The sequence below is a fragment of the Rattus rattus genome, chromosome 1, assembly GCF_011064425.1.
Source record: "Rattus rattus isolate New Zealand chromosome 1, Rrattus_CSIRO_v1, whole genome shotgun sequence".
Taxonomy (NCBI): domain Eukaryota; kingdom Metazoa; phylum Chordata; class Mammalia; order Rodentia; family Muridae; genus Rattus; species Rattus rattus.
Window position 1 is genome coordinate 13,500,693 of NC_046154.1, and position 71,480 is coordinate 13,572,172.

Here is a 71,480-nt window from a genome sequence, read left to right on the forward strand (position 1 = left end):
TGATAAGTGGATATTAGCCATAAAGTACAGATTACTCATCATACCCCACAGATTCAAAGAAGTTAAACAAGAAGGAAGGCCTAAGCAATGATTCTTGAATCAATCTTAGAAGGGGAAACAAAATAGTCACAGGAGGCAGATGAAGAGAACCAGGTGGGAGAGGGGAAGGGAAGGGAATGGGGCAGCAGGATCAGGCGTGAGGGAGACAGGGGAGAGAGGCCAGGAGAATGAATGAAGATCTGCAGCTGCTGGAGGTGGGTGGAATGGAAGGGGGAATCTCTAGGAAGTCCCAGAGACCTGGTTGGGGACGTTACCAGAAATCAATGCAGGTGACCTTAGCCCAGATATCTAACAGTGGGGCCATGGAACCTGAAAAGACCTCCTCTAGCAGGTGTCCTTAGCCAAGATGTCTAACAGTGGGACAGGATCCCCAGTGGAGTGATAAGGACACCAACCCACCCATAAAACATTTGACCCAAAATTTGTCCTCTTTAGACTGAATGAATGGCCAACCAATTATCAGCCCAACATGAAACCAATCCCACAGGCAAGAACCAATCCCTGACATTATTTTTTCCTTTTTCTATTATTTTATTTATTCATATTCCAAAAGTTGCCCCACTTCCCAGACCTCCCTCATTCCACCACCTGGGCACCCACTCTTACCTCACCCCCATCAGCATTCCTCTTCTCTGGGGCATCAAGTTTCCACAGGATTAAGTGCATCCTCTCCCACTGAGGCCATACGAGGTAGTACTCTGCTATACATGTGTCCATGAACCTGCCCATGTATGCTCCTTGGTTTTTGGCTTAGTCTCTGAGAGCTCTGAGGGGTCTGGATTAGTTGACACTGTTGTTCTTCCTATGGAGTTGCCATCCCCTTCAGCTCTTTCAAGTCCTTCCTCAAACTCATCCATATTGCTCACTGACCTCAACTCAATGGTTGGCTATAAGTACCTGCATTTGTCTCAGTCAGTTGTTGGTAGAACCTCGAAGAGGACAGCCAGGCCAGGCTCTTGTCTGCATGCACAACATGGCCTCAATAATAGTGTCAGGATTTTAGTGTGTGCACATGGGATTGATCTAAAGTTGGGACGGTCACTGGGTGGCCTTTCTTTCAGCCTCTGCTCCATTTTTGTTTCTACATTTCCTTTAGACAAGAACAACTTTGAGTTAAAAATTTTGAAGATTAGTAGGTGGTCCCCTGCCTCATCTGGGGACCATGTCTATCTACTAGAGGTAGTCTCTTCAGGTTCCATTTCCCCACGGTTGGGTATTTTGGCTAATGTCATCCCTATTGAGTCCTGGTAGCCTCTCACATCCTTTATAGAGGTTCTTCCTGCCCCCTAACTTCTACTGCAGCATACTTCAATTAATTCTTCTGGCCCTCTGGACATTCCTCCTGTCTCTCCCCATACCTGATACTGCCGCTCATTTCCCGTCACCCCTCCCCTCTCCCACCCAGTCTCCTCCCTCCCTCTCCCTGCCATAATTATTTTGTTCCCTTTCTAGGTGTGTTTAAGGTATCTACATTTGGGGTTTCCTTCTTGTTAAGTTCCTATGGTCTGTGAGTTGTATCATGGGTATTCTGAACTTTTTGGTTAATATCCACTTATCAGTGAGTTGTATCATGGACTCCATGGGGGTCCCAGCTGGGGTGGTTATTTGGGCAGGATTCTTGCCTGTGTCTCTGGATACAGCAGATCTCCTGGGAGACCTGCAGACTACGGAGTGGGGAAAGGAGCATACAAGATGTTCTGCCCAGCGGAGGCACAGACTAGCAATCCCTGACATTATTAATGATACTGTTATGCTTGTAGACAGGATTCTAGCATAACTGTCCTCTGACAGACTCTACTACCTAACAACAGTCTGAAACAGATGCAGATACCCACAGCCAAACATTGGAGGGAGGGAGGGACTCTCATGGGAAAGTTGGGGGAAGGATTGAAGGTCCTGAAGGGAATGGGAACCCCACAGTAAGACCAACGGAGTCAATTAACATGAATTCCTGGGAGTCTTCAGACACCAAGCTAAAAACTAGCAGGTGATCTTCCTGAGGTGGTTCTGCCATGGACTGTAAATCTACGATGGATTTGCTTCTTTAGGTAAGGCCAAGGAGATCACATCTGAGGAAAGATTCCTGCTATTAATATGCTTTTCCTGTTATTATTAAATATGTAACACTCACTAGGTGTTGATCCACCTTTTGAGCAGATTTCTACAGACCTACAAGATGCACTGTCTTGTAGTGATACTCTACAGATAAATACATAATGATTCTATATAATTCCTGATTTGATTCAAGTAATTTTAGGAAGAAAGTTTTTTGAGATGGTTTTAGTTGCTAGAAGGATGTGATAAAGTTAGAATCAAGAATAAAATGTGCCCATTCCTCATAATAGTAAGGAAAGGCTGCATAATAAGAAATACACTGTACTTATCACTACACTAAAAATAGAAATAGGCTTGGGACAAATTTGTGTTAAAGGAAAAACATTTCAGTACAGGGATAAAGTCATAGAGGGGTATGCACAACGATAAGGCAAGGCCATGTGAAAACTGTTGCTTTGAACTTATATGAGTACATTACAATGAAACACTGCTTTGATTTTAATATCAACATTCTTCTGTAACTCCCATTTTATATAACATTTTACCTCTGAGATAATTCTCTATAGAACTTTTTTCTGAGAAGGTATATAAAGACCAGAAAAAAAGAAATAAAAGTAGTCGGTTGAATGGTTTGGCTTGGGGAACTTTACCCCATCCATCCATCCATTCATCCTTCCATCCATCCTTCCATCCATCTATCTAAATGTGTCTGTCTGTCTGTCTATATGTATGTGTGTAGGTATATGTGTATGTATGTAAGCATGCATTAATTCTTGCAGAGTCATTTATGACAGACAGTTGGACCCAGCTGTACTGTGGGTATATGAATGTTTGAATGTATATGTGTCTGTACAGATCTTCCTATATAAAGCATCTTAATTATTTGCCTTTCTTTCCTCTCTGGTTCACAAAGAGTTAACCAACTTAGCCAGAGATGTTTCTGGCTCACTCACCAGAGAAAGGAGCACCAGCAATAAATCCTTTTACTTAATCCCCTGTTGTTTTACTTTGAGGTGCTAAATGCCAGAGACTGTAGTTTTGGGCCTTACAGGAACTCAGACAGGTCAGCTACCACTGCAAAGTAACTTGGACTTAAGACAGGTAAACCCTGTATAGAAAAGGAAACCCTAAATATCTCAGAAGACCAAGTCTTGCCCCCTGCTGACACTCTCCCGCCCCCCTCAGCCTCCTTCAAGAGAGAACCTGAAGGCAGAACATCCTGGTTGGCCACTCGGAGACTGAGCTACCAACCAAAAAACATACAGAGGCTGGACGGAGGCCCCTGGCTTTCTGTAGCAGACATGCAGCTCAGTCTCCATTGCTGTCTTGTGTGGCCTAGGTGGGAGAGGTTGCACTTAATTTGTCAGGGACTTGATGCTCCAGGGTGGGGAGATACCCAGATGGCCCCACCCTCTCAGAGGAGAAGGGTAGGGAAGATGGGATTAGGGACTCTGGGAGGGGAGCAGCGTTTGAGATGCAGATAAATAAAGAAATAAAAACAAACAATCCCTCACCTCTGACTTACGTAAATTATTTGGGCCAAAACGGACTAGGTGCTCAAAGACTGCAAACATCTATGTTCCCTCATTCTCTGGGACTTTCGAAAATGGAATCCAGGGTACTAAAAACAGTTTAGCCATCCTTCAGATATATGCCTGTCCCTCAAATGGAGACCCTGACTGTTGGGGGACAAAATACGTACTTTTATGCTATATGGGGCTATGAAACATTAGCTCCTTGGGTAACTAACAAGGATAATCACATTCAATTACAAATGAGACCCATTCTGAAAACTGGAAAAAGATTCAAGTTAAGATTTTTTTAAAAAGGTATGCGTAATATATGGGATACAGGGAAACTTGGGGACTCTACATTTATGCGTCTGGCAATGACCCTAACATGATGTTCACCATCCAGAGATTCTAGGTCACCAATAATAGACATCATTGGTCCAACAAAATGTTAAACCATCTCCTGACCTAGGAAAGTCTGCTTATACACAGGCTCATATGAGATATCAGAGTCTTGGTATATTCAATACTGTAATGTAACAATTAGTTGATTTCTAGATTCTGGAGTTATAGTGAACAATGTGACGGTGGTTCACATCTTTGATGCCAGTACTTAGGAGGCAGAAGCAAGCATATAGCAATTATAGTGATTTAAATTTAAAAGCCCCTTGCAAAAGGTAGGCTGAATTCAAAATGAATGTCCATCGTGGTATAAAAATAAATACACTTAAACCTTGAAAAATATATATGTTCCCCATATTTATTATGTACTACATATTATATATTTCTTTATATTGAATATATATAGAGGAATATAGGTATATTTATCAACTAGACATATTTAGTTTCAAATTTTCAAAGGAATTTTTAAATTAAAAAGTAATCCTTTTTCTTTTGCCAAAAAAAACATTTTTCCCTAGGAAAGATATAACCTGCCAAAAAGGGAAATCTCTGGAGTTAGAACTAGGGCAGGGTTCTGTTTTTATCTTTCCAGGAAAATAAAAGCATCCAATTGACAAATCTAGAAACCACTGAACACATGAAACATCTGAAGAAAAAGGATGGATCATCAAGAAAAAAAATGTCCTAAGAAAAAAGAGTAAATTAGCCAAGTGTTATCGCCCAACTCCATCTTGTCTCTTTTGCCGTCTACAGACATAAGTAGGAAATGGTCTTTATGTGGTCTTAATTTAATTAAAAATTAAAGGTGTTTTGGGGATTCGAGTGTGACTCTTTCTCTAAACCCTTGCATGCTTATTAAAGGAAATTCCAAAATCTCTGTCTCCTATCAGAAGAACCACTTGGTATGGAACAGAGGAAAACAAAATAATGGACTATTCTATGACTACTAGTCTCATACTGTGGGCCTTTCATTTGACTCTTTAAAACTTTTCTTAAGGTATAAGTATTATTTCAAAATCTGTAAGATCATTATGTAATTTAAACTTTCTGTCACGATACTAGCAGTCATGCAGAATACTAAGTAAGTCTAGAAATAAGCTTCCTCTAGCTTCCTGTATATGTTTTCTGGTTGGAGTCTGAAGCAGGTAGCTATAAACCAAGTTTGTATGCCTTGGATGTACTTAATAGATTATTGTCCTCAAACCTTTCTGAGATCTGCTGAACATGGCATTTAAAATGTTTTCTACCATTCCTAACAGTAACCTGTTAGGTTTCCAAGAAGATGACAAGGCCCCACAAGGATGAATCTATCTGGATTGTAATAATTCTCCCACTAAGCAAAACTGCCCTATGCCAGGTTCTCTTCAAACAGTGAACGTCTTTGGGGTTACTGCTATGTTCTCCATAGCCAGGATTGCCACTTGAGTTGACAAATACCACCCAAAGATCAACTTCTCACTACAAACTGCTCAGGACATTCAAACTGCTGAGTAGGAAGGTCAGCTGGGTGCTTTCTCTGCCTCTCGGAGCTAGCGGGCATCTGCCTCTTGAGTCTTGATTGGTAAGATTGAACGTTTAAGATTTTGTTTTTTAAAACAACCAGACAAATGTGACAAAGGCTGCTCCCACAAAGGGGCTTGTTTGGCTGAAGTGGGCAGCGGAGGTCTTTGTTGTCATGCACTAAGCTGGAAACAGCAGTCGGGCTGGGCTTAACTCACAATCTTTTGGCCCCATTCTCCAGCGTTCTTCTGAGAAAACAGCCCATGTGAGGCCTGACACTTGCCAGTGACTTAGCAAGTGGTTTCTCCAGAAATGATTTACATATAACAGACCTTCAGGACCCTGACCAGAAGCAGTGACTAATGGGGCAGGCCAGTAGGTGGAGCCTCAATTCACCAGTCCTTCCTCCAGCTTCTGGAACATTGACCTTCACAAGAGCCAAGGATACCAGTTTCTGGAAAATTCAAAGAAGTAAAATGTGATTTACCTTGGAGTCCCTCAGATACAGGCTGCTTCTTGTGAGACTCAGGCATTCGCCTAGGGGAATACAGATGAATGGTCGGGAGGTGGATTTCCTCAGAGAAGTTCCTGTACAACAGAGGGTCCTGGGAATTCCATGGCAACTAGTGACATGTGCATGACAGTGTGTGTGTGTGTGTGTCTGTGTGTGTGTGTGTGTGTGTGTGTGTGTGTGTGTGTGTGTGTTTACGTTACAGCAACCATCCTAGACAGGGTAAGGTTCACCCTGGAGCCCCAGCTCTGGGTGTGCACTGTAGCTCTGGATAGGCTGGCTAAGTCACTTCACAAAGTATCTATATTCCCAGAGTTGAAAACAATTTTCTCTTTGCAAGCTTACTGTGCATACTTTGTAAGCATATGGGATTTATTTGTTCTATGCATATGTGTGTGTGCATGTGTATGTATTGTGTTACATGTGTCTCGAGTATATGCATGCACATATATATATATATATGCATATACGTGTATGTGTGTGTGTGTGTGTGTCTGTATCATCATGTTCTGCTGAGCATTAAACCCAGGATGTCAAGCCTACTAAACATGTGCTCAGGCTTACATTCCACTCATTTTTCCAAACACCTACATTTGCCAGGCATGGAACAAGATAGGCAAATATCAATGTTCTGGTAGTTTCTTTTCCTCTCAAGAAACCAGCAGACCCAGACCTTGTTTCTTCTAAGTCTCGGAAGGGGCACCACTTCACAGAAGAGGAAAGAAAGGTCCTGTGAGAGGTAATCTTCCTTTTTAAGCTAAGATCATACCACACACTCCTCAGGTCCAGATGCACAGGGTCCCAACACCCCACAGGGTCACGCCCATAGAAACATTTCTGTGGGCATCTCATGATTAAACTGACGATACTGACTGTTGGTTCTGTTTCCTTATTATGCTCAGTGCCTCTGAGTCCATGATTAATAGTGGACCATGCTGGGTTTCCTGAAAGCCTAAATGACTCACTTCCATTCGCAGTGGCTTCAGTGAGCTCAGGATGCCTAACGTCTAACACTTATTTATTATGTGTGTGTGCATATGTGCATGTGCGTGTCATGGTGCATTTGTGACTGGGTTCCTTCTACCATGTGAGTTCTGGGGTCCAACTCAAATTTTCAGGCTCGGCAGCCAGGACCTTTACCTTGAGCCATCTTGCCTGTTCTTCCCACCTCTCTTCAAGGGACGTTAGGATCACTAACTCCCAGCCTTAATTTTAGACACTAGGGTGGTAACACCCAAGAGAGGGAGTGATCTGACCCTTGCCAACCTGGGCCCCACTAAGTCTCCAGACCCTCCCTGGCATCTTTTAAACCTCTGAGACTGAGGCCTAAACTTGGTACCAGAGACCAAAGGAAGCATCCCTTAGGAAACATGTGACCAGCAGGCTGACCTGACCAGAGGAACAGGAAGTGATCACCCACCTGACAACCCTGAGGCTCCAGGAAAGAGCATGAGGCCTCTGGTTCTCTCCTACAGGCCCACAGTGCCCAATGCCCCCTGCAAGTCACACCTTGATGAAGAAGCAAGTATCTTGGATCACATATCCTACAAGAAGGGGAGGTCCAGGCTCTGCTCCAGACCTAAGTGCTGCCACCTAAGGACTCAGACTTGGGAGACGAAAGAGATCAATGCCCTTTCTATTTCTTCCCTCAAATTTCCAAAAGTGTCCTAAACCACGTAAGTATGGTGGTACATATCTGTAATCTTAGCACTCAGGAAGTAGGGGTGGGAGGACCACGAGTAGTAGAAGGTTATCCTTGGCTATATAATGAGTTTGAGGCTACTCTGGGCTATTTGAGACTCTTATTTTTTAAACTTATTATTATTATTATTATTATTATTATTATCATTATCATTATTGTTATTATTGTTGTTGCTGTTGTTATTGTTATTATTAGTGTTGTTGTTGTTTCTGTTTTCAAGACAGGGTTTCTCTGTGTAGCCCCAGCTGTCCTAGAACTCACTCTGTAGACCAAGTTGGCCTCAAACTCAGAGATCCACCTGCTTCAGCCTCGCTAGTGCTGGGACTAAAGGAGTATACCAAATGCCTGGCTTCGAGACTGTCTCAAAAGGAAACACACAGTGACACAGTTAAACGCATGGTGAGCCCATATCCTGTAATAACTGTGAGCTGGCTGCAAAGTGAGTAACAATACATGCTAGACAGAGGAAGAAACAGGAATCTGGATATAGTCCCCTCTACACTGAGGCCTGTGTAACCACAGAATGTTCTGGAACCTGCACTGGAAGACTTCTGAAGCTAGGTCATAGACATGGTGGTTTCTGCCCTGCTTAGTTGCAGTCATTTCCCTGGGAGACGGCCAAAACTCAGTAACTCTGAGGTGCTAGGACCTGCCCACAGCTATGAGTGCAGCTAGGGCATCCATCCTTCAGTCACTCTGTCTGCCCTTTAACCGAAATCCCAAAAGGAAGAGACCTCAAGCCAGAGCCACTACCCCTGCCTCCTTCCCTCCACCCCCACCCACTCTTAGCAAACCCTCCCACATTGCTCTCCAGCACAAAGTGCTAAGCAGTGAATGCTTCCCATGGGTTTAGGCACGTAAAAGAGGAGGCAGTGGTAGCACACACACGATACACCCAGGGAGAAGCGGTGGGCCCACAGCCATGGAAGCCAAGAAAGTCTCCTCCCCATGTGCTCTTAAGAGAGGATAACGAGAGAAAGACAAGGCTTGAACCAAATCTTTGTGCTCCCCTGTGTGGACTCAGGAAAGTTACTTAGCAACTCTGAACCTTCCTTTGGGCACCTATAAAAGAAACAACTGGTCATCCTTGTCTGTAGAACAAGTTCAAGACCATCCTGAGTTACATGAGACCCTGTTTGAAAACAAAACAAACAAACAAACAAAGAAAAAGAAAATACAAACAAACAAAAAGCTCAGGAGAGCAATCCAGAGAGACTAGGGGCACAATTTTTTTTTCCTGAGGGTAAGTTCCCCAAAGGCCTAAGGACCTCTGGCTTGGCCCCATCTCTTCAAGAATCCATCAGCAGCTTCTACACTACCACACTGGAGACCAAGCTGCTAACACGTGGACCTTAGGGGGCACTAAATGGTATCAGGTCTTGGGTTTGATGTAGCCCTATATACGGCACAGCTGTCTGGGACCCAGCTAGGAGAGAGACTGGGCATGATCCCAGGAAGCCACCTAATGGAGAGCCCTGCTTTATTAAGGTTCTCAAGGAAAATCGCTGGTGGGATGCTATAGCTCACATGGTAGGCTGCTTGCCTAGCGCTCATGGAGTAAAAACTGGGTGTGGTGATACATGCATGTAGTTCCAACATTGCCGAGGTCATCCTTAGCTCCATAGTGAATTTAAGGCCATCTTGGGGCATCTGAGACCCTATTTCAAAAGGAAAGGAAAAAGGGAAAAAAGGGAAGGAAGGAAGGAAGGGAAAGGGAAGGAAGGGAAGGGAAGGAAGGGGAAGGGAAAGGAAGGAAGGAAGGAAAGGGGAAGGAAGGAAAGGAAAGGAAGGGGAAAGGAAGGAGAGAAGTTCTGGGTCGCACTGAAGAGAAAGGTGCACAGTCTTTGCTCCAACTTTCAGACGCCTACCTGCCTGCTGCTGCCCTAGGCAGAAGCAATCTCTTTCTGCTGAGGGTATTTTGGGGCCATTTGGGGTTGGGGTTCCCAGGTACTGGGGAAGTCCCTGAATTTCCTGAGCCTAGTCAGGACTGGCATCTTGCTCAGCATCCTTTAAGTAACACGACTCCTGCTCCCTTCGAAAGCGTCCCAACATGCCTATGGCCCTGTCCTTGCTCTGGAGATCTGACCAACACAATGTTTTAAGACTAGTGACTCATACGATTGGATTCCAGCCTCGGGTAAGCCTGGGGACTTGGCTTCTGCAGCAGGCTTAGGCCTCTGCAGTCCCCACACAGGGGCTGCTGCTCTCAAGCTAGGGACTTCCCCTCGTGGTGTTCAAAGCACTTTCACACCTGCTTAGGGGTTCATGAACTGCCTGGGACCTGCTGAAGGCATCAGGGCCTCTGCTCTGAGTCCCAGGAGCAGCTACTTCCCTAGGACGCTAACCTCTCAGATCTAGCCCACTCACTCACTGGCTGAAGGATACAGTCATTGCTTGCCATGGCCACCTGACAAATGTGATCCTCCGTGCCCCTGAGCGCTGTTTCTCCAAGAACCCACAGCGTCCTAGGGAAGAGGAGAAACGCAGCACGTTATGACATGGATAGATCAGCTCTAGAATTAAAACACAAAACAGCGGAAGTGGCCATTTTGGCTGAAAGGTATTTGTGGCAGAGCCGCCCTTAGAATGATGGCCCTGGGGTCTGAGTATAGAGCGTGGTGAGCAGGAACAAAGGTTCAGGGGAATCTAGAAGGCATGTGAGGCAACACGAGCTATGAAGGGCTGTGGAAGAGGCTCTGGATGCTTTTCTCTTGGGGTGATGTAAATGTCTTCCAAAGTAGGATCTCCATGACATTTCTGAAAGGATTTAAGTTGCAGGTCCCCATAAACTCTTAGCATAGAGGAAACAGACAACACCGGCCATAGTCTGTACTACCAAATCAAGAATTCAGGGCTAGCGAGACGGCTCACTGGGTGAAAGCACTTGCAGGAATGCCTGAGTGTACAGAGAGGCAGGGAGCAGTAAAGAAACCACTGAAATGGCCTTTCCATGGTATTGTTAAGGGAACGGGTTGTTTGTTTGTTTGTTTATGAGTAGAAGAAAATATCCAGAGACATCTGAAATTTGAGAGTAGAAGGAAAAAGAAGTAGACTGGATATGACCAGGGTGATCTGTGAAAGGTGAGTGTGGGAGGGGATGGAGAAGAATATGGATGTGGACAAATCCCATAGATTATAAGAAGGATGTTAGCTGGGGGGAGGAGACTATTGTGGACTTTGAAATGCATAACAAGCACTGTGAGGAGGGACTAAGGGAGCCTAGAGATTGGCGTGAGATTTGGAATGCAGCCGTAGGTATATGTCCCTGGAGCCCATGTCCCTCTGCCAGAGATAAGAAATGACTCTTAGTGGAGATGGAACTGTTTCACAAGATCCTGAGGAACGCTGGCTTTTCTCTAACTGCTGGAAATCTGCCGATAGTTCTCATTCTAAGACATATGGACTGTCTGGCACACTTGAGATCTCAGCACTTCTTCAGCAACATGGGAGATCTTGGGCCGGCAAGCCTGGAGTGCACAATACTGCAGCAGAGTCAACAAGACAGACCCTGCCTCACAACAAGGTGGAAAGGGAGAGCCAATCCTGTACAGCTGTCTCTGAACTTCACCTGTTCCCTGTGGCACCTGTGCATGAAGATTCACACTCGTGTGTGTCACATGTACATGTACACACACTAAAATAGTCAGTATTTTAAAAGGATAAGAGTCTCCAGGGGTGAGACCCTTTGCCATAGTGAATCTCTGCTAGGGTCTATGTTGAACAAAGGCCTGAGGACGTGTGGAGCAGAAGTTACCTGTGTTGAGGGAGGATGATAGGGAAATACAAACGTCTATATCCACAGTATTATCATTTTGAGTGGATGTGTAATATTCCATAAAATGGGTGAATCTCAGCTTCCATACTCATTTCCTACTGTGACTCAGAGTATCCCCGATGTTTATAGATACAGTTTAAGGAGACTTTTATGAATTTATAGTCTTTTGTTGTGGTTGTTCATTTCCAAGTTGGACTGCCGATTTTCACTGTTTTGCTGGTGAAATTATGAAGCAATGAGTTGTAAACTTTCTAAAAATTTTGTTCTCTTGCTTTTGCTAACAAGGACTTTCTGACAAGGATGCTTTCTGAGAGAGGTTGTACCACTAGTCAGTACCAGAGAATGAAGTTGTTTTCTCTCGCTTTCCCCATAACTATTATTATAAATTAAAAACCCCACAAATGACTTAAAGGCCCAGAAGGCTAACAAAGATTGCTTTCATTTGCATGCCTTTGGTTACTAGGAAGGTTGGACTTTCACATTGTGTAATTTTTATTTCGTTTAAGCTGGTGCAAGCTATTTGGATGCTACAGTTTTATTCTCTGTGAGTGTTTAGCCTGTACCAGTTCGTTGTGAACAGCTGCCGCATTCTGGGAAGCATGGTCTCCAGGTTCCTCTGCCCCTCCCTGGCCTCTGATCATTCATAGCTGGATTTTGCATCATCAATTGAGGGGAGGGTCTGGAGTGACTCTTCAGAAGAGGCACAGGAAGGGGAGATTTTCCAGGTAGGATATGGCCTATGTTGGGGACAGAAAGTTTGTAGGGACTTTGGAAAATACTGATAGGAACTGGTAGCTGGTGTCCTGTGGGGACCTCTACCAAATGGGTGGGGGCCTAACACTGAAGAGTGAGAGTCAAAAGGTCCTTGCATCATTCTGGGCTTGAGAGAAGCCGCTGTCTCATCTTTAGAGCACATAGACTGCTTGCCTATTTCCCAGTGTTGGTTTCTATGTTTGAAAACAAAACAGAACAAACAAACAAAACAAAACCAGACAAAAGCAGTTGCACCCGCTAGTCAGTGCTCAGCAGTGACCATTGCTGCAGGTGTTCACAGAAGAGAATCAAGAGTTGGGGAGCCCCACGTGGGAACAGAAGCTTGGGGAACAGGATAAGGCAGGCTTCAGATGAGGCTCCAGGGTGCCAGCCACCTTCTCCAGGCAAAACATTTGAAGCAGGGCAGGGATACCTGTGGGTTGATAAATTGTGTGCCCTAATCTTCACATAGTTCTTTCATTGGTCAGTCCACCCCCCTGCCTTGCAGACAATCACTTATACATCTGCTGTATGCATCCATTTTCCCATTAACCCATTATCCGTACATCCCCCTCATCTCATCAGTCCTCCTATCATCTACCCACTCATCCATCCATATATCCACTCCTAATCTCTTCAATCGTCCCCCACCCTCCCATCCACTTAACCGCTCACAGATCCATCCATCTCTCTTCATCCATCCACCCATCCCTTCATTCTGTGATCCTCTCATCCATTTATCATCTGTCCACTTCCACTTCACCACCCGTTTGTTCTCGATCCATCTACCCCACCCTTCCATCCATCCTTCCTGCTTCCTTCCATCCATCCACATCCCAATCCACTTGTTCTCTTTCCACTCAGACATTGATCCATCCACCCCCTTATCCATCCGTGCATTTGTTCTCCATCAACTCATCTCCTTCACCCATCTGTCCACCCGTCCATTTCCTCATCCTTCCACCCATTCATTCCCCACACACGGCTTTATTTTACAGCAAATACTACAATGAAGAAAAGCTCATTTTCTCGGAACTATCCTCACTCTGTCCCTTCCAAAGAATCCTGATGATGTGGGCTTAGAGTTTCACCAGTCCTTGGGGTGGAGAATGGGATTAGAGGCCTGAGGACTCCGTACCTCTCAGACTCCTGAGTCCTGCACCTTTAGAGCTGAGCCGGCTTCCCGGTTCCTCTTCAAATCCGGGGCGGATCATTCAAAACGAAGGGGAGCCCCCTGAGTGCGTGCGTGCGCTGTGGCTAGCCCTGAGTCATCTCTGCATGTGTTGGCCCCTTCTCTCGTAGACTTCACAGGCAAGCAGATCGCTGCATCACAGGTGGTAAGAGAGTTGGGGGAGGGAAGGATTAGAGCTGAGACCCAGGAAGGCGAGGAAGGCGCAGCCACATTAGAAGTGATTTCACCACGGAGAGTCAGGGTGCCGGCAGGTGGCCAGGCGCTGGAGACGCGGGAAGCCAAGATGAGCATCCTACTCAAGGCAGCCGGGTTGCTGTTCCTGGGGATGCTTCAAGCCTTCCCAAAGGTAAGGGAATGACAGAAGCTCCGGACAGTGTGTGGGAGCAGTGGCTAGAGCAAAGGACAGTATAACCTCTCATTTTATTCCCCTACTCAAACTGGAGTGAGGGGACACAGGAGGCAACTGAAATATACAAGTCTCCTCAGGTGGGTGGATGACTGAAAGGTAAAGGTAGAGTGTCTCCCTTCAGAGTTGGGAACAGTTCATTCCTTCATTCACTGTGAGTTGAACCCAGAGCAAGAGAAAGCCGTTCTGTTCCCTTACTGCTGGCCCAGAGCGGGTCCTGGATAGAGAAACCTATGTGTGTCATTTTGACCGGAGGATGATAATTCGGTTGTTTGTGAGTCCATAGGCTGGAAGGGCTCAGGAAAGAGAGGAGGGAGTAGATGAGGGCAAAGGTGAGGTTCTGACCAGCCCGTGGTGTGGGTTGGGTGCCCTGGAGCAAGCACGTGGTGGACTTTTGTCCCTGGAGCAAGTCAGTGCTGCCTCTGGTTCTGTGGTTGGAAGCCCCAGAAATGTGTCTGGGCAATGAGTTAGGAAAACTGAACAGTTCCTAGGGGCCAATGCCACACTAGGCATTAGGATGTGGGAAGGAGAGGGGACTTTGAAAAGCCACTCGGATAAGCTACTCTATGGAACCTAGGGTCTACATGGGGGAGAAAGGCATGACTGAATGCTGGGGGAGGGGAGGTAAGGGACAGCAGCAGGCTTTTGTGGACCTGAGGTGTCTCTGCTACGGTGGTGTGAAGACAAGGGAGGAGAGAGATGGTAGGAAGGTGTGCCTTCCACCTCCGGTAGGCAGTGCAACACCTGCCCTGCAGAGGGCAGAAGTGAGCAGAGGAACCACCCTATCCTACCTCACCCCCATACCCGAAGCCCTCATCTGCGGAAGGTAAGAGTTTGTAACAACAAGGACCCTGGGAGATGAAGGGAAAAGTGAGATGTGAAAATAGGGAGGCTTGGCTTCTTTTTTTCTCCTACATCTAAGCGGAAACATTTTTGATCAGAGCAGGGCAGAGCAGAGTATGTAGGTTACAGGACAACTTTGGGAGTTGATTCTTTCCTTTGACCCTGTATGTTCCAGGAATAGAACTCAGGTCATCAGGTTAGGCAGCTAGCCCCTTTACCCGTAGAACCAAAACTTTTTACAATTAAAGCAGTGTACTTAATACTACCCATATGGGGCAATATGGGTAAACTCCCCAAACGAAAAGGATAAATGCTATGATACAGCTGATTGTTTTTACACCAATATCGTCTAACCTATAACCATTTTCTTGCTTTAATACTCTATTTACAGGGGTCTATAAAAGCATATCTGTATTTGGATCACATTTACAGAAATATATAGGGGGTTTTCTTTTATTTATTTTTTTATTTTAATTAAACTTTTTTGGGACAGGGTTTCTCTGTGTAGCTGTGACTGTCCTGGAACTCAGTGAAGGATGGCCTTGAACTCATAGAAGTCACCTTGCCTCTGCCTCCTGAGTGCTGAGATTAAAGGCATGTACCCCACTGCCTGGCTTTTTTTTTTTGACAAGGTCTCATGTAGCTCAGGCTGGCCTCCAGCTTGCTAGCCAAGGATGACCTTGAACTGCCCCTTCTCTCTCCACTTCCTGATTGCTTAGATAACACGTATGTACTGCCGTTTTCCATGTCTGCAGTATATGAGATTGAGCTCAGGGCCTTGGGTATGCTAGGCAAGCACTAAACCAACTGATCTACACCCTCAGTTTGTCTGTGGTTTTGATTTAAGATAGGGTCTGTGTAACTCAGGCTGGTCTTGAACTCACCCTGTAATTAAGGGTATAGTCATCTTTCTGCTGGTGAGTGCTCCGTATATCACAGGCATGTGCCATCCCACCCAGTTGTGATGTTTTTATTTGGCTTTAGCAGTGTCTACAGTACGCCTTGGAGATCACATCTGCTCGTTCACATCCCTGGTGAGCTAGGGTAGTCTCGGTTAACCTGGAACTCGTTGTGTAGACCAGTCTGGCCTTGAACTGACACATCTGATAGCTTCTGCCTCCCAAATACTGAGAGTAAAGGCGTGTGCCACCACGTGGCCCCAACATTGTTTCGTGTGTGTGTGTGTGTGTGTGTGTGTGTGTGTGTGTGTGTGTGTGTGTTTGCTGTCTGGGGAGTAACAGTGGTTCTTTCCTAGAGAAGAGACAAGAGGATGCTGGTGCTTGATGGATCAGATGTGCATTGGAATGAAATGACCTGCCTTCCAGTGTGCAAGGCAATGTCTTTTTTTCTCACAACAGTGTAAGCCAGTGGCAGCTTCCCACACCCTAACCGACGCTCGATCTTATCAATCTCTATTTTGTGGTGTTGAATGGGCTGTATCCTTCTTACGTTAATTTGCATTTCCCAATGACTGTAGGCTGAACATCAAACCTCAAGTCTGTGGGCCTTTCATGACAGAGCTTGGGGTGTCTGTTGGGGAGGGTGTGCCTGCCCAGCAACTCACACACACATACACACTCACACACACACACACGCACACACACTCAGACACACAAATACACACTCACACACACACATACACACACATACATACACATACATACACACACACACACACACACACCCCTCCCCGCCAAAAAACAAAACAAAAACCCTACTTTAAAAAGCTACTACATGTCCGGAATACAGCACTTGGAAGGCCGAGGCAAGGGCGATGAGAAGTTTAAGGGTATGGCCGGCAAGATAGCTCAGCAGACGAAGGCATTGCCAACAAGTCTGACATCATGATTCACATGATGGAAGATAAAAACTAACTCTTGGGTTGCTCTCTGATCTCCACATGTAGGAGGTGGCTCATGCATGAGAATGCACACATATGTGCACGGGCACATAAAATACATAGAATCTAATTTTTCGAGAAAGTTCCAAGGTAGTCTGAGTATTGAAAGTTCCTGTCTTTAAAAAGATTTTTTTTTCTTTTTGGGTCTGGGACTTCAAATTCTTTTTTCAACTTCTTCTGCTTTTTCCTCAGCCTTTGTCACTTTGTGACAAGCATGTTTTCTGGAAAAGAGACGGGCCTTGTTTTTGTAATATTATCCAAGACTCAGGTGGTGCAAGTCCAGAGACAGAGTTTCCTCCCGTTCCATTCTTTTCTTGCAGGCTCCCTGGGATGGTATAAGGCTGTGCCTTCTGGTAAATTCCATGGGTTCAGAATTCCCCCAGTGTCTTCCCAGCTCCAGTCTGATTTACCTCCTCCGGCTTTGGCTCAACTTTTTGAGGTTCCCATAGGGGAATTCTCATGAATGAGTCTTTGCTGCTCTGCTAATGGGCTCCCATTGGTGAAGCATGCCCAGTCATCTTGCACAGTAGGTATCTGTGGTGGTCCTGGTTTTCAGCAGAAAGCAAGAGAGCTTTCTTGGATTCCTGTGGAAAAGTGACTTTCAGAACCAATTAAATCCTGCCTGGAGGCAGAATTCCATGGGATATCCCAGAAACAGGGAAGGGAACCAATATGGGAATGGGTGTGCAGAAAGAGACTATGGCTTCTTTTAATTGAAGGCTCCCTTCCTCAATTGAGACTCACTGGCAGCAGGGCTCCGAGTCCAAGCAAGGCAGGGCAGCCACATTACTCAGCTCGAGAGCAGTTCTGTTGGGACTAAGACAGCCCTTACTGGAACTTTCTGTGGCTTCCACTCATATCTGACCAGAGTACTTCTTGAGTAGAAGTGATTCATTTCTAGGTCTGCACATACTGGCATCTGATGCATCTCAGGACAGAAGGAAAGTGGGAAATTCTGAGGCTGGGGGTCCTGGTACAGGCAGCTTAGCCCAGATTGGACCTGCGTGGTTTCTGTTGAGCTGTGTCCTGACCTTGCGGGTGGCTTATCTAAGATCAGTCTGCAGTTATCCAAGTAGAATTGTCCAGCTGGACCTTCAGAACAGAGAACACGCCAGCTCTGTCTAAGGGAGGGATCTGTCTAAGGGAAAATAACAGGAGAACCTGGCTCAGGAAGTAGTGACAAGAAGAAGGTGGCAGCTATGGCCAGCCCAGAGTGGGCCAGAGAGGAGCACTGCAAGGAGGAGGCATGGGAGGAGTCCAGTTGTATAAACTGCCGTGGGTTATGGCCCTGCTCTCACTGGGCAATCTAATCAGATGTCACATCTGCCTTAACAGCAGGAACCAGTGATGGTAGCTGTCGAGGCAAGCAGGTTGTGGGGGATTCTAACTGTATCTGGGGATAGGCCCCTGGCTGCATGGTGGGAAAAGCCTGAGAAGGCATAACTAGTGTTTGGGAGGAACATACATGTTCTATTTTACCCAAGTTCAGGCCTCAAATGTGGTATTCAACTATGGATGCTTCAAGAGAGTTCAGCTTCTGATTTAGGTTTCTAGTACCAGAGTCGCCTACAGAATTCCTGCTGCATTCTGGACAGCATCGAGGGGGCATCAACTCTTCTTTGCTCTTAAGTTGCTTACAATAGTCTAAGCCTCTACATATCTTGGGCACCTTTCGTACTATTGATATTTTCCAGCCCAAGGGTAAGATCTTTCTTTCTCTCTTTTACACAGATTTTATTCATCTTTATTTCATGTGCATTGACATTTTTACCTGCACAGATGTCAGTGTGAGGGTGTCAGGATCCCTGAAACTGGCATTTCAAACAGTCGTGAGCTGTGATGTGAGTGCTGAGAGTCAAACCTGGGTTCTCGGGAACTGGTGCTGGTGCTCTTAACTGCTGAGCCATTTCTCCAGCCTCGAGTAGGATCTCTCATTCATCCTGGTGAAGTTTTATTAGTTCCCTCTCCCTGCTGTAATGAACTGTAACAAATTTGGTGGCCGAGGGTAACACAAGTGTGTTCTTTGGTGACTCTGGGGCGGAGCTGAGAGGAGGTCACACAACTGTGCTTCTGTTAAGCTCCAGGGGGTTCCTTGTCCTTCCCGGTTGCTTCCTCCATCCTCAACTTCCCCAGGGCTCTGGCCCAGCTGGCTGAGTGGTCTAAAGACTTTGCAATGGGAATCTTAGACGTGAGCTAAACTTACCAGGTTCTGTGAGAATTACATCGATCTCTTCTAATATCTGACAACTTCTTACCAGGTTCCTCCTCCCCTTCATCCCCTTTTCCTCCTCCCTACCGAACTCCTCTGGCCTTGAACTCCAAATTCTCTTTCTTCCACCTCCCCAGTTCTAGGACCACAGGCATGCGTCACTATCCCAACGATCCCTTTGTTGTTACAGTTATTTATTTGTGCGTGTGTCTGTGTGAACATGCATGCCATGGTGTGCGTGTGGAGGTCAGAGAACAATGTGCAGGAGCTGGTTCTCCCCTTCCACCCTGTGAGTCCTGGGGCTCAAAGTCTCCAAGCTTGGAGGCAAGCAGCTTTAACGACTGAGGACTTCACTATTGCAGAGATCATATGACCCCGAAGTGGGAAATCCCTGGGGTTTGGGAGTATCGGCTCTGTCTCATGTCACAAGTCCTTCCAGCAAAGAGCATAGAGAGGATGTAGGAGATGTTATGTGCGTGAGGATTTGGCCCTCCAGTGCATTGCAGATGAAGACGTGGCCTAGTGGTATGTGCTTGTTGTAACAAAATACATAAGGCCAGGTGCTTCAAAGAGGTTTTGTTTGGGGCTGGCAAGACCGTTCAGCGAGTGAGAGCCTTTATCACACAGATGATGCTCTAGAGTTTGATCGCCTGAACTCATGTAAAGACACCAATGTAGAAGAAGCAGCATGAATCTGTAATTCCAGATGAGAAGGGACAGGTGACTTGTGTAGCAGAAACAATGAAGAGAGACCCTGCTTCAAGAAAGGAAGGTGAAAACAGAGAACCGACACCTGGATGTTGTCTTCTGACCTTCACAAGTGTGGGCTGTGGCATGTGTGTGACACACAGACATACACACACACAGAGCACACAGAAGCACCATCATCATCATCATCGTCGTCAACAACAACAACAACAGTATTTTAAATTTTTTTTTGAAAAGAGGTGTATTTGACTCCTGATTGTGAGACCTGGAGAGTCTAAACGGTGTGGTGCCCGGACCTGTGGTTTCAAAGATCCCTATGTTACGGGGTAGAGAGGTGGTGCTCAGCCATTAGCAGCAACTCTTGCTCTCTCAGAGGACCAGAGTTCGATTCCCAGCACCCACATGGTGGTTCATAACCATTCATAACTCACATTCTAGGGGATCCAATGCCCTCTTCTCACCTCCCTGGGCACCTGTATGTGGTGCACACCCTGCATACAGGCAAAACACTCACACATAAAATAAAATGAACATATTTAAAGAAGAAGAACAAAAAAAAAAAAAAAAAAAGCTTCCAGTGGTAGCCAGACCTAGTAGTCCAGGCTTGCAATTCCAGCTATTCAAGAGACTGTGGCAGGAGAATCATAACTTTAAGACTTGCCTGGAAATTTTAGTGAGAACCTCTAAATAAAAATAGAGGGTAAACAAGGGAAAGGGGTGACTGGGGTATACTTCTGAGGCAGAGTGCTTGTCTAGCGGGCATCAGGGGGTTAGTTTTTCTCAAGTACCACAGAACTCAAAGCCGATAAAACAAAGACCTTTCAGATCCAAAAAGATGGATCTGCTGTTAAAAGGCTTGGATCTGGCTGGAGAGAGGACTCAGTGGTTAAGAACACTGACTGCTCTGCCAGAGGTCCTGGGTTCAAATCCCAGCAACCACATGGTGGCTCACAACCATCTGTAATGAGATCCGATGACCTCTGTTGGTGTGTCTGGAGACAGCTACAGTGTGCTTATATATAATAAATAAATAAATCTTATTAAAAAAAAAAAAAGGCTTGGCTCATAACCAAAATCAAAGACCTTTACTGTGAATGGGATGTGGGGACAGAGTAAGTATGATCTGAGAGAGCAGGAAGTTGAGGAAGCACTGAAGTGGGGAAATAAAACTACACTTTCGACAGAGGCAACAACAAATGGCTTAGTCCCTTTGTGGGACTAGGAACGCTAGGGCCTTATCCCCTAAGCCCCACTTGGGACTCCATCCGTGGGGCTCTGAGTGACAGGCTCCCATTGCTACCCCGGGCATCCAGGAGATAGCGCCCCCTGCTGGCTGCTTGTGGACTTACACAGAATTTTAGAAAAGAGCCCCCAATTATTCCCGTGCCGTGGTTCTGTGTCCAGACATAGTGAGACTCCTTTAAATCCCAGCTTCTCGGAAGGCTGGGGCCTGAGAAACATTTTGTAGTCAGACTTGGCTAAGTAGCATGACCCAGTGTCAAGCAAAGCAAAGCACACAGCCTACAGCCTGCGTTCTCATGTACCAGTTATTCAAATATTATTCATCAGAGTGATCACACAGCAACCCTCTGAAGAAGCAAGAGATGCTGCTAGCCACTGAGCACTCCCTCACGTTCCTTAGCAGCCTATAACTCAAACACTGAGGTTTGTTTGTTTGTTCGTTTAATGGTGCTGAGGCTTAAACCCAGGGCTTTACATAGTCTAGGCAGGCATACTACCAGTGAACTATTGTCTCCCCACCCACAAAGTTATTTTGAGGTAAAACCTTACCTCATCTCCACTTTATCAGCCAGGTACCCAGACTGGACTTGAATTTGCCTAGTCTCTATCTCCTGAGTGCTGGAACTATACGCACTGACATTCTTTTAAGCCTTTTGAGACGGGGTTTCGGGTCGCCTACAATGGCCTTATACTTGACAAACAGTTGAGGGAGACCTTGGCCCCTTAATCCTACAGCCTCTGCCTTCTGAGAGATGGATTACAGGCATGTGCCAGCAGGATTGGCTCTGAACTGCCGTTCTTATTGTTAGTTATGTGAGACAACTGACGTGCATGCTGGCGTTGTAAGCTCTGGCCCTCCCCCATCATAGAGCAGTAGGCACTCCTGAGTGCTAAGTCATCTCTTCACAATCTGTACTGACATTTAAGAACGGGTAAATTGTAGAAAGTCCCTTAATTTGGGCTAATGATTTGATATGAAGTATGGGGTGGTATGTTGTCCTTCTCAGTACACTGGACTTTTTTAAAGATAACCTGTGACTGAGGGGGGTTGGGGGGTATCGTTCAAATTTCCAATTTACACTTGGTTGCTGTGTGAGTTTAGGCAGACAGCTGTGCCTCTCTGGACTTCGGTTTCCTTATCTATAAAGCAGGGGTTGGCTGAAAGCAGGCTGGATTTGGAGGAGTGATACAGGGTACCACATACCCTCACCAGCCCAGGGTGGGACAGCAGGGATGTAAGCAGACAGATGACTCTCAGATGGCCCAGGGCCAGGGCAATGCTCTCTCGGTCTCTTTAGCTATCAGTGAGATGATGGGGCAGGCCAGGAGGGAAAACCCAGGCAAGGACATAAAATTTTCCCATACTCTGAAAGGCCCCACGGGGCTGAGTCCTCACAGCCCCAGCTAGCACTACCTCGGGTTTCTGTACACACAGAGGGAGGGGCCCATCAGGGAACTGCAGCTGGTGCTGCTGGGTTGCTACCTGGAGGGTCCTAGGAGCCCTCCACCCCTCAAATCCCGTGACTTAAGAAGGAGAAGCTGCTTGAAGAGGCCTGCACAAGATGAGAACAGAGACAGCCTGTGCCTCCTGACTGTGCTGTGTGAATGTCTCTGTGTTTTTAGCTGTGCAGTCTGAACCAGGCTTCATACATACTAGGCAAGCACTCTACCACTCAACTATAACCCAGCCCTAAACTGTAGGTTCTATTTATCATTTTAAGTTAGCATGGTGACATGATTTCATACGTGCCGGGAAAAAAAAAAGTATGTAATTAGCACCCACACACCCACCTTCCAGCACCGCGAAGCTTGATGTAGCTCTCTGAAGTTTCCACAAATACAACACCCCACCCCACCCCACCCCACCCCACCCCCACTTGCATCCCAGGCTGGCCTCGAATTCATAGGTAGTCAAGGCTGCTGCGGTAACAGATGTTGGTTGTATTCTTGACACACCTAGGAGGAGGGAAGCTCAGTGGAGGAATCCTCTCCCTTTAGTGTGGCCTGTGGACATGTCGGTGGGGCATTTTCGTGTTGGCTGATTGATTCAGGAAGGCCCACTTCAGAGGTGCTATCTCGGAGCGGGTGGGTCTTGGCTGTATAAAGAAAGCAGCAGCCACTTGTGAGCCTGGGGAAAAGCCAGGAAGCAGTGACTCCTCCACGGTCAATGCTTTAGTTTCTACCCTGACTTTCCCCAGTGATGGGCTTGTCTCATCCTAGGTCCTGTCAAGTTGAAAATTAACGTTAAGTGTGACACAAAGCTCATCTCACAGTGGGGCTTGCAGTTCAAAGAACTCTAGAGATCTGCAGGAGTTCATTCCCAAGAATAAGTGAGGACAGAATTACTCATGAGAGAAATGCAAAGGAACCATCCCACGAGCTATCACTGCACCTCCTCCACAGCTACTCCATCTTTAAGAAGCAGCATTGATAACCAACATACATTGGTAGCCATCATACATCATTTAGTGCCAACAAGAATGCAGGATTGATGGCAGCCTCGCACACTGCAGTGAAATGACCGGTACAGGGGCTTGGAAACAAAAACAAAAACTTGATGGAGAACAAAGCTAGGCATGTGGCTCAGTTGGTAAAATGCTTGCCTATCATGGCTGGAGTCCTGGGTTCCAGTCACAGCTTACAACTGGATGTAGTGGCACATGCCTAGAATCCAGCACTTGGGAGGTAGGGGCAGAGAATCAGGAGTTCAAGGTTATCCTTGACTAATAGTAAGTTTGAGAGCCTGACCTACACGAAAATATGTCTAGAAAAGAAAGGGGTGGGGTCGTGGAAAGAAAGGAAGAAAACTAGATGATGGTCTATCATCTAATTCACTGTATCTGTGTGTGGAAGTAAGTACACAGGCTAGCACATACCTTTAACCCTAGAACTCAGGCGCCGGAACAGGTGAATCTTTGTGAGTTTGAGGCTAGCCTGGTCTACACACAAGTTCTAAGACAGAGATACATATAGAGAGCTTGTCTAAAAAACTAAAATTAAGAATGAAGCAGTAACAGACGGAAACAACTGAAGAGTAAAGCAGACACATATGCTGGCCATATTGCAAAGCCTTGGTGACTATCCAAAAAGGCGAATGATTCTTGAAACTTAATACTGAGTTGAAGAGCCTGATTGTAGGGGTAGGGGAAACAGCTCAGTGGGTGAAAACATGTGCTACACAAGCACGAGAGTCTGGTCCAGATCCCTAGAACACACTTTAAAAGCTGGGTGTGGTCTCCAGTGCCTGTAGCTTTCCAAAGCTGTGGGGGAAGAAACCGGATTGCTGAGGCCAGATACTGACTTAGCTCCAGGCTCAGTGACAGACCATTTCTCAGGGGAATAAAGTGGACAGCGAATGATCAGGACACGTGATGTCCTTGTGCTTCTCTGGCTTACAGGAACATGTCTCCACAGATGCATACCACAGAGAGAGAGATTTTAAGAAGCTGGCTATAGGACGGACGCAAAAAAAGTACAGTGGTATGCAGAAAAGTACAGTGGTATGCAGGCTTACATAGTAAGATACATTGTTTTCTTTTGTTTTTTTTTTTTTTTTTTTTTGAGACAGAGTCTCAAGATGTAGCCCTGGCTGTGGTTGGACTCACAAAGATCTGCCTGTCTCTGCCTTCCAAGTTCTGGGAGTAAAGTGTGTGCCACAATGCCCGACCACCCTCCCCCTTTTTTATTAAAGAAAGACAGCTGCAAAGGGACATAGTGAGCAGTTTGACCTGTGTCTAATTCAAGAGCAGACAGAATTAATTAATAGACTTGTTTTCAGAGGGGGAATCTGAGTATTCTGGGCGTGGGCAAGGTCCTGTCTGTGTGTTGGGATCTGGGCACTTTTCCATGTGGGTGTGCAGGATTTCAGCCCATATAAAACTTTACCAGATGTTTTTATTGCTGCATTTGTCCCAGAGACATGTGGGAGGCTTGTCAGTCGCCTAGAGGGGTACCCGAGTGGGAGCAACTGCTGCTATGGCTGATAGCTTGAAGGTAGCTGAGAGAACTAACTGGCTGGTGGGGGGAGGGGGTAACTAAGCAGAAGTGGGTATGGAGACCCGTAGGTGTTCCATTTGCATCCAAGCTGCCATCAACTCTGTGGAGAGATGTGGAGTTGGGCATTTCTTCTGATCTCTAGGACAGTAGGTCTCAGCCTTGACAATGAGTGGACACCCAAGCTTGGGACTGCAGGGTGGAATTAAGGATGGAAGTCTGGCCTTGTCTCACCAGCTACTCTGACCCTCCAGGATCGACCACTGGACACTACCTGTACCGGAGACCTCAGCTACTACCCCGGGGAAGCTGCCAGGAACTGCTGTTACCAGTGCCCCTCAGGTGAGTAGGATACTGAAGAAGGCAGGAGGTAGATTCCTTGTTTCAGGGTATGATATTCACGAGGGAACCGGAGAGAAGCAGGGGTTGAGGAGGATGGGTAGAAGGTAGCAAATGTGATCACGGCCATGCTTAGCTACAGGTTTCCAAAGGTCATCTCTAATGTCATGGGGTCTGGGGAAGGGCAAAGCTATCTGCTAGGCAAGCTACGTCAGCTGCTGCCAAAAGGATGTGAGACATTTTTTCCCTCTCCCTCTCTCATTTTATGGGTATTTTGACTGGATGTATGTATTGTATTACATGCACGCAAGCTCTTGCATAGATTAGAAGAGGGTGTCAGATCCCCTGGAACTAGAGGTACAGGTGATTGTGAGCTGTCATGTGAGTTCTGGGACTTGAGTCTGGGTCCTCTTTCAAGGGCAACAGTGAACTTGCTGACCTATCTCAACATGGATAGAGCTGGGACTGCAGGCGTATACCACCTCACCCTGACTTTTACAGTCCTTGTCTGCTCCAAGCCAGCAGATGTGTTCGTCCCAGGCTGCTCTGGGCTGCAACTTTCTGGGGAACAGAGCTTGCCTAACCACTGCTGGCTTCCTGGAATGCTCCCCCACCCCCACCCCTAGCACAGCGTGAATTCTAGAAGAATGTCAGGAAACCTTTCTGGAGCAATCTTCAGGTCTGAAGATTAGAAAAAGGGTATGAGCCATTTTGATCCGCTGTGACTATGATCAAAAGTCCCAAGCACACTCAAGGCTTCATTGGTGGCTGGGGTATGAGGTACAACTGCGGTGCCATCTCAGATCCGGGAATAAGATGTCTACTTGGAAGAGACATTAGTTATGACAGTTGAGGGTGGGAGGAAGTCTCTGTCACTGGCTTAGTGTAGCTGCCCCCTGCTTTTAGGATAGCAAGGCGTCAGAGGTAGGTCACCGTGTCTGGAGGGTTTCCTGTGGGTAAGAAGTAGTAGGCTTATGTACCCGATATTAGCGCTTCTCGGGCACAATGTAGGTGCAGGCAGTACCGTACGAGGTCATTGGCCATGTGGCTGGGGCTAGGTAAGATTCTTGGATGGCTGCTCTTAACCGTGCGTTCTCTGATGGAGCAGTCTTTCACAGGCTACCAGATGAAGTATTTGAGAAATGACTTATTAATGTCTATTCCCAAAAACGATTTAAATATATTTCTGTGGGGCTTGAGAGATGACTCAGTGCTTAAGAGCACTTCCTGCTCTCCCAAAAGACCTAGGTTCAGTTCCCAACAACCTCATTAGGCAGCTCACACCACTGAGGGCACCCACACACATCACATGCACTCATGAACACACATACTCATAAATAAATAAAACTATTTGAGCTGGGGGCGGGAGGCAGTAGCACAAGCCTTTAATCCCAGCCAGAGCCAAGCAGATCTCTGCGAGTTCAAAGCCAGCCTGGACTACAGGGTGAGTTCCAGGAAAGCCAGGGCTACACAGAGAAACCCTGTCTTAAAAACAAACAAACAAACACCCAATAACAACAAAATTAAATGTTCCTGTAATGAGTCTTTTATGACAACTTGACAAAATCCCATGTAGTCTAAGCTGCCTTGGAACTTTCTGTGCAGTGGCGGCTGGACTTCAACTCCTGATTCTCTCACTTCTCCCCCTCCCCCAGTTCTGGGATCAATTACACCATACCCAGCTTCTGTTGGGTTCCTTCCCTCCCCCTACTTGTTCCCACAATCCAGCTATTCTCCTGCCCATTCCAGTTTGGGGTCCTGTAGACCATTGATTTCCCCTAGTTAGAAACAGGAGGACCGGGGGTTGGGGATTTAGCTCAGCGGTAGAGCGCTTGCCTAGCAAGCGCAAGGCCCTGGGTTCGGTCCCCAGCTCTGAAAAAAAAAAAAGAAAGAAAGAAACAGGAGGACCCATGCACAAGGTTCTGGCCTGATTAGGTTTCTGTCCAGAGCTCTTCCTGGCTTGCAATCTGACCCGCTCACCTTCCTACTGTGTGTGCTCCCCTTTTTTGTAGAGGCCCACCCATTCCCTGGGTTTAGGGCTTCTAGTGGGCTCCCTTATCCGTAGTGAGCTCCTAAATTCCTGTCTCTCCAAATTGAAGTTAAGGATTTCATTATAAATCGGGGTTGGGGTGTGGGGGTGTGTGAGCAATTCTAGTCCATGGCAGTCTCCTCCCACCTCCCCGTACTCTCATCTATTCCCTCCACCCACCCATCTTTCGTCCGATAGTTCACTCTTGGAAGAGGCCATTTCTTCCAGCTCCTTCTCCCGTTTTCAGGTCTCCAGTCCTTTGGTTCTGCCAATCTCCTTTGACCCCTGGGTGTCCCTTTCTGCTATCTCAATCCTGCTGCAACTCTTGAGACCCTACCTCTAGGAGCCTTCCTTTGTTGCAAGGGACTGGTTCCATACACTTCTATTCTCGGTGTTTTCGCCCTTCTGCCCGCGGAGAGGTCGTGACCACAGTGCTATGACATTGGGTAGCCACAGTTCCAGTCACAGAGAGAAAAACACTTGTGAGCATGAGCCCTAGGTCTTATGCTTTCTCCACCAAACAGCTGGGACTTACAGAGAGGGGCTGGTCCCTCCTCTCACTTCCTCTAAGGCTCAGTGCCGGCAGTGGCTGAGTACCTCAGGCTTTCATGGTGGGCGGGGCATTTTGCTGGAGTTTTATTGACCCTGTGCTTCCGGACAAGCCACAGAGGAAAACCAAAAAAACCCCTTCTTCCGTGTTTTGGGGAAATTTCTGACATTTTGCCTGCCTTCTCAAATCAGCGCTCAGCTGTGTGGCAGGGTTTGCATGTGGGTGGGCTGGTGGAGGAAGCTAGGAGACCTTTGAATTTGAGAGGTTGAGAGGTCTTCTCATGTCTGTCCTCACCTAGGAGGTGTTCCTTGCCACCTCCTAACAGCCAATCCCCAGTTCTCTGCTTATATACCTGTGATGACAAACTTACGGCCTGCATCATAAAATGACCAACAGCACTTATGGTTCAGGCCACTACAATGGGGGCCGGGCTCTTTACCCATATTAGCGCTTGAACCCCACAGGAATCCAGAGAGGGAACTTGAACATGGTCCACAGTCACCTGCTAGTAATCTTAGCCTGAGCTCAGCCCTGAGCCCTTCTGCCTTCCTTGGTGTTCCAGACACCAGGCCTTGTTCAGGGTGGGGGATGGCGAAGGTCCTGGAGTCTCTCCAGCTTCTATTCAGAACTTGGGTTCACCAAATATGAGCCAGGGTCTAAACAGGAGACTTAATGGTTGTTAGAAACGTAGACAGCTGTCCTAGAGAGTCTGGAAGTATTTCAGGCAATTAGATATTGAGATCTAACTCCCAGTCGTGATTAAAGAAATATATCATCAAGCCCACCACTTTTAACCAGAAATTCAGTATCTGTCTTGAAAACTTCCAAGAAATGGGGCTGAATGGTTGATGGTCTGATGGCCATGTTGAACCAATCACAACGGTGAGAAAGATAGCACGCGCTGATTGGTCTGTTGGAGTCACATGCCTATTCTGAGGCGATGTTCTAAAATCTGAGGTAATCTGAAATGTTCTGATTAGCCCACCTGGGTCACGTGCTCAATCTGTGGCGAAACAGTGGGAAGCATACCTGACCAAACAAACATGGCAGGCTCTGGCAGAGCAGGCAGATATCATGTGTCCCTTACCTCGGTGTCATCATCCTGCATCTCCCGTCCTTGAAGAAAGGGAGGAAGATTGCTGGGTGATTCCAGGGCCTCTCAGTCAGCTTGAGTCAGTATCTTCATGGTCTTAACTCCCCATAGTCCCCTCAGTTCCCTCAGAGAATCAGGACCTCTGCTGAGAGCGACAGCCAGCGCTCATCCTGTTCTTGCTGACTTTCACTGACCCTTGTCCACTCTAGGAGAAAGGGATCGTGTTGTTAGTGTGAATGAGGTCATTGCAATTGCCCAAGGCCACAGACTGTCAGGTGGCAGCCCAGGAATGCTGGATCTTCTCCAAACCTTTTGTTCCAAGTGACCTCCATCGAGGTCCATGTCTCCATCTGTAACACAAGTCTATCTGATGCAACTGTGGTTTAAAACAGAGATGAGTGGGGTTTGGGTATGAGAGATGGAGGGTGGAAGGCCAGCCTGTTACCAAGGTGACCCTGCCTAGAACCTCTCTGCTGCTTTTCCCAGGGTTGTCTCCAACACAGCCATGCCCACAGGGTCCTGCCCACTGCCAGAAGCAGTGTGATCCTGACTACTACATCAACGAAGACGGGAAGTGCACAGCCTGCGTGACCTGTTTGGCAGGTGAGAACCTAATCTCCCTGCCTGGAATGTGTCTCAGAGGGGAATCAGGGAGGCAGGAAGCATCAAGATCTGGTCTCCTGGTGCCTCAGTTTACCTCTCTGGATTTGAAGATTGATATCAGCAGCCACCTTTTGCATCCATACTTCTCAGAAAGACCTACTGTGCTTCCTGGAAGGAGAGCCGACATCTTCACAATGGCCCCGTGAAGGACCCTTTTCTTAACCCATTTCTATAGTGAGGAATCAGGGGATTCATAATGTGAAGGGACTTCCTGGAGCGTTCTGAGCAGTGCCCTGGCATCAAGACCTGCGTCCTTTCTTAACAAAGAAGGTGATGCTTCCAGGGTGCTTGAAACAGGTTCTTCTGATGGTGATTGCTTGTGTTTAGTGATAGGGTCTTTTCTCTTGGTTTTGTGTGAATCTGTGGGGATGGTTAGGTTGAAAGATGTGCTCAGATTTTTCTCAAAACCTAATAATCATAATTTTAAAAATCTTTCAGTGCCTTTTTAAAAATGTGTATTTTGTTTTGTTTATTGCATGCAAAGATTTTTCTAAAGGTTGTATTTTCTAATTGTGTGTATATGTGTGCATGTGTGTGTGCGCATATGTGTGTGCATTGTGTGTGCATATGTGTGTGTGCATGTGTGTGTGCATGTGTGTGCATGTGTGTGTGCATGTGTGTATTGTGTGTGCATGTGTATATGTGTGCATGTGTGTGTGCATATGTGCGTGTGTGCATGTGTGTGTGCATGTTTGTGTGTGTGCATGTGTGTGTATGTGTGTGTGCATGTGTATATGTGTGCATGTGTGTGTGTGTGTGTGCATGTGTGTGTGTGCATGTGTGTGTGTCTGTGTGTGTGCACGTGTGTGTGTGCGGTGTGTGTGTGTGCATGTGTGTGTGTGTGTGCATGTGTGTGTATGTGTGTGTGCATGTGTATATGTGTGCATGTGTGTGTATGTGTGTGTGCATGTGTGTATGTGTGCATGTGTGTGCATATGTGTGTGCATGTGTGTGTGTGCATGTGTGTGTGTGCATGTGTGTGTGTGCATGTGTGTGTGTGGGCATGTGTGTGTCCTTCTGTCTCCACATCCTGAGTAAGTACTGGGATCACAAGGGTGCACTGCCATGCCTAGCGTATGCAATGTTGGGGATAGTACTCAGGACTTCAGTCATACTAGGCGAGCAGTACTCTTAGCCACTGAGCCATCTCCCCAAACCCCCACCCCCATCCTTTTAAACATGGGTTCTGAGATGAAACTCAAGTCCTATGCTTGCACAGAAAGTGGTTTACCCCACAGCCACCTCCCTCAGAGGAGACCTTTTTATAGTCAGACTCCAGCACGGGATGAGCTGGTGTGGATATGTATGGCCAAGTTCATTCCTGACCCTGATTCAGCTGGGGTGCGCGTGGTATGGAATTTGGCCATGGACAGTGTGTCTGTGCCCAGAACAGTGCACTTCCTAAAACTCCCTGTGCTTCTCTTGTTTATCCTTCCATCCTCCTCACTATTGCAAACATTGATGGCTCTCCTGCCTCGATAGTTAAAACTTCATCTTCTGCAGCAAGTACACGAATTGCTTGTCACACAGAGACATGTACTTCAGCTCCTTCCATATCCTGGACATTGTGTGTGTGTGTGTGTGTGTGTGTGTGTGTGTGTGTGTGTGTGTGTGTGTGTTTATATATGCACACATGCATGTTGTATGTGTATGTGGAGGCCAGAGGCTGATGTCAGGAGTCTTCCTCAGTCATTCTTCATCTTCTTTTTTGAGACAGAGACTCTCACGGAACCTGGAGCTCACTGATTCAGTTCCATTGGCTAGCTAGCCAGCCCTAGGAGTCTTCCCATTTCTGTAACAGTCATGTAGGGTCCTTTCAGTTCAGTTTCTCACATGGGTTCTGGGGATATGAATTCAGGACCTTATGCTCGAAGAACAACTGCTTTACCCACTAAACCATCTCCCCAGCCCCACATGTATTTGTTTGTAATCTCTGTAGTAGTGTGCAGGTATATGGGCTGGAGGTGAAGGTCACCTTCATGCTGCTTTTTCATACACATCACAGAGGATGTGATGTGGAGAGGCACAGAGTGCCAGTTGTACAGTCTGACGGAGCGTCATGTGGTATCTTACCTTCATCCTGGATGGTCCCTGGATCCCCACCCTTGGCTTCCCTTTTCCCTTCCATGACCCTTTCTGTGTCCCTCAGGCCTCGTGGAGAAGGCTCCATGTTCTGGGAACTCTCCTCGAATCTGTGAGTGTCAGCCCGGCATGTACTGCTCCACGCCAGCTGTCAATTCCTGTGCCCGCTGTTCTGAAGAGAAGGTTGTCAAGTTCCCAGGTGAGTGTCCGTACCCACAACTCCTCCCCAGCTATTGTCGTACCTGCCACAGGCCCCCAATCCTCCCACCACTCTAGGACAGACAAATCAAAGCTTCTCTCCCTATGCTATGATGTGTCCAACATCTGGGGTTTCTGCTGGAGAGATCCTCTACTGGCGGAGGCCCAAGCCTAGTTAGAGGAGTCTGTGGGTTCATTTGAAGCTTGGGGTCAGGGACGAGTCTCTGGTGCTTCACAAGTAAGTAGGAAGCCTCAAGTCTCTGCCCTGGGCGTTTTCTGACAAATTAGAACTGGCTTCCCCGCTTCAGAACTGGACATTTTATAGGAGAGTGAGGTACTGAGACATTGGACAACAGATTCAAGGCAGAGAAATTATTTTGTTTTTGCATTTTTGTCCAGTTTGCACATGTGATATCAAGCCTTATCGTCTCCAAGCTTTTAATTTTTTGACAATACAAGGGAGGGGTTCATGGTCAGACGAAGGGATAAGAATCATGGATCCTCACTATTAAAAGTAATATTTAAGAGGCTGAGCTGAACTACGTAAGGAGACTCTGTTCTCATAAAAGGGGGTGCTGGTGTGCTTTCTAGAAGGGAGACACAGAGGTAGGGGTGGAGAAAGAACACCACAATCCCACAAACTCCTGGTAGAATGAACTGATGGTGAGGAGTGAAAATTACAGGCCCAGTGGGGACTTTTTTCTCTAACCGGTGTCTTTGGCATTTCTGGTTCCTGGCTTCATGGGCTTTTTCGAAATGCCTGAACCACAGAATGGTCTGTACTATGGGAACTGCCCCCTGCCTGCAATCAGCAAGATGGCTGAGGACTGGGCTGTAGCGAAGCTTTTCACCTGTGGATGAAGCCGGTTCCTTTAACTCTTTCTCCCTGCTCATATGATGATGAGATGTCTTGCCTGCCAGACAGGGCCAGGCGGTCTGGGTGGAGTTCCCAAGATTGCCACATGGGGGCAACAGAGGCCTGTCTCTTGAAGCCCTGCCTTTGACTTAATGCTTAAAATGCGGCAGGTCTAAATTACGATGTTCTCAGTGGGTTTCGAAGACCTAACGCGTAAGCGAAAATGAAGTGTATTTATGTTTATATTGATTACCAACTAAAAAAGATCGTTATGTTGTTAGATTATGACTTTTTGAGACCTGCTCTCATTTTATAGCCCAAAATATCTTGTAAGTCACTATGTGGCAAGACTGGATTCAAAACCACAGCAATCCCCCTGCCTCATCCTCCCAGGTTCAGATATTACATGTGTGAGCCGTGGGAGCATGTGTACATATGTGCATGGGCACACAAGTGTGTGTGCATGTGTGTGTGTGTGTGTGTGTGTGTGTGTGTGTGTGTGTGTGTGTGTTTATTGGGGACCGAACCCAATGCCTTACATGTCATGCAAGTACTATACCAATAAGCAGTACTCCTAGCACAAATTAAGACATTATTAAAATTAATTTTTTATTTTTTTATCTTTTGAGACAGAGTTCCTCTATTGCCCAGGTTGGATTTGAACTTCTGTCTTACTTCCTCAGATTCCTGACTGCTGGGATTACAGGCATGTGCCATTACACCCAGACTTATTTTTATTTTTATTTATTTTATGTATACGAGTGTTTTGCCTGCATGTATGTCTGTGTACCACATGCATCCCAGTGCCCAGAGAGGGGAGAAGAGGGTATCAGATTTCTTAGAACTGGAATTATGGAAGGTTGTGAGCCACTAAGTGGGGGCTGGGGATTGAACCCCATCCTCTGAAAAAGTATCCAGTGATCTTAACTACTAAGATATCTCTCAAGATACACACCCCTCCTTTTATTGAGACACAGTCTCATGATGTATGCTTTTGCCTGGCCTGAAACTCACTATGTAGACCAGGCTGGCCTAAAACAGAACTGCCCACCTCTCAAGTGCTGGGCTTAACGGTGTATGCCACTAACGTAGTGACACAGCACATTCTGTCAGTGGCCCTGCCATAGCCACCTGATCCCGTTCATCTCTGGAGCCCCTGTGGACTCTCCCAGAAAGCAGCTCTGTCCAGTTGTGAAAGGGGAGAGTAACTTCTGTCCCAGTACAGCTCACAGATAACCAACCACTCACTGTAGATTTCTCAGCAAGTACCAAGTGTTTGCAGGGCAGACTCCATCAGCCCCTTTACATAAGTGGGGAGTTTGATGCCCAGAGGTGGCAGTTGAGTAGCCAAGAACACAGAGAACATCCTCTTCTATCCAGGATTGGATGCTCAGCTGGGCCTTGTCAACTTCATCACACGGCTGACCTTGCCGTATTCACCTCCACTGAAGCCTTTGGAGGCTTCCTACCCATGTGGGTCACTCCCTCCATGATGAGATTGACACTGAGGTGTGGGAAAGTACGTGCTTTCAGTTGAGCGCTTACTGTTTATTACCTAGTATGACAGGCTTGTTTGCATGTGGTTGTTTATTTAAATAGCAGCCCAATGAAGACTGTTATGACCACTTGACTGTCCGGCATAGTAAAGAGGTGGTAGAGGTGGGGGGCAAACCCAGGAGTATCTGATGGCATCAGTGTGTGCCTGTGTGTGTGTATGTGTGTGTGTGTGTGTGTGTGTGTATTTGTGTATGTTTGTGCTTGTGTCTGTATGTCTTTGTGTTTCTATGTGCTTGCATATATGTGTCTCTGTGTGTTTGCATGTGTGAGTATATCTGTGTCTATGTGTGCCTGTGTGCACCTGTGTGTCTCTGTGTGTGTATTTATTTGTGTATGTTTGTGCTTGTGTCTGTGTGTGTCTCTCTATGTGTCTCTATGTACATGTGTCTCTGGGCATGTTTGTGTGTGTCTCTATGTGTCTCTGTGTGTATTTATTTGTGTATGTTTGTGTTTGTGTCTGTATGTGTCTCTGTGTGTCTCTATGTATATGTTTCTGTGTGTGCGTGTATCTGTGTCTATGTGTGCCTGTCTGTGTGTGACTGTGTGTCTGTCTGTGTGTCTCTCTGTGTGTCTGTGTGTCTTGTGTGTGTCTCTGTGTGTATTTATTTGTGTATGTCTGTGCATGTGTCTGTGTGTATGTCTCTGTGTGTATGTATTTGTCTCTTTGTGTGTGTTTGTATCTATTTTTGCCTGTCTTGGATATCTCTGTGCGTGTCTGGGTGTGTCTGTGCATTTCTCTGTGTGTGTCTATGTGTGTGCGCTACTGTGTATGTTTCTCTCTGTGTCTCTGTATATATGTATCTCTGGGGGCATTGTATGTGTCTCTGTGTGTGTGTCAGTGTGTGTCCGTGGGTTTCTGTATGTGAGGCATGTGTGTGTGTGTCATTGTGTGTCTGCGTATTTCTGTATGTGCGTGTGCGCATCTGTGAGCATCACTGACCAAGCCAAGTGAAGGGATAGCCCCTCACTCCAGAGTGAGCAGATGCTGCAAAAGCCAACATCTCTGTCTCTGGGTAGCCACTGTGTTCTCCTAGTACCTCATCCATGACTCTGCATGTGGTGGTGACTGTTCTGCTCCCGGGGACTCTGGGTTCCTCAGTGTCTGTCCTAAAGTCATTGCTGTCTCCTTTGCAGACACAGCAGAAAAGAACACTATCTGTGAGCTGCCCTCCCCAGGATCTGGCCCCAATGGCTCCAATCCAGACGACTGCAAAACACTTACTAGGTGACTCCTGGCCTCTTTCTGTTCCTGTCCAGGTGATCTTTGGATGGGCTACTCTGTTTCCATGACGCACAGGGTGCATGGGTGGGATCAGCCCAGGTTGGCAGGACCCTAGGGTGGCTCTCCACCAAGCCCGCCAGTCATCCGAGTCCCTGCTTTGTATGTCTATCCCTGCCTGGTGCCCATTAGAGACCCAGGTCTAAGGAACTTGGCTCTTGCTCTCAGCTCATAGCAGGGTGCATAGGGACCGAGTCAGGAGCCTTTCTCCATAGACACTAATCCCCCTTTCTCCATAGACACTAATCCCCAATCCCAGACCTTCCTGGTTTGTAAAGTCCTCAGACCTATGTTTGCCTTCTTCTCCAGCCATACCACTCCTCAGGCCATACCTACTCTAGAATCTCCAGCCAATGACAGTGCGAGGAGCTTGCTGCCAAAACAGGTCACGGACTTTGTGAACGAAGGTGCTACTAAGCTGGTGAAGGTTCCTGAGTCTTCCTCTTCCAAGGCAAGCAGGCCCAGTCCAGATCCAGGTACTGTTTCCTTGAAGCCACGCCAGTCTCCCAGGGGGTGCTGTCTGAGAAGGGGACCTAGGTATGCAGAAGACCTTGAGCTGCAGCCTTGCCCAGGGGGAACAGAAGAACATCTCCAGGATGCAGTTCCTGAGGCTGAGGCTCAGGGGCCAAAGGTTCTGAAAGGGCTATTTCATTCCCAGAATTTCTGAGTGCCCTGGATGCCAGGGACAGGTGTTAAGTGTTCCTGCCCTGTACTCAGGTTGCTAGTGACAGAACAGGCGGGTTCAGGCCATGACTCCCATGACCCCTAAAGGACCTCATGGTTCTCATAGCTGAGGACCCAGCTGCTGTTTCACCCCTCTGAGAAAGCGAACGGCCTGTGCTATACAGATTCACTGTGCTTGGTTCGTCCAAGCAGCTCTTGGAGGTGTGGAGTGTTTCCAGCTTGGAGCTTGGGAATTGTGCGCGCGTGTGTGTGTGTGTGTGTGTGTGTGTGTGTGTGTGTGTGTGTGCGCGCGCGTGCGCGCGCGTGTGTATGGATGTGTGTATACTGATCCTCATGGAGGCCAGAGGTCAACCTTTGGGAGCCTGTAGGAGCCGTCCACCTTGCTTTTTGAGACAGGGCCTTTCATCAGCCCAGGACTCAACTATTAACCTAGTCTGTCTGGCCAATGAGTCCTCCACTGGTCTTCCTCTCCCCAGCACTGGGGCTGTAAGTATGCTCTACCATGCTTGTCTTTGTATCTGGTTGCTGGCGTTGAACGTGGGTTCTCAGACCTGTGCAGTAAGCACCTTGCAGATGAAACCGTCTCCCAGTCTGAACACGAATGTAACACTTGTACACTTCCTGGTTTTGTTTGTTTAACAGTGATGGCTTGTGATTCCAGGGCTTCAAGCCCTTCCTTTGTGCTTGTGCTCCTCACAATTTCCACCAAGGCCTCTAGGGGACATGTTAGTTCCTATTCTGCCTTCGTGGGTAGTGGTTTTATTTATTTTTTTATTTTGTCTTTTTTTTTTTTTTGTATTTGGGTTTTGTTTCTCGTTTTATGCTTGTCTTGTGGGGATGGTTTTTGTTTTTTGGTTTTTTTTTTTTTTTTTTTTTTGTTTTAGAGAGAGGGTCTTGCTATATGGCACTAGCTGAGTCAGACTTCATTATGTAGCTCGGGTATCTTGGTTAGTCTGTTTGTCTGCTTTATACAAGCTATAGTCACTTGAAAAGAGGGAACCTCAATTGAGAAAATGCCCCCACCTGATTGGCATGTGAGCAAGCGATCCCTTGGGGCTTTTTTTTCCCCACCATGCCTGGCTGGTGTTTTTAAAACCCAAACCAATGAAAGCTGTAACTTTACTAGGTCTGATGATGCACGCCTTTAATCCCTGCGCTCAGGAGGCAAGGGCAGGTGGATCTCAGTGAGTGTGAGGTGAGCCTGGTCCACAGAGTTTCAGGACACCCAGGACTTTCCCATCTCAGCTACCCACTCAACCAACCAACCAAACACACACAAACAAAAGCCTATTACTTCATACGACCCGTGCAGAAAGTCAGTTGATTTTTTTTTTAAAATGTAATCCGTCTTAGTGTGCTTCCCCTTTCTGTGACAGGAACATCGTCTCTAAGCAGCTTTACAAGGGGAAGGGTTCTTTTTGGTTCTCAGTTGGGGAGATTCTTGTCTACAGCTGCTTGGTTCTGAGGCAGCTCATTTCCACAGAAGTCTTTCACCTCACGGTGGCCAGGATGCACAGAGAGGAAAAGGAGAGGTAGGGTCTCTTTCGCGGACATACTCCTGATGACCTGTCTCCCTTCCTCTGGGCTCCAGGTTCTGAAGCTCCACTGCCTCCCAGTAGCATGACAGACGGCTGGGATATTCACCAGAGTTCCTTTTCTTTCCTTCACACGTGTGCACATGTGTAGGCGTGTGAGTGTGTGTGTGTGTGTGTGTGTGTGTGTGTGTGTGTGCATGATACATGCACCATAGGGTCAGATAACAACTTGTGGGTGTCAATTAGTTGGTTCTTTCCTTCCACCCTATGGGTCCCAGGAATTCGACTAATGTCCTCATCACTTTAGTCACCTAAGGTCATTCCTGGCTGAGCCATCTTGCTGGCCTTTAAGCTTCTTTTAAATAAAAGCAGAAGCTGCTGGGCACCATCCCATGGTACCACAGCCTCTCCAGTGTTAGAGCACAACCCTGACAATCGTTGTCACCTGTAGCCTGGAATTGTGTGTTACGGAAGACCCCCCCCCCACTCACTACTTCCCACTACCTCCCACCTGCCTCCTACTGTCTCCCACTGCAGAGTGGATACTCAAACTCTCTGCACTGATTCTAATATGTCATCATCCCTACAGGTAATGCAGAGATGAATATGACCTTGAAGCTTCCAGCTCCAGGGACAGTCCCTGACATCAGTACTTCAGAAAACAGCATGGAGCCTGCCAGGTGACTCCTAACCCTCCTGTGGGCAGGGCAGAATGGCCTCTTGTCTTCTCAGGCAATGCCCAGGGAAGTCAGGGCTACACATGCAGGGGTGTCAGACCTAGAAGTCTCTGGTGGGGTTGAGGAGGAACATGGCTATGTCTGTCTCAACTGTGGCAGGAGTGTAAAGCCAGGGGGGTCTAGAGCTTCACAGCTGCCTCACAATGCCTGACAAGCCTGTGCAGATCTTTTGGGTTCCCCAGCTTCATCTTTACCTCGATAGAGAAAGAATCCTCCTTCATAGACACACCCTTTTTACATGGCAATTGTGACTGTCACCCTTGTCCTGGGTTTCCTTCGGTATAGTACTGCCTCCACCCTAAGCCTCTTGGTAGATGCCCGGACCAGCAGCAGGATGCAGCCTACATCTCCCTTGTCCACAGGAACACCGTTTCTGGATCCAGGTATTGATCACTCACTGTCCAAAGCAAGGGGCAGAGGGGTTTCCTTCCAGGGTTTTGGCCACGGGTGGATGTAGAAATAAAGATCAATCCCAACTTTCTGGCTTCTAGAATCGAGCCTGTCTTTTCCTAATACTATTTCATTCTTGGGACAGGACTTTTCTTTTTTTCATGACTTCATTCTGATGACTTATAGTGGCTACCGAAAATTCAGTTGTGAGGCTGGGAGTATGGCTCCCTTGGCTGAATATTTACCTAGAATACCCAACAGCCCTCAATTTGATCCTACGAGGGCTTAGTGCTGCATGTCTATAAAACCCAGGACTAAGAGGTAGACATAGGAAAAGTTCAGGGTTGGCTCAGTGAGGTGGCTCCCTTGCTTTCTGCCCTACCCAAGGAAGCAAATTCAATGACCTGAGCTTTGATCTGGAGAAACCACATAGAGGTGGAAGGACAGAATGTATTCTACAGAGTTGTTCTCTGAAAACACACACACACACACACACACACACACACACACACACACGAGGAAAATTCTTTCAGACAAAACAAAGAACTCTAGGTGTGGTGGCACATGCTTTCAATTCTAGCACTTAGGTGGCAGAGGCAGGCAGCTCTTTGTAAGTTCAGAGCCAGCTTGGTCTACATGTCAGGTTCCAGGCCAGTCAGGGCTACATAGTGAGATCCTGTCTCACAGTTGTTAAAGGTCACATTCTGCCATATAGCAAGTTGAAGGCCAGCCTGGGCTAGATGAAACCCTGTTTGAAAATTGCTGGGTGGTAATGGCACACACCTTTAATCCCAGAATTTGGGGGGCAGAGGCAGGTGGATCTCTGTAGTTCAAGGCCAGTTTGGTCTACAGAGTAGATTCCAGGACAACAGGACTACACAGAGAAACCCTGTCTTGAAAATCTAGAAAGAAAGAAAGAGAGAGAGAGAGAGAGAGAGAGAGAGAGAGAGAGAGAGAGAAGGAAGAAAAGAAAGAAAGAAAGAAAGAAAGAAAGAAAGAAAGAAAGGAAGGAAGGAAGGAAGGAAGGTAGGTTGAATAAGTTACTGAAAGACTTCATTCTCGGTTTCCTTGGATGTAAAATGTATAGCAAATTGGCACCCAGGGTTCTCATCATATAGCACAAGTATGGTCTTCACATCATGGACAATTGCTGTTCATGCTACGGAGATAAACGCCAGGCAATTGTTTTTAGGACTCGCAGTACTAGTTTTGGACACTTGGTGGCAATAGTTCTCAAGTTAACAGTTCCAGCAGTGCCATAGAAGATTCTGAGGGCTGGGGCTGTGACGTAGTTAGCAGAGTACTTGCTTAGCACTCTGGAGCCTGGACTCCATTCCCAGAGCCACATGAACCAGTGTGGTAGTACACACCTATAATCCCAGCGCAGAGGAGGTGGACGTAGGTAATACTGAGATCACACTCATCATTGGCTACACAACAAGTGTGACGCTACCCTGGATAATAACAATAATAACAAACAAAATGGACTTGAGCAATAACACCCGAGACATGTACCCAAATAGCAATTGAATAATTAAAATAATCAGAGTAGGGTGTGTAAGGGCGGGTTGCTTAAATGCATGGGCTTGGGCTAGGCTAGATTTAGTATACATTAAGTTTAGCATGCTTTAGGTTTAAATGCATTAGGTCCTGCATTTGATTAGTGTGTGTGTGTGTGTGTGTGTGTGTGTGTGTGTGTGTGTGTGTGTATAGAGACAGTGGGATCTAAAGTCACCTGGCATGAGTGGTGACTCTTGGGGTGACTTTGGACAAGATTCAGTCTTCCTCCTTTGGCTTTAAAAAAATATTCATTCACTCCTATGTATATGATGTTAATGCACACATGCCATGGTGCATGTGTGGAAGTTAGAGGGCAGCTTCTGTGGGCTTCTTTCCTTCTACCTGTCTGTGGGTTCTGGACATTGAACTCAGGTCAGCAGGCTTGCAGCAAGTGCTTTCCCCACTGAGCCATCCCACTAGCCCTCTTTGTTTTAATGGTTGAAAATGCTCTGTGCAGAGCTGACCTTGTGCCTGCCCTCAGGAGCTGATGGTCTCAGTGCCCTTAACCAGCCTTCACCCTCCCTATCCCACCTAGCTACAGCACTCAAACTTCTAGAGTTTTGTTAGCACTAACTGGCCTATAACTAGCTATTGTAGATCAGGCTAACTGGTCTACCTCCACCTCCCTAATCCTGGGATTATAGGCAGGCAACACTGTACCCAACTCATTCTGACTCTTGATGTCTCGATTTCTCATCCTCTCTAGTTTGTTTTTCTTGCTTTCTGAATTGCCAATTAGTTTCCTGGAGCCAGGTGAGAGAGGTAAGGTAAGGGCGGAATCCAACGGTCCCAGCTTCAGCAAGGTCCAGGAGCTGCTCACCTCAGTGGGGTCCATGTCCCAGGAGAAGTAGGAAGTGGGCTGCTCCTAGGGCTGTCCCGTGTGGTCCAGGGAAGGGTCCTGACTCCTAGCTATGCACAGAATACAGGATAGCACTGTGTTTCAGGGTCCATGCTCTTCTGGGTGGCCATGGTGGTGCTGCTGGTTGGCTCTGCCTCCTTCCTCCTGTGTTACTGGAAGGCCTGCAGGAGGCGGTTCCAGCAGAGTAAGTAACATGTGTCTTGGAGTCCTGGGGAAGATGGCTGCGTTAAACTGGCCTGGCCTGGGTGTTTGCCTTGTCTGTCCCTTCCCTCCCTGCTCACTCCCTAAGTCCCAATCCTGCTGTCTTTGCAGAGTTTCACCTGAACTATCTAGAGCAGACCTTCCAGCCCAAGATGGAGCAGACAGGTGAGTATCTAGCCATGAGAAGGGCCGTCTGGCAGGACCAGTGTAGGGCCTGGGACCTGGGCCAACTCGTTAAAAAAAGAAAAAAAAAGACATTGTCCAGCAAGGGGTGTTTTGAGTTGGAGAAGTTTCATAAGTACATGATTGTACCTCCTAAGCACTCCCCAAGCAAGGGGGTTTTTGTGTTTTGATGGTTTCAAGCTTGTTTCCATGAGCTGTCGGGCGGGCTTATTGAAACCGCTGTTTGCTTTCTTGACATTTTTCTAGTATTAGAGTTTCCATTGCCGTCAGTTAATTTTTTTCTGTTTCTCTCCAAACATTCGTGAGAACAGTCTTGTTATAATGAGAGAGAGAGAGAGAGAGAGAGAGAGAGAGAGAGAGAGAGAGAATCCAAAGAGGCCAGGCTCTCAGGGAACTGAGTGAGACTGGCCTCCGTATTGTGTTGGAGGCTAGTTTTGGACCTCTGGCTTCCCCTGGGTCCCTTGATGTTTGGATTTCCATGGCTGAGTGAGAGGAAGTGCTCACCTGGGTGACCACACAGGGTCCAGATGACTAACTATATTGTAGAAAAGGATAGTCGTGGCCGGCCTGGGCAGTGTGGGCCCGAGCAGGGTAGGCATGGCCTGGGCAGAGTGGGTATGGTCTGAGCAGAGTAGGTATGGCCTTGGCAGGGTGGGCCTGAGCAGTGTGGGGACGGCCTGGGCAGTGGGTGTCTCCTGGAGCAGTGGGTGGTAAAGGAGCATTTATTCATTTCTTGCTGGCCTCACGAACACATCTTCAGCACAGGCTTTGTCTGTCCTAGATCTTTCAAACTTCCAGACGAGTGTGACAGCTAGTAAGAGCAGACAGGCATCTGCGTTCTGACCCCACTCACTCCTCTGAAGTGAAGATTCTTGTTCCACTAGTGGTCTGTGAGCAGAAACCTAAGATCTGTGCTGGTGCAGTGAGGTGTCCGCCAACCATCACCTGAATTGACCCGCAAGTGCCCTTGGTACCTTTGCAAAGCAAGGGCATCATTTTATCCTGGGGTAGCCTTTTCAGCACACCTACCACTCTCTTCATTTCCCAGATGACTGTGTGAGGCACAGGAAGATGAGGTCAGCTGGCAAAGGTCACGTGCTGGGCAGACAGCAAGATGGGGACTTGTCGTTACTGTCACTGGAGTTTCCATGAACCCCTGAGATTTGTCAGCAGACAGCTTGGGCTGGGCATTGTAAGATGTTTAGCAACTTGCCAGATGCCAGGGTGCACCCCTCCTCAGCTGTGACAGAGCCCAGAGTGTCCTCGGGCGTTCGGCCCATCATTTTATCCCGTATTTAATTAACTTTCAGACAGGCTGGCCTCAAACTTGCTACACTGCTGAAGAGGACCTTGAACTTCCAATCCTCTTGACTTCAGCTTTTACCGGCTGAGAAAACAGATAGATGTTGTACTGCCATGCCCAGTTTATGCTTGGCTGGGGATTGAACTTACCAGTTCAATATATGCTGGCTTCAGACATGCTGGGCAAGCACTCTTCAATGAGACACATTCCCAGCCTTCCGTCCTTCCCTCTTAGCCCTTCATTTTAACATACATACGAAGACCTTGACTATTTTTTTAAAATTATTTTCAATGATGTGTATGTGGTGGGCAGGTATGGGTGTGTGGATGTGAATAAGAGTTACATGTGGTTGTGAGTGACTTGATATGGGTGCTGAGACCCTAGCTAGAGTCCTCTTGAGGAACAGTATGTGGTTTTTTTGGTTTTTGTTGTTGTTTGCTTTGGTTTGTTTTTTGCTTTGGTTTGGTTTGGTTTTTTTGAGGCAGAGTTTCTTTGTGTAGTCCTGGCTGTCCAGGAACTCACTTTGTAGACCAGGTTGGTCTTGAACTCACAGAAATCCACCTGCCCCTGCCTCCCAAGTGCTGGGATTAAAGTTGTGCACCACCCTTGCCTGGCTAAGCATGGCAGCCCCTGCCTTGCCGTTATCTCAGGAAGATGTAGGCTGAAAAGGATTGTTTTGCTCTGATTCGGTTTCAGATTTCCAAAAGTTGTGAACAGTACTAAAAGTGACTTTTACCAAAATAGTTTTTGGAATAACTTACCAGACTTGATTTCTTATCATCCTTGTGTGCCTCCCTGTGTATTTCATAATAACCAGGGCATTGCAGTAAGACCTTCAGAATCAAAGAATTCAGACTGTTCCATTACCAGCAATCAGAGCCCAGGCCAAGACTAGGTTGCTTGTTTCTTTTCTTTTTCCTTCCCTTCCCTTCCCTTCCCCTCCCTTCCCTTCCCTTCCCTTCTCTTTCCTTCCTTCTTTTCTTCCTTTCCTTCTTTCTTTTTTATTTTTTTTGAGACAGGGTTTCTCTGTGTAGCCCTGACTGTCCTGAAACTCACTCTGTAGACCAGACCAGCCTCAAACACACAGACCCACCTGCCTACAACTCCTGAACGCTAGAACTAAATGGGCCATCATACCTGGCCAGACTGGGTTTTTGCTGTGTCTCAATAACATAATATCATTGGCTTGGATCCCATGCTGCCATTGGTAACTAGGTCTGTGGGTCTCCTTTCAGTTGGATTAGTTCCCAGGTTCTTCCTTGGGTATCAAAGCCTTCACACTGGGGAGATTCATAAGCTGATCTGACCTGTGGTCCTGATCTTGGGTCCTGACCTCTAGTTTGGACCTCGAGAATGGACTTGGGCCATCAGTCTTTGGGATCTTTGGGGGAGCTTCCTGCCATGCTTTCATCTGTCATTCTCCTGGTACTGTGTGCTTAGAGCACTCTTACTAACCCATCAGCCAGGCCGCACCTTGATAATGCCTTGGTAATGACTAGCAAAGGAAGATTTTGAGACTTGTCTTTTGATCACAGTTTGTTTTTTTTTGTTAGTGTATGTCTATCCGTGTGCATTCACAGGTTTTGTTCATAATTTTAGTGTTGCCATCATTGTAGCAGAATCACTGTCCCAGAACTGGATAGTAGGAATCCCTCAGGACATGTCCTTTTGTGTTAGGGAATACCCTTTTGGTTTTGGTTTTGATTTTTTGAGACAGGGTCTCATGTAGCTTAGATGTCCTCAAGTATGTCATGGAGCTGAGAATAGCCTTGAACTTTTTATGTGTGGGCATGTTGTTGTTGTTGTTGTTGTTGTTGTTTTGTTTTGTTTTGTTTTCTGAGGTTTTGTTTTCGTTTTGCTTGTTTGTTTTGAGATAGGTTCTTACTAGGTAACCCTGGCTGGCATGATCTACCTGCCTCTGCTTCTCATGTGCTGGAACTCCAGATGTGTACCAACATGCTATTTTGAGGTGCTGGGGATTGTCCTTTCAGAAACCATTCCAGGCCTTCCAAGTCACCCCCTCCCCCCAGGGAGACTATTTACTAAGTCTACTGGTCCCAGTTGCAAACTTCTACATCAGAGCTGTCCTACCTCTCACAGCTCTACCATGGGACTGAAAGGGAGAGTTCAGGGGTAGAAGGAACCGAATGTTACATCTCTAGCACTCATGAATCTCCAAGGTTGGCCTTCAGAACAGATCAGTGAACATCCAACTGAGCCTGGGGCCACTGCTGTACAGTCTGTCCTGGACTTGGGCCCTGGGGTGAGGGATAGATTTACAAGGAGATTGTGATTATTCCAAAAAGCAAGGAAACCAACAAATGAGGGCAAGCAGGCTAACGCAATAGTTTTAGGGGAAGAGCCTTGGGCAATCTGAACTCTGCCCTTGGCAAGTTCTACTTTGGGTCTTTTCTCAGAGAATTCACAGGCTGTAACAGGGCAGGCTGTTGGCAGATGCTGGGGCCCTCTAGATTCTGCCTTCTACATTTTTTTTATTTAATTAACATATTGTTTGGCTTTTCAAGTCAGGGTTTGTCTGTGTAGCCCTCCCTATCCTGTAACTTGAACTCAAAGATTAGCCTACCAATGCTTCCCTCTGCATCTGGGATCAAAGATGTGTGCCGCCACTAACCAGTTTTAGATTCTGCTTTGCTTTTCTTTTCCTTTCTTTTCTTTCCTTTTTTTTTTTTTTTTTTACCTTGATGTTAGTACATGCTTGTTTCTGAGCGTTAGAATCTATACTTACTTTCTCCTGTCATAGAATGTCTAAGCTCTGATAGCACCTGGGGCTTCTTACAGGGGGGTCCTCAGCTCCTTGGTGATAATTTAGCTGGGAAAAATTCTAATGAGATTTCACTGTTTAGAAGAATTTGAGGATAAAAGGAACCTGTTCCTTCCATCTCTGACACTGTGCAGTCAGTCCCATCACAGTGCTGCAGAAGTTAGGACAGCCTCCAAGATGGAAGTTTCCGTAGGTGGAGAGATGGCTCCAGAAAAGAGGACCTTCTCAGCACCTCAAAATAGCGTAGTAGTACACACCTGGAGTCCCAGATCTTAGGAGACAGAGGCAGGTGATATGTACCTTTAATTCCAGCAGAGACAAATGAATCTTTGTGGATTCATACCAGCCAGAGCCACATAGTGAGATTTCAAAACCAGATGTGACAGTGCCATTTGTGGTATCAGCACTTGCAAGGTGAGAGATAGATCAGCAGTTCAACGTCATTCTCGGCCAAGTTTGAGGCCAGCATTTTACTCCTCTCCTCAAACTGAGGAAATAATGGAGCCCCAACATGGGCATGACCAAATGATTTTATTATTGACCTCGTACATTGAGGCAATACATAACCACAGTTAAATAAACAAACAGAAATGTATCGTTTCAACTTTTAATGGTTTAAAGTGTATGCGAGCATTGGCCTGCACGTATGTAACTGCAGCACAAGCATGGTGCCCACTGAGGCCAGAAGAGGGCATTGGATCCCTTGAAATGGGAGTTGCAGAGTTGTAAGCCTCCATGTGGATGCTGGGAACTGCATCCAGAGCCTCTGAAGAGCAGCCAGTGCTCTTTATATCTCAGTCAACCCCCCTGCTTCAATATATTGTGATTAAACAACAAAAGACACTCTTTTATTTCTTTACTTAGTTTTTTTTAAGGTGCTAGGGACCCTTCTTACATTCAGATATCTCCTTAAGCTCCCTTGTGATAGCTTCTTAGACTTCCTTTTGACCTAAATGGCCTTTGACAGCACTGGTCAGACATTTTGCAGGATTCCTCCTGCTGGGATATGTCTACAAGGGTTCTGGATTTGAAGAACACAGAGCCATGTTCTTCACACCCTGTTCTCCAGGTGGCTTATCACAGAAATCCTACTGTGTGTGTGTGTGTGTGTGTGTGTGTGTGTGTGTGTGTGTGTGAGAGAGAGAGAGAGAGAGAGAGAGAGAGAGAGAGAGAGAGAGAGAGAGAGAGAGAGAGAGAGAGAGAGTGTCCTGGCCTTCACACATAAGAAACAACTTCTCTACCACTAGTGCCTCCCTGACCCTCACCCCCTGCCCCACTTGCTGTTGTGAGATCTCTACTCTGTCTTCAGAAACCCCTCCAGAGTTAGCCAGGTCTGTCCCATTTCCCAGATTAAAAGGCTGAATCTTAGAGGAAGTAGAGCTAGTTTCCCTCCAATGAAGTATTTTGATGGATGGCTTAACGACACTATTGTTTGGCACTTGGCATCTTCCCAGTTTTGAAGTAATTATAAACACTCCTGTGTTTGTCTTCATTCGTGTGACTTCCTGAGGGTGTGGTCTGTATGGGGCAGGGAGGGGCCCTGATTCAAAGGCCACAAGGGTTTTAGCTAAAAGGCCCTGTAGGGAGATGATGCCTACTTAATGTTTCCCCTTCTAGCCTACAACTTCTTTTTCAAGACAGCACTTATTCTCTTGCTTCTTTGGCATGCACTTTTTTGTCTTCTCCAAGCTCCCACAACATCTTGGCACCACATGTCCGTTGGCTGATTGCAAAACTCAAGGTTGTTTCCAAAGGACAAAGATTTAGTTTCACTGATATCCTTCTTAAAATGACCACTTAGACCCTGTCTCACAAGACAAAAATTAGACAAATAAAATAAGCAAATCATGGGCTGACAAGATGGCTCAGGGCTTAAGAGCGTTGGCTGCTCTCCTAGAGGATTCAGATTCAATTCCTAGCACCCAAATGATGACACACAGTTGTCTGTAACTCCAGTTCCAGGGTATCCAGTGCCCTCTTTCAGTTTCCGTGGGTACTAGACGTGAATGTGGTACACACACACACGTGCAGGCAAAACACGCATTTAGTATAATAAAACATGTATACACGTCGTGTGTGTGTGTGTGTGTGTGTGTGTGTGTGTGTGTGTGTGTGAGTGTATCCCAAACCCACCAAACAAAACTCCCTGTGTCTCAAGCCAGAGAATATCCTGAAGTGTCAATGGCTTGGTCTTGGTGGTTAGTGGCCACCTCAAGAAAACAAGCCACAACTTCCTGAAGTGACTGCTGGGGACAGTGGTTGCCAGGTTCTATACGCAAGGCACATTTGCTAACCTGAGACTGAGCACCACTCTAGCCCATTTCCCTGCCAGACCTCTAAGGCTTCATCCCAAACTGCAGAGCGGCCGCATAACATTTCTGTTTGCTCATTGTTGGTGAATCTGCTGTGCATGCACCAATTAGGATTCAGAGTCAAGCCGCTAAACCGGAAAGCATGTTCTAGAAGCAGCTCAACAGGCATGCTGGCCTTTTCCGGCATTCGTGCCTTATCAGCATGAACCTGAATGGCATCGTAGGGTCCCTAACTGACCCCCCTGGGAGTCAGCAATAGCTCTGTCCCCCTACGGTATAGTGGGCCTGGGCTAGCTTGGGTTAGGTTGGACTTGATACTATGTGGCCACCTCCTCCTTTCTCAGGTAGCTGATGAGCTGTGGTTAAATGTCATCATGTATGTGGGTACCTGGTCTCTATTTATGACAGAAAGATACTAGAGTGAATGGCAGGGGTCGAGGTGAACAGAGAAGAATAATTCTGAGAATTATGGCCCAGGCATCTACAGAACCCTTGAGTTGGTGGTACAAAGAGTAATGAGGCAGACAGAACTGGAGTGTCCTGCAGAAGGGTTGCAGTTAGACTTATGGAAAGAAGGCCCCAGCTGAGGCCCTGCCTCAGAGGTTGGTTTCAGGCATGCCAGGGCTTCATCTTGAAATCGTCTAGGGGTTGGGGATTTAGCTCAGTGGTAGAGCGCTTGCCCAGCAAGCGCAAGGCCCTGGGTTCGGTCCCCAGCTCCAAAAAAAAAAAAAAAAAAAAAAAAAAAAAAAAGAAATTGTCTACTGCCAATCAAGGGCTTGAGTCCTGGAGAGGGCAAGGTTCCACCCCACTGAGATCCCAGGGTGCTGTCTGTTAACAGATAGGGAGTGGTGGAGGGATGTCGTACTATCTTTGGTGACATTGCTACTCTCTCTCTTTTTTTTTTTTTTTTTTTTTTAACAGATTCCTGTCCTACTGAAAAGCTAACTGTAAGTGTTATCTCCAACACCCACTCCAGCCTCTGTCCTTTGTTTTGACTACTTTCCTTACACACCTGTGGATTCAGGACTACCAGGGTCACAGAAGGACCACAGAGCTATCGTCTTCCCTGACATCCGGGGTTCCCAGTCAAGGAGCCAGGTGCCCAGGGTGTTGGCCTGGGGCGCCATGGTAGGGTTCAACCAGAGAGAGAGGACTCCACCCCACAGCAACCTCCAGCTCCTGGCTCAGCCCCAGGGGATTTCCAGCAGGGATTATAGACAACAGCTTGGTTTGGGCCACTTTGAGGTACCAAGTCTAGTCTGGAGGGAGGCTGTCTTCTTTCCTCTGGGAGTCTTGTTGGCCAAGCTGGATAATAGACACCAGCAGCACACACTTCCAAAGTTAGCTGTGTGCATTGAGCATTTACCATCTGCTAGGCACTCGTGCTCTCTCCTCTGCTGTCTCTTCTGGCTTTTACTGTGCAGCCAATGCTAACTATTTCCAGCTTGCTGGACACCTTTGTGGATGCTGGGAACCAAATCCTCGTTCTCTGGAAGAGCAGCCAGTGCCCTCAACCACAGAGTCATTTTTCCAGCCCAATGTTTATTTAATTTTTGAGACAAGATCTCATGTAGCTCAGGCTGGCTATAAATTCATTATGTAGCTGAGGGATGACCTTGAACTTCTGATCCTTCTTCCTTCACCAAGTGTTAAGATTAGAGGCATGCACCGTGTCAGGCTTAAAATCAGTGTGTGTGTGTGTGTGTGGGGTGGGTGTTGAAAGGAGGGGGTTCTTGTTCTGGGAAGCAAATCGGAGTGCTAGGCAAACCCTACAATCCTGAGCTATATCCCCGGTCCTGGGTTTCAAATTACTGTAAAAGAATAATCAAGATTCCATAGATTTATTCTCTGGGTCTCTCACCCTGGGTCCTTTGGAAGACTGCAGATGAATGTCACACACCAGGTTTCCCTTTGTACTTACTCATAAACGCGAGGAACCCAACCAACACATTCCTAAAGATGGCTCTCTTTTTAACGTGTTAGCATATGGTCAAAGGCTTCCCTCCCAGAAGTTGGGAAATGAAGAGGCACCAGGAGTTGGCCAGGCTGGAAGAGACTCCAGCGTGTAGATCCTTGGCTAGAAACTCACTAACCGTGTGTTATATATGACCCTGGCTGCGTTACTCCACTCCGCCAGGCATCAGTTTCTCCGTAAGACATGCACATCACTCTTAGGACTAGCCTAGCTATAGCAAGAGGGTGTGAACGACCGACCGTGGCTCAGCACAGCGTGAAGGCAACATGAGTTGACGGTGTGGCTCAGAGGGTAGAGCGCTTGCCTATCAGGCAGGAAACCCAGTGCTGGGGTCCCAGTCCTGCATACACTGGGTATGGTAGCATAATCTCAGTGTTTCAGAGATGAAAGCAAGAGGATCAGAGGTTCGAAGTCATCCTCAGGTGCATATCAAGTTTGAGGCCAGCCCGGGCTACAGAGACTGTCACAAAGACAAACCAAATAGTTGGGCGCACACCTTTAATGCCAGCACCCATGAAATAGAAACAGCTGGGTCTCTGTGAGTTCCTGGGCCAACCTGGTTTATATACAAAGTTCTAGATAAGCCAGGGCTCTATGGCGAGACATTTGCTCACTTAAAAAACAAGCAAACAAAAGCACACACGCAAAAAACAAACAAACACAAAAAAGCTGGATGTTCTTGGGAATGCTACACACGTGCCTTATGCTGCCAGGTAGCTCTCGGCAGCTTTAAAGAATGTTAGAAGCTTTTTCATTGGCTTCCCGGAGTTGGAGGAACCCTGCCTCAGCACTTACTCCTGTTCACAGCAGCTGCAGAGAAGTGGGTCAGTGACCGATCCCAGCGCTGGACACAAGTTGAGCCCCGTGAGCCCTCCAGCTGTAGAGACTGGTGCCAGTGTTGGAACCGCCTGCCTGGAGACCCTGCCGCTGCTGGATGACAGCATAGCTGGGAACTCTTTTGCTCCCAGAGAACCTCCAGAGCCGCGGGTATCCACCGAACACACCAACAACAGGATTGGTGAGTCCTGTTGGGAGATCCCGGTCTAATGGAGTGGACAGAAGGGAGATGGGTGCTGACGTCTGGATGGGGTTTGGGGACGTATGCATGAATTCCTTCCTACCACGCACTCTGCCCCGGGTCAAGCTTCTGTCCAGGAAGAAGGCCATTTCATGGGGACTGCTAGGGACATTCGCTAAGCGGGCATAGAGTGATGAGCCTAGTGTTTGTCATTCTTAAAGGGAAAGAGAATCTTTCCCCATCGCCTTAATACAGAGCCAGAAGGTCCAGAAGGAAGGAAGGCCAGTGACGTCAGACACTTATCTGGCAACATCTCTTCATGTCTGTCACAACTTCTGGGAATAATGACTTTACCCTTTTTCAAGACTGGGGAAACTGAGGCTTGGGGTAGAGGGATAGAGAGGTTTTTCTTACTGAATTGCCAAGACTCAGCCTGATGGGTCCCAGAACACTGATTTTTGTTCATCGCATTGATGGGTCTCAGTGAAAGCCTAGAGGCCAGCCCTGACCCTCCCGCATTTCTCCTGTCTGCTGCCCTCCGGCCAAGAAAACATCTGCTATGGCTCCTATGGGCCCTGCTTCCTTCTTTCCTTCCCCCACTCTGGAACATATATATTAGTGATTCTTTTCTTTTTCTTTTCTTTTCTTTTTTTCGGAGCTGGGGACCAAACCCAGCGCCTTGAGCTTGCTAGGCAAGTGCTCTACCACTGAGCTAAATCCCCAACCCCTATATTAGTGATTCTTAACCTGTGGGTTGAGACTCCTTTCATACCTCAATCTCCAAAAATATTTACATTGCTATAACAGCAGCCAAATTACAGTTATGAAGTAGCACTGGAAATAATGGTACGGTTGGGGGCCGCCACAGCACGAGGAGCTGTATTAAAGGGTCGTGACATTAGGAAGGCTGAGGACCACTGATGTATATTGTCCCCTTCACTCTCGGGATGGAGGGTGGGGTTCTTATTCCGGTGTTCAAGGATGGTCTCAGGCAGCTGCTCCATCACATCCGAGTCATCTATTCTCCCTCTTAGGCATGGTTTTCTGCATTTTCATCTCTCTCTCCTGCCTCCTCTCCCCTCCCCCTCTCCCTTCCCGTTTCTCCCTAAGCTGCTCTGCAGGGCTATTTCCTCACCTACAGCAGGTGGGCCCCCATCCTTTGAGCCTGGTTACCCCCTCATGTCCTGGGGGCAGTGCTCTCACACCATTTATTCTGAGCAAGCGATGCTCTCTGCTGAGTGTCCCAGTCCCCAGCTTCCAGGGCAGGTACTCCCTAGAGCATTGCTGGCTCTGACCTGACGGTAGAAGGGCATTGGTGAGGGTTCTTCCCATTTCCCTGCCAGTGTGTGGAGATGAGAGCTCTAGAGCTGTCTTTGTCTCAAAGAAATGTTTGCACCGAAGCAGCTTTCGGTTAAGTTCTATTTGAAAAGAATGTGTTTGGGAAAACACTGCCAAAGGCTCCTTCGGTTTTCCAAGGAGTCCTAATGGTTTTTGAATCCAAGATGACTGAAGGGCTTGGAATTTGGAAACAGGGCCAGAGCCTGCTCAGGGAGGGAGGTGGCAAGGGCTAGGGTTGGGGAAGGGCTGCTGAGGGAAGTCCTTAAGAGGTCCTCTGAGACACCAGAACTTAGGTGACTCATTTGTTCTCTTAGTGACACACCAGAAGAGCAGCCTCCCTCTCCAGTTTCCTACAAGGACAAATGGGTCTAAGCTTCCTCCTTCTCTGGCTGTGCCCCCTCTGCCTCACCTTTCCTTAACTTGATTAGGGTATTTCCCCTGCAGCTGGGGTGGGGGTGGGATGAAAGCAGCTGGGGATAGGTAGCCTGTGATGGTAAAGCCAGAGGATCAGGACCTGCATGAGAGAGCAGTAGCCTGTCTCTGGCCTTGCCTTCTTCTGCCCTCACAACACCTCCCCACCCCACCCCCACATTACTCTCCAAAACCTCATCTCTCTCTCTCTCTCTCCTCTCTCTCTCTCTCTCTCTCTCTCTCTCTCTCTCTCTCTCTCTCTCTCTCTCTCTCAGATATTTATTTATTTATTTATCTGGGGGAGGTGTCATGTGTCACATGGGCATATGGAGGTTAGAGGACCACTTGCATGTGTCAGTTCTCTCCTACCATCATGTGGGTCCCAGGGATCAAACTCAGTTCTTTACAAATGCCTTTACTGATGGAGCCATCTTGAAATACTTTTCATCAAAATAAATAAATACATTTATTTTGTGCGTATGCCCCTTCATGGATGTGGAGGTCAGAGGACAACTTGTGGGAGTCAGTTCTCTCCTTCAACTGTGTGAAGGGTCCCTCTCATAGCTAAAATCAGCTATGTTAGCCCATGTGAAAGGCACACACTCCCGGTATTTTATTTGCAAGCCGTAAACCTAGATTGGGCAGATTTAGAGCTGTTCTAACTAATTTCCCATATGTCCATTGTTACTTACTATTTTTCCTGGCCACGGGCTCATGGTCCAGGTCCTCTCATGGTGGCCTCCTCCATTCTCTGTGTCCTTTCTTCTTCCCTCTCTCTACCTACAAACCCCAACCAGGTAACTGGAAACCCACCTACTTCTACCTATTGCCCAATCACAGGCTTTAGCTTTCTATTGACCAATATTAACTCGGGGAGTAAGGTTACATATCTTCCTTTGGTATACATGAGGATCTCCTCATCCCTGAGGATCTCCTGGGGGGAGGGCAATCAGATTGTGGGGGCCATTATTTAGCATTTGAATACAAGCAGCATCCCACACAACCTCCTACAATAGTCTGTTCTTAAGTGGTCCCAGTACCTGACCTCTGGTCCCATCTGTCCTTTTTAGTACCAGGGATTGAACCTGGAGCCTTTTACATGCTAGGGGAGTGTTCTAATACTAGGTTATATCCCACTCACCTTTGTTTGTTTCAGTTTTTTAATTTTTAAATTTAAAAACTGTGCACGGGGTGTGTTTGAGTGCGTGCACACACGTGTGTACAGAGGCCAGAGGTTGACTTGGTTATCCTGATTATACTCCACCTTACATCTTGCAGGAGTCTCTCACTTGAACCCAGAGCTCACTGGTGCAATTAATCTAGCTAGCCAGCTTGGTCAGGGAGCCCCTGTCTCTGTCTCCCACATGCTGGGGCATACAGGATGCTGCCACACCCGCACAGCACTTATTTGGTTGTTGCGGATCTGAATTCTGGTCTTCGCACTTGTATAACCAGCACTTTTCCTGCTAGGTTATCTCCCCAGACTTTTTTCTGTTTCTGGATTGATGGGGTTTTTTGTTGTTGTTGTTTGTTTTGTTTTGTTTTGTTTGATTTAAAAACAAAAACAAAGAAAAACAAAAAACAAACAAACAAACCAAAAAACAGGGTCTCATTTAGCCCAGGCTAGCCTTGAACTTGCTTTACAGCCAAGGATGACCTTAAACTTCTGACCCTCCGGTCTTGTAGTTTTTGACGTTACAAGCTTGCAATACTGCGTGTGACCCCAGCTCCCCTGCTACATTTTCTTTGAATCAGATCCTTACTGAGTTACCCAGGCTGGCTTGAACTCACTCACTTTGTAGCCCAAGCTAGCTTTGCACTTGTCATCTTCTTGCCTTAGCTTCCCCAGATTTACAGGTTTGTGCTACCAGGCTCAGCCCGCCTTTCATCTTCCGCTAGTCCCTCAGATGAAAGTCCCAGCCAGCCTGGACGGAGGATGTGGGGTGGGGCCTGAGACCCTGCTCTCAGCTATGGAACCCATGGGACACACAGTTCGTCCCTTTCACTTGCCCTTCCCTCCTCTTGTTCTTACACTTCTCTCTTTCCTGGGTGTGTGAGAAACCAAAATAGAAGAGCTGGCATGGTGCAATGCTCTTGGGCATGCCGGAGCACTTGAGAATCTTCTGGGCTTCCTGAATCTGAGGGTGTAACCCAAAGGCAGGGGTCCATGTGCCCTCTGCGTCTACCCACCCCCACTCTTAAGTTCCCTTTTGAGCTTCCCCATTCTATCTGCAGAGTCCAGTGCAGGATCAGGCAGGGCGGTGCGGCCTTCAGCCTGAGGCCATAGGTGTCATGCCCAGTGAGTAGAGCCAATGCTTCTGGTGAATCTAGGTCTCTGCCTCCCAGCTGCAAAGACGGCTTTGTTTCTCCAAGGCTCCCTGACTCCCCGCATGGAAAGGCTGTTCCAGCAACACCCCAGCATCATCCGGTGTTGAAGACTAAGACTGTAGCATGTAGTAATATGGGGGGACTGGGTTATCCATCCACTTGACACTCGTGATCCACTCTGCCTCTGGCAGCAGGAGGTTTCAGGGCGCACAGAAACACGGAGCCCCTGGTTTCTGTTGCATATCATCAGGGCCCAGGTTTCTCAAGAACACGGCCGATCAGCCAAGGTTGCTTAAACTGCTGAAGCTCCTGGGACTTGGGACCTGGGACCCATCTGTCCCAAACAAGCAGGAGCACATCGGTCACCCAGCGTGCTTGTTTTAGGAATGTGGATGCAAGTAGAAAGGGCAGCCAGGTCTCTGGATGTTTCTTTGGAGGTGTCTCCTTACCTTACCTGCTGACCTGCAGTCATGCAGAGGATTTGATTAGTGATGGTGATGGTGATGGTGATGGTGATGGTGATGGTGATGGTGATGGTGATGGTGCTGGTCATGGTCATGGTCATGGTCATGGTCATGGTCATGGTCATGGTGAGGGATTATTTGTGGGAGTGCTGGGCCTCAGAGATGGTGCTTAAGAAGAGTCAGGGACATGTGTGGCTCTGCTGTGTCCCCTAGTGTTCTTACTATCTTGCTTTTCTTTACCTATTTCCTGGACTGACTGCATTCCCCTAACCCTAACCCTAACCCTAACCCTAACCCTAACCCTAACCCTAACCCTAACCCTAACCCTAAGTCCTTCCCTGCTCATCTCTGATGACATTGCCTAAGGAATCATAGGCCGCTCCATAAATACCTCTCTGTGTAACAGAGAGGCTGCCGTGTGTTCGTTCAAAGTCACCCAGCAGATGAGGTGGAGGCTGAGGTCCTGGTCTCTCCTCTCTCACCCATCCTTTTGCCTTACAGAGAAAATCTACATCATGAAGGCTGACACAGTGATTGTGGGCTCAGTAAAAACTGAAGTCCCTGAGGGCCGGGCTCCGGCAGGGTCTACGGAGTCTGAGTCGGAAGCTGAACTAGAAGTGGACCATACCCCCCATTACCCGGAGCAGGAGACAGAGCCACCTCTGGGCAGCTGCACGGAGGTCATGTTCTCCGTGGAAGAAGGAGGAAAAGAAGACCATGAGCCCACCACTGTCTCTGAGAAGTAACACCCAATGGTAGCGGGGGCTAGAGTACAGCTGAGTGTTCACTTTGAGATCAGGTTAATACCTGGGAAGCTACCACGGCTTGAACTGAAGCCCCGGCATCCAGGGGAGCCCAGAATGAAGCCTTCAGCTGCTACCAAGAACACTGGCCCCTGGACCCCAGCAGTGGGCACTCACCATCAGGCTGTTGTCTACTGGGGCAGAAGCTACAGGTTGGGTTCCAAGCCTCCTTGCCCACACCCCTGTGCCCTGCCTTCTCTCCTTGGGTCTCAAGTGATGGCTTTACTGACATGCTACCAGCCTTCAGCTGTACACATGGCTCCCTGGAACAGAACCAACACCTAATTGCTTCTACTCTTGAGGAAGAAGGAAGTTAAAGGATGAATGCTCATCATCACTGGCACAATGATAGCCTGTGCCCATCACACAGGGAGGGCGAAATGAGACCCTTCTGGCATGGCCTCCCTGTTCTGTGGACTCCCTCAGCAGCTGCAGTAATCCCACCCACTAAATGATGCTGGAGACTCTACTTTGCCCCAGGACTTCCTGTCATGTGGTGTTGGGAGTACTGTAGTCCTGGCCGTCCTTAACACAGTGTGCCTCTATTTGTTCTGCCCTGGAAATGAAGAAGCATTGTCCCTAAGCCACCAGGATCAGGCCTGACACCTAGGAGGTTGGAGCCTATCTTTGAAGGCACCCTGCTGCTCACGCTGCTTGTCGTACCCTGCGCCCACTCTGAGGAGGCCGTGCTGCTGAACTTACCTGAAGTTCCGCTTTTAATGTTTTGTTTTGTTTTTTTCCTTTCGAGGTACTGAGAATTGAACCCATGGCCTTGTGCATGCCAGGAAAAGGTTGCAGGGCTGATCAACCCCAGCCTAGCATTTCATACTAAGCACTAAAGCTGCTGTCACTCCCAGCCTGGCTCGCTCCCTGGCACCTGCGTACTCTTGAAACAAACGAGCAGCCAACTGGATGACACATCTGCTCTGTGGCAGCCAGGGGACTCTGGACTTACCCTTGGGCCAGGCAGGGAGAATTCTGTTTACTCACTAGCTGTTTGCTGTGTGGAGGAAGTTGGGACCCTGTCAAGAATCACGAGGGGAGTTTCTGAAACTGCTTGAATCTATGGGGAAAAGTTGGAGTGGCTGAGTACCACCAGAGGCGTTAAATCACAGTCTAGATACTAGCCAGAAGGGATGTGTGGGGGCTGGATAGTTGCCCATTTGTCTTGTGCAAGGACACAGTAGATATGTGGGCATGCATAGTGATCCCAAAGCCATGTCACAATGACCACATGGATGCCACACTTTTGGAAGATATTGCCCAACTTTTTCTTCTTCTTCTTCTTTTTCTAAAATAAGATCTTGTTCTATATCCTAGGATAGATTCGAACTTGATATGGCTGACCCTGAACCTGTGACCCTCCTATCTTAACTTCCCAAGGAAGGACAGGCTTCAGCCACTATGCCAGACTGCCACACATTTCAACGAAGTGACATATTCCCTTGCAAAAGTAGCCCTTCACACAATTTTTTGACCCTCTAAAAACCCCCTACAGACCTGTAAAAATTAATGGATTTGTGAGGCCGAAAACTGATCAGAGAGATGAGTTGTGGGAGGCCCTGAACACAAAGACTGTCAGGGGTCTGGTCTATTCTCTCTAGACAGGGCTGTTCTCTCTGTGCAAGGCACCCACAGCCAAGGGCAGGAGCCCATGACCAGCTGTGTGCCCATTAAATCTCTCCTTGTCCATCCGGGCAGTCCCTTCTTCCCTGTTCAAGGCCTGCCCTCCAAGGATGCTGGGAATAAAGGATCTCTGCTCACAAGACTGCCTTTGATATTTATAGGATGAATCCTGGACCTCTCCAGGGCTTTCTTTCCACAAGCAGATTTGGGCCATGCAACTTCAGAAAAGAGGAAACTCCATGTGACTGGAGGACCTGGGCGTCTATGGAACCCAGGTCTTCTATGGCTGAGCAGGAGAGGTTCCACCACCCTGCATACAGAGCAGGGCAGAACTTCAGCGACATGCAGCCAGCCCAGAGTTCCCCCTCTTTGGCACCTGTCCACTCCGTTACTTGGACTGTAGGCTACACTTGCACCTCACCTTCAGCCTGACCCTGAACCTGCTGCTTGTTGGCCATGCAGTCAGGCCAGGAGCCAGAGCTCTCCTGATGGGGAACTCCCTAGCTCTAGCTGTTCCGATGTTCAGAACAGTGAAGAATCGGGCCCCTGTTCTCAAGAGGGCTGCCCTGTGTGGTGAGGGACCTGCCCCCATCACTTCCTGAGCAGTTATCTGCACTTGGTGTCTAGTTCTTTGATGCCTTTGCTCTCCAAGGCAGCTGGTAGAATCTCCAGGACCTGGCACCGGTCTCTTCGACGGGACAAGAGGGCTGTCCCCCAAGTTGCCCCCTCTCCCTCTTGACTTCCTCCCCAACAGGGAGTCTGAAAGGACTGTGTCTTAGCCATCTCTACTGAGCAGTTGTTGCCCTGAACTGAGTATACATGAAACTGTATGGAGATAAGGGGAAGTCCCCAGCTGTAGTTTTCCTCACTGTCTCCTCTTCCAACTGGGGAACTGGTGCTCAGAGTCAGGATTAAACCTCAGTTCTCCCAGAGACCAACTAGGGCACTTGCTTGAGAAAGTGAAGGCCACCACCATCTGTTGCTATGACACAACGCTTGAGGCTGGGAAATTTATTAAGAAAGGTTATTCTGGCTTATGGTTCTGGCAGATAGGTAATCCACAATTGAGCAGCCTCATCTAGAGAGGCTCATTGACTCATGTGCTGGGGAAACTGGGGCAAAGAGGTAACACATGAGGTCAAACTGTTCTCACAGTAACTTTCAGTCCTCACACTCCTGAGGGACTCATGGAGTTTTGTGGACTATGAGCACCCTTAGTGACCAAGCCCTCCTGTGGTCCTCACCTCCCACCAGTGCTACAATGTCAGAGCTCAACATGACCTTCCAGGAATCTCATCATACTCTCCTCAGGGCTCTATTTTTCTCATCTGTGAAATTGGTATTGATATCAACTTGAGAAGGTTGTGGGCTTCCCAGAGATGCCACTCAAGATTAGTGACTGGTTTTTAGTCCATCCCAGTGGTCACTTGCCCAGAGTGACCCTTTCCTCTTACATATAAGAGTGTCCCTTCACAGAGGCCCTCAAGATGGTACACATAAGTTTCAGAGAAAAAAAATATTCTCAGTGATGGTTGGTTCTAAGACTTGTCCTCCAAAACCTACTTTTAGACTAGCCTGATACTTTGCCTCTCTTGGAGCCCCCATAATGGACTGGTCGCTTCTTGCTGACTGAGGTGTCCTGGGAACTCTTGAGTTTAGTCAGAGGTCGAGCTGTGTGTTAGACATCTAAAACTCTAGGTATTTATTTGAGGTTCCCTCCTAGTTCTAGTGCCTTCCAGAACACACTACATTCTATTCAAGATCATAATGGCCCTTTTCCAGAGGCACACACTCTGAGCCAAGCCCGGTGAGCAAAGAATTCCTGGCACACGGTTTTCCTCCCAGGAATCCTTCATGCAGCGGTGTGACTGGCTCAAGATCCAGTTCATGACGTGGTGGCACACATGCTAGTAAGGCAGAGACAGGTGCATCTCTGTGAGTTCTAGTCCAGCCTGGTCTACATAGTCACATAATCAGCTCTTGGATAGTCAGGGCTACATATAGAGACCCTGTCTCAAGCCCAGTCTGTGAATAAGGCTTATTCGGGCCCCAGGACAGAATATTTGCAATGAAGAGGTTGGGGACAGCTTCCCCACAGCGCTCGAGCTCCACTCAGTGAAATAAGCCAGCAAGGTTCAGAAGGCAAAAATAGGCCCTGAGGTGGAAAAGTTCCTGGACTTGAGATTCAGGAAGAAAACAGCCATACTGCAAGCCCAGCATGTGGGAAGAAAGGAGGTGGGTGGAGAGAAGCTTGGCCACGGAGGCCTGCTGAGCCATTACAGCTCATTTTGGGTGTATCAAAAGAGCAGTGTTCCATGCTTAGTTTTATGGTCTTGGGAGTACAATAAACATTTCAGACGGGAGTGACAAAAGCCAAACCACAGGAGCATCAAAAGTCCCAAGAGTGGATTTCAGAGGGAACTTAGGGAAGCTGGAACAGGAAGTAACTGAGCAGGCAGTCAGACAACATTCCTAGGTACTGCTGGGGAGCTACAGGAGGAGGGATCAGGGAAGTCAAGGTTCCTTTTTCTTCTGGGGGTCTTCCAAGCCTGGATGGAGAAGTCCAGGGAAGGCGTGGAGACCTCTGGGCATCGGTTCTCCTGTTGTCAGAGCACCACAGGACTTATCAGTAGCCCTGGCAAAGTGAGGGACACTTCGTTATGGGAGATAGTGGAGGTTATGGCCATGGGCAAGACAGGCCTCCAGGGTTCAGTTTGAGCTCAGCCAGTTCCCAGCCACGCAGTTTCACACTCTTGTAGCTGGCTTCCTGACTGACAGAATGGACTGAATCCTCACCTGGGAGGTGATGGGGATAAAGTGCCTAGCCAAGCTAGCAGTTCTCATGGTCACTATTAGCTGCCTTTTAAGAACCTTTGACGTCCCCAAGCCCTTCTTCAGTCTGTGTCTGTGCTTGCTGGGACCAGTCCTCACAGCTTAGCTGGGCTCTGGGTGGAGGCTCACTGTCCCACACTGGAACGTTTAAGACTTGGAGTCGATCCTCTCAACTCTGACTCCGGTTCCCTCCCTGGATCCAGGTGGCCTGGCTGTCTCTGTGGTGAGAAGTAAGGTTGTTTTGGATGTTATAAGCCGCTTTCAGGCAAGCTTCAGCTGGGAGTCACCACCTCTATGAGATGTCAACAAGGTCCATCACACTCTCCCTGCCTTGGTGGACTGGACCCTGAGGGACTTCATCTTTCCTTCTTTATTCTGTTTCATTTAGAGTGAGGGCACAGTGATGTGAGAATTAAGGAGGAGGTGGATTCGAGGTGTGTGTGTTGCACGTGAAGATGCAAGGTGTCCTTCTTTGTCTTTTTTATCCTGCCCCCTTGAGACAGGGACTCTCACTGAATCGAACGAGACTGGCAACTAGCAAGCCCCAGTGACCCTCCTGCCTCCACCCTTCTTAGCTCTGGGTTATGGTTGTATGTAGCCACATCCTGCTTTTTACATGGGTACTAGAGATTTGAACCCAGCCCGGTCTTTTTTATTATTATTATTATTATTATTATTATTATTATTATTATTATTATTAACTTGAGTATTTCTTATATACATTTCGAGTGTTATTCCCTTTCCCGGTTTCCAGGCAAACATCCCCCTCCACCCTCCCCTTCTTTATGGGTGTTCCCCTCCCAACCCTACCCCATTGCTGCCCTCTCCCCAACAGTCTAGTTCCCTGGGGGTTCAGTCTTAGCAGGACCAAGGGCTTCCCCTTCCACTGGTGCTCTTACTAGGATATTCATTGCTACCTATGAGGTCAGAGTCCAGGGTCAGGCCATGTATAGTCTTTAGGTAGTCAGCCCGATCTTTATGCTTGTTTATTAACTATTCTGTCTTAGTTAAGGTTTCTATCGCTGCTATGTAACAGCATGACCAGAAAGTAAGTTAGGAGGAAAGGGTTTATTTACCATACACTTCTTCATTACAGTTCATCATTGAAGGAAGCTTGGGCAGGAACTCAAACAAGGTAGGAACTTGGAGGCAGGAGCCAATGCAGAGGCCATGGATGAGTGCAGCTGACTGGCTTGCTCCTCTTGACTTGCTCAGCCTGTTTTCTTCTAAAACCCAGACCACCAACTCAGAGATGGCACCGCCCACAAACGGTTGGGCCCTCCCCCATCGACTACTAATTAGGAAAATGCCTTACTAGCTTGACTACAGCCTGATCTGGAAGCATTTTCTAATTGAGGTTTCCTCCTCTCTGATGAATTCTGCTTGTGTCAAGTTGATATAAACCTAACTGTTCATCACATATTCTTGCACATTTAGCCATCAGCCCGTGTTTTGTGCATGCGAGATAGGGATTTTATCAAAAGAGCTGCACTTCCAGACCCTTCTGTGATATTCCATCCCCTCTGATTATAGGGATGCCTTGGATCTTATAAATCCAGAGAGATGGGTCAGAGACTAGAGGTGATTGCTTACAAGCCTGGTAACTTGAATTCAATACCTAGGACCCATGTGGTAGAGGAGAACCAATTACACACACACACACACACACACACACACACCATTCAAAATAAATAAATGTAAACACATATATTTATAATTCTTACCAGCTACTCTTCTTTCTATTTTGAATAAGGTTGTATTATGCTGTCCAGGCTAGTCTTGAACTCCTGGACTCAAGTGTCAGTATTGGGATCACAAGTCCTGTGGTCTTCGAACATGGCATGCATCATGTTTGCCCTGTCACTAGCAAGTAGATTCAGGGCCTGGACCCCAAAGGCACAGGAAGACTTTAGAACATCCTGTGTGTCAGGCCTATTCATGTTAGCACTTTCCCTTAACTACTTTTAGGCTTTTGTGTGTATGGTATGCGTGTGTGTGTGTGTGTGTGTGTGTGTGTGTGTGTGTGTGTGTGTATGTGTGTATGTGTGTGTGTGCGCGCGCACGTCCACATGTGAGCTCTGGAGGTTGTGAGGTTGAAGATTTATCCTCTCTTTTCCTTCCCCTTTATTCTCAGAGGCAAGGTCTCTCAATCAAGCCCAGATCTCACAGATGTGGCTAATCTTGCTAGCTGGCTTGCTCTAGGGATTCGCTGCATTCCAAGGCTGAAGTTACAGGTGGGTTTTTATTCCCCCACGCCTTGCCAGTGTTTATTCGGAAGTCCCGCACACTGTGTGACAAGTGCTCTAACCAACAAGCCAGGTCTCCAACTCTGGATTCAAGTCTTTCTGTCTCAAGCATGTGCTTCGTAGTCCTCAGGGATGGCTTGAGCATCTGAGGGCCAATGCACACACAAAGGGGCAGAGATGAGCTTCACACTCCTTTGTCTGACTCAAGAACATTGGTGGCTCCATTCAGTTTCTTTTGAGAGGGGGCAATTGAGGCCCTCAGAGCTCCTGCATGGCCTTCTGAGCAGGTGACAGGATCTGGCACCTCCTAGGGTAGAACACCCTCTCCGGCAACCCCTGGTTGGCCAAACTGCAAGGAGCCTGATCAGGAAGTCAGAGTTGCAGACATATTACTCAAGAGTGAGATGTCACAGGTCGTGGTTTTTTATTTGGTAGCTTGGGAAATGCCTGGAGCTTCAACACACATCAGGGAAGGCCCCACCCTGGACAGAGACCCTCGGCAAATTCTGGACATTCACAAGATGAACCAGTGCCCTGTGGACCAGGGTCAGTCGTCAGATTTCCCTGAATGCCTGAGTCAGATAAAGGGGCCTCCAGCAACTCATACGTGTTATGAGGAGAGAGAGAACCAACTCCCTTCGAGGCTTCTACTCTCTCCCATAAACCTCCTCACAGGATGCTTGGAGTGGTGGCCGCAGATACTGCTATGCTGCTGGCGAGGAAACTGATGCTCAGAATAGAAGTTAAGTCACTTGGCCAACGATACATGGCTACTAAATGGTGCAGACAGGATTCAAACCCAGGTCACCTGGCCAGGACTCCAGTTCCCAGCCACTTGGCAATGATCAACTGTGGCTCAGGTCCCTTCTGGTTTTTTTTTTCAGTTGCTGCTTTATTTATTTTACTACTGTTGTAGAATTGGCTACCGGGAGCTAAGTCGAATGCTACACTGCCCAGTTTGCCTGGCCACATTGGAATGCTAAGCCCTAGACAACACATCCTGGCATCGAGGGGCCCAGAAAACATCCAAACAATGGTCGCTTCCTGGCTTCCACTTCCTTTCCAAAGCCAAGTGCTGGCCAAGTGCATCAAACCTTCAGTGGCTCCCTGGGGCCACAGTCTACTGGTCTGGCCCTCCTCAAACATGCCTGTTAGCTTCCATAGCTCTCTGTTTTAACTGTGTCTAAGCCCCAGCTGTGCCCTTGAGTCGCCAGCATGGGGGATACTTCCCCAAAATGAAGTGTCTGCTTAGTGCTGACATCCTCAACTTCATCAGCTCCCCTATTCCTTTCCCCTACAGAAGACCTTCCAGAACAAACAGCTCCCGCATCATAGCACTGACTGCTTAAGGAATGGAGGCCAAATCTCAGAAAACCAGAAAAAAAAAGTGATCTGTGTCAGAGAAGAATTTATTCTTAGTCACTGTCCTATTGCTGTGGAGAGACACCGTGACTAAGGCAACTCCTACAAAAGGAAGCATTTAACCGTTGGGGGGGATTGCTTACATTTCAGAGGTTTAGTCCATTATCATCATGGCAGGAAGTGTGGCAGCAGCCAGGCACAGTGCTGGAGAAGTAGCTGAGAGCTTTACACTTTGATCCACGGGCAACGAAAAGACAGACACACCGGGGATGGAATGAGTCTTGGAAACCTTAAAGCCTACTCCCAATGATACACCAATGAGACCTTACCTTCCAGTCTTTCCAAACAGGAAGCATGCAGATTTATGAGTCTATGGGGGGGGGGCACATTCTGATTCAAAGCACTATTCATTCACTCATTCAGTTGCTCAAGCTAGAGGCCTGCGTAGAAGACCTCTCGTGTATCAGGCAGGGAGCACTCGTGTATGAGACAGAGGACTGAGTGTTGAGGAGCACCGTGAGGATAGGGGATGGATAATGGCTGGATATGCAGGACAATTCTTTGAGTGTCAGAGCCCACCTGGGAAGGGAAGCCTGCAGTTGGGCTTTGACCTTAGGTGGCTTGGAGCTTTAGAGTCAAGTAGGTGGCACCCGTGGGTGGGGGTGGGGGTTGGGCTCTGCTCCCTCCTCTGTGGACTGCTTCTAATAAGCCTGCCTATACCATAAGGATGAACATCTTACTTTGTTAAATGAATATTTATCAAGCCCAAACGGCAGGGTCGTGATGTTGAGGGCATAGGCCATACCCTCGTGGACTGCCAAAAATCTGAGCTACCCTTATCTGGTGCAACTGATAGATAAGTTAAGTGATAGATAAGTTAACTGATAGATAAAGTGTGCGGTATAGGGGGAACCTCAGGGCAAGTCAAGGTCACAGTAGGACTTGAGGATGTGGCCCAAGTTACGGGGACGTGTTTTAGTTACTTTTCGCATTGCTGTGGCATAATACTTGGCCAAAGCACCTTAAGGAACGAGAGATTTACTTTAGCTCATGGTGAGGAAGACACGGAGGAGGGCGAGTCACGTCGGATCTGCAGTCATGAAACAGACGAATGCTGGTACTCTGCTTATCTTCCCCTTGTCATTCAGTCCAGGAGCCCAGCCTTTGGAATGGATCTGCCCACATATAGGGTGGGCGCTCCCAACCTCATTAACCCAATCTAGAAACTCCCTCACAGTCTCGCGCAGAGGTGTGCCTCCTGGATGATTCTAGGTCCTGTCAAGTCGGTGGTCACTATTAACCATCATAGGAGGTTAATCTGGAGAAGGGGGCGATAGAGTGGGAGGAGGAAGCGAGTGGTTGGCACGAGGACGAAGCACGGGCAGTGCACACACTGCCCCACTGCATGTGCTTGTCCAGGTTGCTGAAGGGAAAGGGGGTGAGAGGATGTCCTATGTGCTCCAGCAAGAGAGGCAGGGGTGCCGAGTGCAGTCAGCCGGAAGTTGCAGTGGCCTTAGGAGGGGGACCAGGGGGGTTTCCTTCTAGCCTGCAGGGGAAAGCACAGCTGGCATTTCAGGAAACCCTTCCCTACAGCGTCATGTTTGAGTCTGCATTTATTTACTTACTTTTTTATAGCAGGGACTATAGACGTGAACCCATACACCGCAGCATCTGGTATCCGTGCTGTTAGGACTGGAACCCAGGCCTGCATGCATCCTGGGCAAGCACTCTGCCAACTGAGACACTTCTTCAGCCTTTCTGAATCTGCATTTGCCTGCCACCCCTGTTCGGCACTTGGGGCGGGGGTCAGAGGAAGATGAAGAGATCTGCCAACGGTCAAAGTCACATACCAGTAAATGGCCTGACTTAGGGCTTGATCCCAAGTCTAGGTTATGTCTAAACTCTTAGTCTTGCTTCCTTAAATAGTTTGCTCCCTTAATTTCATTATTCATTTTAGTTAATGCACAAAATATTGAGTATTGTTGCATTTTCATGCATGTATGCCACTGTATTTCCTAAAAGAGGCTCACTGGGAAGCTCCTTGGCAACCGAATTACCATGCGGTTCTAGAAACTAACGGTTCTTGGGTTCTCCTTTGGGACACAGGGCTGTATTTCAACTGAAAGCGAGCAAAGGGACACGGCTATTCTGCCTGGTATACAATTGGTGCTCAATATATGTTTGAGTCCTCAAGGCAGGCAGAACAGGCCTGGGGATCAGGGAAATGCTGAAGACAGATTTCTCCCTGGGGACCAATTAGAGACAGTGTGGTCACTGCCTCCTTGAGCAGGCAGAATCACTTTTGTTCCTTCCTTTGGCTATCTACAAGGAGCTGGTCCACACTGAGTCACTGTACTCCCCTCTAGCCGAGGCTACTGCAAGGTACAGACTCATAAACACATGATTGAGTGGAGATTGGGAAACTCAACCCAGGGAAAATCATCTCTTTCTTTTCTCTTCTGAGTAGAGGAAGGGAAGAGTGGTTGGGGGAAATTGCAGTCCATGACATGGAGACTCTGGGCTTACCTAGTGCCTTGCTAGGAGCACAGGTTCAGGCTCACTCTCAGGAGCCAAGCCTCTCAGAGCAGGAATGGGGAGACTGATTGCTGGCTCCTGAACTGAAACTAGAGTCTCCTGTGTCCATAAGCCCTTCCCCCCTCACCCCCAAATCTTCTGTCTGCTCTAGCTCTAAAATGAAGGCTTTGCAACTTAGAAATGAAGACACTCCGGACTGGCTCACTGGCTGGTAGTCCCCAGGGAGAGGCAGTGTGGTGATAGAGCCTGGAGGGAGGGGAGCAAGGCGGGCTGAGCTGAGCTACGCAAAAGCTTCATAACTGCAAGGCTCTATAACCTTTCCTTCTCAGACTACAGATGGGGAAATGGAGGCCCTGGGAACACTGAGGCTTGCTGAGGTTCACGTAAAAGCAGTGGCCACAGAGCCAGACGCTCCGTCCCTCAACCTCTCCCAAGGCATTGTTCACATCTGTCACTCAACCTCTCCCAAGCCACTGCTCCCGGAAGGTGCCATATTGTCTTGAGAATTTTTTCCCAGATGGAAACAGAAACAACATCTACCCCCGCCTTATAAGGAGTTCAACACAAAAGGAAGTATGATTTTTTACCAGAGTTCACGTTGGAGAACTACTGAGTTTATTGGGCTTCCTTACTAGCATGAATGAGCGGCTACTTACGAGAACCTGGATGACCCCGAAGCTTCCACACTAGAAACTTGTATGCCACAATGATGCTGGCTTCTCTACAACCCACAAAGGGAGCCACACAGATAATGGCTTCTCTATAACCCACAGAAGGAGCCACATGGATGGTGGCTTTTTCTACAAGCCATAGATAGACTCCCTCTTAATTAACATTCTCCAGTCTGTGTACTCCAGGCACATGAAGTTATGGCAGATTTTGGTGGCTGGAAACTCAAATGAGAGTCCAATGATCCTCCTCAGTCCCTCTATCTATGAAGCGATGTTCACAGTCAACAAGATAGATCATGAAGGACCCTCTTGAGAAGTGTTGCTGATTTGATGAAGATGGTGGCTATTTTGTTCCGATGTCTGAGTTTCTATATCCTATCTGTTCTATATCCCATAAGGTCAGGTGTCCTGAAGAAACTTAAGTTCTCTGTCTGTGAACTAGAGCCTCTTTGGAGTGCCTGGTGCAACATAAGAAGCAGCCACTGCCTGGCAAACTATACTGCGCAGACAGGCTTATAAAGAGATTTTTCTCTGTATCAGGTGCTCATGCTCTACTGCCTGTGTGGACTCATGGGAGTTGGTTAAAATAAAAGATAAGATTATGAAACCCTGCTGTTCGGCTGTTCTGGGGCTGCTGCAGATGTCACCTGGGAGCCTGGATGTGAAAGGTGTATTTGTCAGGGACAGGTATGATCTCTTGGCCCCATCCACATCCAAATGGCTAGAGAGGAAAGAAAACCATGGGAAGGTCTGAAGAGAGCAAGCATGGCGAGCTGTGCTTATGGATGGAGTAAATCTGTTCTCCCCCAAACTCACCTGTAATTCAGTGAAGTCTTCATTCAGATATGTCTACATTTATTTATTATCCGAGTGTGTGTGTGTGTGTGTGTGTGTGTGTGTGTTTGCGCGTGCACGCGCGCACACTCACATAAGTGCACATCTTCTGTGTGGAAGTCAGAGAACTTTATAGAGCTAGTTCTTTCGATCCACAGCATTCTTTCTGAGGACTGAACTCAGGTCGTTAGGCATGGCATAAAGTGCCTTTACCTGCAGAGCCATTTCAGTGGCTATGATGTCACTGGCCATGAACTCTCAGCTGGTGTTTGGGAAATCATCGGGGGTGGAACCAATGAACGGCTGATGGTGCGTTATCCATGTGTGCATGGACAGGGGACAGATGAGGACATGAGGTGTGCTGCTTTGTCACTCTCTGTCTTCTTTCCTTGACACAGGGTCTCTCACCAAATCTGGAGCTAGATGGGCAGCCAGCAAGCCCCAGAACTACTCTTGTCTCTGTCCTCTACAGCACTAGGGTTACGGGAATATATGACCAAACCTCTTTTCTTATGTGGGTGCTGGTAACTTGAACTCAAGTCTTCATGCTTGTACAGCAAACACTCTTAATGATGGCCTCTCATCAGCTATTATTATATTAATTATTAACTATTATTATTTCTGGGGGGGGGAAATCTTCCCTTAAGCCAATTAAGAAAAAGAGTAGCACACAAAGAGAATTCACCTCGTCTATTAAACGTTCTTCAAGAGTCTACCAACAACAATGTGGAACAGGTTTAGAAATAACAAGACTGAAAGAGGAGATGCGCTCTTCTAGCAACTGACCCACAGACTTGCAATACATGATGGAAGGATGGAATGTTTGGTTGGTAGCATAAGAAAGGCAGGCAGACAGAAATAAAAGTTAGGCGCACATACACACACACACACACACACACACACACACACACACACACACACACAGACTAACATTTTATGGGGAGGGATTTAGCTCAGTGGTTTTAAATAGAGGCCTTTTCCGAAAAAAAAAAATTACATTTATGTATATATGTATGTATTTATTGGTATGTGTGTTTCGGGGGTGGGGTACATGAACAACTTTCAGGAGTTGGTTCTTTCCACCCTGTGAGTCCTGGCGATCCAATTCAGGCTTTATGGCACAAACTTTTACTTCTGAAGCTGCATCAGCTGTCCAATTAAGGGGTGTTTAAACAATGAGGGGAAAGCCCGAATAAAGGCAGCAAGCCCATACCAGAATGGGGGAGGTCTTTATGGTATCTGAAAATGACGAGGGATAAATATCTAGAAGATACAAGGAATTAGAGCAGATCTACAAGAAGACAGGAAATAATAACGATCGGATGAAAGGATGTTGAAAAGCAGTTCAGAGAAGGGGAAACCCGGATGACTCAGCAGCAGCGAAGAGGTGCTTAGACCCACGAACTTCAGAGAAATGCAAATGAGGTACTAGCGGGTTCCACTCCACACCCACTGAACTGGCCCGAGTCAGAAAGCTGGCTAGCGGGGAGTTCAGGGGAAAACGTGCCAAATAGGAACTCTCTGGCCTTACTAGTGGGTGTGACCATGTGGGCGGCACAGAGGAATCGGGCAGTGTTAGGGAAATAGGTACACATGTACCCAGTAGTCTGTGGTCCCACAGCCTACTCCGGAGACACTCCAACACTCATAAGCCACACCAGACTTATTTACAAGAATGGAGAGATTTCAGCAGTAGGAATCCTAGTTGAGGTGGGATGGGGAACAGAGTTTGAGAGAAAATAGACTTGGGGGGAGTATAGCTCAGTGGTAGAGTGCATAACATGCAGGAGGCTGGAGCTTAGGCTAAACACACGCATAGAGAGACAGAGAAACAGACAGACACACAGAGAGAAAGGGAGGGAGGGAAGGAGAGAGGGAGGGAAGGAGAGAGAGAGGGAGAGAGAGAGAGAAAGAGAGAGAGGACAGACAGACAGACAGACAGACATACAGACAGACAGACAGATAGACATTGTATGGCAGGATCCGAATAATATAATTCACTCTACACTCTAGACCAGAGAGCCAATGAGCAAGTCATCAAGAGAATATGAAAAATTGTAAGCAGACCAGCCACAGACTTAGGAAACACAAGAAAACACAGCAGAGGGCAGAGAGGCCATTTATAGATTGATGCAGGGAAACTGAGGCCAGAATTGATTGTGTATGTGTATTGTGTGTGGGGGCAGCCGTTGCTTGTCCTAGAGTCTCTATCTAGAAACCTGTGGCCCATGAAATGGGACCAGCATCTCCCCGTGTCCCTCAGACACAGAGGGAGAGACGAGCAAGATGTGGAAGGGCAGAGGGTGTAGGTGGTTTGGAGAGAGACAGAGAAGATGGGGGAAAGTGGGTGTGGAGTTAGAGGAGTGAGGGCAGGAGGACTTGCCCTAAAAAGGGTTCTCTTAGACTTCAGGTGAGAGGGGTCAGGTTGGGGGGCTGGGGGGGGCAACGGGGGGGGCAGACAAGGGGGTGGGGGGAGTGATGCAGAATTGAGAGAAATTTGAAGATAAAGGGGGCTGGGCTGGAGGTATGAAGCAGGTCCTTTCCTAGGGTTTACAGAGCCTGGGTTCTAGTCCAATCACAGAGGAGGAGGGAGAGGGGGAGAGGGAAGGGAGGGGGAAGAGAAGGAGGGGGAGGGGGAGGGGGACGATAAATGAGAACTGGAGATGCTCAACAGCACTCACGAAGCCCTGGGTCCCATTCCTAACATGGCATGAATGGACACCTGGTGAACACCTATAATCCCAGGACAAAGGACTGGAGGCAGGAGGATTGGAGTTCAAGATCCTCCTTAGCTACAGAATATGCTTGAGGCCAGCCTAGGCTGCATAAGACAGAAAGAAAGTTTAAGGGCTGGAGAGATAGCTCAGCAGTTAAGAGCGCTAGCTGCTGTTCCAGAGGTCCCGAGTTCAACTCCCAGAATCCACATGGCAGTTCACAACTGTCTGTAACTCCAGTTCCAGGGGATCCCACACCCTCACACAGATATAGGTTCAAGCAAAACACCAATGAACATGCAATAAAGATAAAATAATACATTATAAAAGAAGGGATTTTTTAAAATTTAAAAGAGGAGAGGGGAAAGG

At 47.6% G+C, this 71,480-nt stretch overlaps 1 protein-coding gene across 1 annotated transcript; it reads left to right on the forward strand.

Annotated features, from left to right (window-relative positions):
• The first annotated feature begins 13,666 nt into the window (after window positions 1-13,666).
• Window positions 13,667-58,055, forward strand: Tnfrsf8 (TNF receptor superfamily member 8). The gene is made up of 13 exons (XM_032887593.1): window positions 13,667-13,807; window positions 25,017-25,104; window positions 29,260-29,376; window positions 31,586-31,717; window positions 35,264-35,354; window positions 35,718-35,884; window positions 38,217-38,307; window positions 38,650-38,747; window positions 41,259-41,357; window positions 41,486-41,539; window positions 48,876-48,901; window positions 50,737-50,947; window positions 55,990-58,055. Exons 1-13 carry the CDS (start codon window positions 13,745-13,747, stop codon window positions 56,232-56,234), a joined length of 1,482 nt encoding a protein of 493 aa, XP_032743484.1. The 5' UTR covers window positions 13,667-13,744; the 3' UTR covers window positions 56,235-58,055.
• The last annotated feature ends 13,425 nt before the right edge of the window (window positions 58,056-71,480 follow it).

Bases quoted from the DNA above. Each gene is read 5' to 3' on its own strand.
- Tnfrsf8 (XM_032887593.1), top strand. From the start codon at position 13,745: ATGAGCATCCTACTCAAGGCAGCCGGGTTGCTGTTCCTGGGGATGCTT. The intron at 13,808-25,016 runs GTAAGGGAATGA...CTGACCCTCCAG, and splicing joins TGCTTCAAGCCTTCCCAAAG to GATCGACCACTGGACACTAC. The intron at 31,718-35,263 runs GTGAGTGTCCGT...TCTCCTTTGCAG, and splicing joins GAAGGTTGTCAAGTTCCCAG to ACACAGCAGAAAAGAACACT.